General features: G+C 32.3%; 2 protein-coding genes, 1 long non-coding RNA gene and 1 pseudogene across 3 annotated transcripts; 2 read left to right on the plus strand and 2 right to left on the minus strand.

Moving 5' to 3' along the window:
* Positions 1–47,395: 47,395 nt before the first annotated feature.
* Positions 47,396–49,144, plus strand: NMT1 (myristoyl-CoA:protein N-myristoyltransferase). Its single transcript, XM_085744183.1, has 2 exons — positions 47,396–47,536; positions 47,621–49,144. Exon 2 carries the CDS (start codon positions 47,649–47,651, stop codon positions 48,915–48,917), a length of 1,269 nt encoding a protein of 422 aa, XP_085600309.1. The 5' UTR covers positions 47,396–47,536; positions 47,621–47,648; the 3' UTR covers positions 48,918–49,144.
* A 3,034-nt stretch (positions 49,145–52,178) lies between these two features.
* On the plus strand, positions 52,179–56,010 carry LOC146945905 (peroxidase N-like). The gene is made up of 4 exons (XM_085744184.1): positions 52,179–52,434; positions 53,342–53,527; positions 53,964–54,129; positions 55,417–56,010. The coding sequence occupies exons 1-4, from the start codon at positions 52,213–52,215 to the stop codon at positions 55,839–55,841; spliced, it is 999 nt and encodes a 332-aa protein (XP_085600310.1). The 5' UTR covers positions 52,179–52,212; the 3' UTR covers positions 55,842–56,010.
* A 721-nt stretch (positions 56,011–56,731) lies between these two features.
* Positions 56,732–57,106, minus strand: LOC146945906 (F-box protein FBW2 pseudogene; annotated as a pseudogene).
* A 1,601-nt stretch (positions 57,107–58,707) lies between these two features.
* LOC146945907 (uncharacterized) lies at positions 58,708–60,703 on the minus strand. Its single transcript, XR_015028206.1, has 4 exons — positions 60,501–60,703; positions 59,065–59,378; positions 58,891–58,962; positions 58,708–58,815 (listed from the first exon to the last, which is right to left on the minus strand). It is a non-coding gene; the product is annotated as an uncharacterized LOC146945907 (long non-coding RNA).
* Positions 60,704–72,069: the final 11,366 nt, after the last annotated feature.

Here is a 72,069-nt window from a genome sequence, read left to right on the forward strand (position 1 = left end):
GGATAACCTATAGGTCTAGCTTCAACATTTTGAGATAAATTTGAGCAAATTAAGATAGCACTAAAGAACATAATTAATACTAATTTTGACATTGTCATGATCGTTTTGTGTTTTGTTGGTGACAACTTAACCAACGAGGATACTTGTACAATATTGAGGACTTGGGGATACAATATATAAAGATATTCTCTAAAGCTAATATAGAATAAACTTAATTGCAGTTCTTACAAAAAAAAAAACTTAATCACAGTCAAAAAAGTTGGATTGTCAATTCAAATATAATTCTAATCTTTTTCTTTTACAAACTAGAATTCTTTTTCTTATCTTATAAAGTTGTATCATTCTATGAACACATTGTCGTTGTTAAAAAAACACTATGTATCCGCTACATCATGGTCAAGGTTAGTATTATAAAAAAAAAGGATTACTTAAAAAAACGATTTTTAAAATATAGTTGGTTTGTTATATAGTTAAATGATTGTTGTTCTTTTTAAGGAAAATGATCGGTGTTCTATTGCGTCTAATTAAAATAATTGTTCCCCTCAAAAAATTAAAATAATTGTTTTAGAGACATTTCACAAAATAATGTGAGCTTATTTTCATCGTAATCGAATTCACAAAATCTCATAATTAAATGTTTTAAACTTTGCACCAAAAATAATATTATAGTTTTTTTTTTTATATGAACCAAGTGAGTTGGTACCTTTAATATGATGGACGAAACCAAAACCCTCAAAATAAAAAAGATCAAAAGCTTAAAAAAAAGAAACAAATAAAAGCGAGGAAGAGAAGCAACCCAATTGAAAAATGATGTCGTTCAACCACCTTGGGTTCATCCTAAAAACGAGTCTTATAAGCTGCCTTATTGAGCTATTTTTCAGTTTCTTCGTTAAATAAGGCGTAAGTGGGACGTTAGCTTCGTTTGTCTCTATAGCCAACGAATGCCTAATTAAATTGAGATCTGTTTGTAGAGCCGGGCAGATGGTTTGAGTTGTCTATTTGTTCAATTGTGTTACTTGAGCAACGTCAACCTGCTGAATCTGAGTATCAGATTTATTTTGTACTTGATGTGTTGTTAAATGTGTATTTTGTGCATTTGCATCAGAATCATTTGCTTCCATCTACGTATTCATACTTTGAGTAACAATATTATCTACAATGGCAGCAGGTTGCTGAATTATCAGTTCGAGGATAAAAGGAGGATGCCCATTATTATATTGTCCAACCAGTGTAGTTGTAACGCCCATACTTTATAATTTATTTTATTGAATGAATTAAGTAGGTAGAGTTGAATTAATATTATTATTGTTCATGTTTTCTTATATTATGAGTCGTTGTTGAAAAGAAAATGGAAATAATGACGTTGAGTGGGAGGTTGTTTAAGAAAGTTAGAAGGAATGAAGAGGAGAGTTCTAGCAAAATGAGTAAAGAGCCGTGGGTGTCGAAAATAAGATTTTAATACGTGGGGGAGGGGAGAAGTAAAATAGTTGCGCGTAGGAAATAAGGACAATATCAAAAGCTCTTGTGTTCTTCCTCTCATTCGCTCTCATTTCCGATCAAAATTTGAAGTCCATCAACAACAACTTACCCTCATCATGTATAATGATATCATATGTACCATCTAGGTTCAGCAATCAACGGTTCTGTGCAACAAGAGATAATCATTCGATCACTAATACATGACACTCTTAACGATACATCAAATGAATTTTTATAACTTCAGTTGCAATCTGGTTGTACGTTGGCGTTTTCCCTTCAGTCTCCATAATATTAATAGAATTATTTGATTGTTTATTTAAATAACAAAAAAAATTCATGTATGGTAAGGGTGCCTGCAGTGTTGTTTGTATTTGTTTTGAAGAAAAAAAAATATTTAGTTATAAGATAAACTTGCATGTAGTTTGGTTCGATCAAGACGACAAATTTTTGTTTTGTTTGAGCCAATTTAATAAAGTTTAAATTGGAACAAGTTTTGGATAACCAAATTATATGTCTAAATGAATATTTCCAATTGAATATTCTTATAACTTTTAAAAGTATATTTTAAAAATTTGAATAATTTTCTGAACTGAAATTGAACAAAAAGCAAACACATTCAATAATTCATAATGATGTAAAACAATACTCCATGTGTTGTATTATTGAAATGAATTCATACAAATGGTATATCGACTTCGGTCGTTTATATTCGTCTATTTATTGTTTTGGTAGACAAGACAAGTCATAATTTATTGTTGTTTATCTTCTTCTTCTGCCCGTTTAGATGGAGGACGACAACGGTTTATTGGACTGCAACCTCTGCTTGGGGGATTAGCAGGAGTTGGGGGATCGGGAATCGGTAGGTTCGGCTGCAACGCCGGATAACCTATAGGTCTAGCTTCAACATTTTGAGATAAATTTGAGCAAATTAAGATAGCACTAAAGAACATAATTAATACTAATTTTGACATTGTCATGATCGTTTTGTGTTTTGTTGGTGACAACTTAACCAACGAGGATACTTGTACAATATTGAGGATTTGGGGATACAATATATAAAGATATTCTCTAAAGCTAATATAGAATAAACTTAATTGCAGTTCTTACAAAAAAAAAAACTTAATCACAGTCAAAAAAGTTGGATTGTCAATTCAAATATAATTCTAATCTTTTTCTTTTACAAACTAGAATTCTTTTTCTTATCTTATAAAGTTGTATCATTCTATGAACACATTGTCGTTGTTAAAAAAACACTATGTATCCGCTACATCATGGTCAAGGTTAGTATTATAAAAAAAAAAGGATTACTTAAAAAAAACGATTATTAAAATATAGTTGGTTTGTTATATAGTTAAATGATTGTTGTACTTTTTAAGGAAAATGATCGGTGTTCTATTGCGTCTAATTAAAATAATTGTTTCCCTCAAAAAATTAAAATAATTGTTTTAGAGACATTTCACAAAATAATGTGAGCTTATTTTCATCGTAATCGAATTCACAAAATCTCATAATTAAATGTTTTAAACTTTGCACCAAAAATAATATTATAGTTTTTTTTTTATATGAACCAAGTGAGTTGGTACCTTTAATATGATGGACGAAACCAAAACCCTCAAAATAAAAAAGATCAAAAGCTTAAAAAAACGAAACAAATAAAAGCGAGGAAGAGAAGCAACCCAATTGAAAAATGATGTCGTTCAACCACCTTGGGTTCATCCTAAAAACGAGTCTTATAAGCTGCCTTATTGAGCTATTTTTCAGTTTCTTCGTTAAATAAGGCGTAAGTGGGACGTTAGCTTCGTTTGTCTCTATAGCCAACGAATGCCTAATTAAATTGAGATCTGTTTGTAGAGTCGGGCAGATGGTTTGAGTTGTCTATTTGTTCAATTGTGTTACTTGAGCAACGTCAACCTGCTGAATCTGAGTATCAGATTTATTTTGTACTTGATGTGTTGTTAAATGTGTATTTTGTGCATTTGCATCAGAATCATTTGCTTCCATCTACGTATTCATACTTTGAGTAACAATATTATCTACAATGGCAGCAGGTTGCTGAATTATCAGTTCGAGGATAAAAGGAGGATGCCCATTATTATATTGTCCAACCAGTGTAGTTGTAACGCCCATACTTTATAATTTATTTTATTGAATGAATTAAGTAGGTAGAGTTGAATTAATATTATTATTGTTCATGTTTTCTTATATTATGAGTCGTTGTTGAAAAGAAAATGGAAATAATGACGTTGAGTGGGAGGTTGTTTAAGAAAGTTAGAAGGAATGAAGAGGAGAGTTCTAGCAAAATGAGTAAAGAGCCGTGGGTGTCGAAAATAAGATTTTAATACGTGGGGGAGGGGAGAAGTAAAATAGTTGCGCGTAGGAAACAAGGACAATATCAAAAGCTCTTGTGTTCTTCCTCTCATTCGCTCTCATTTCCGATCAAAATTTGAAGTCCATCAACAACAACTTACCCTCATCATGTATAATGATATCATATGTACCATCTAGGTTCAGCAATCAACGGTTCTGTGCAACAAGAGATAATCATTCGATCACTAATACATGACACTCTTAACGATACATCAAATGAATTTTTATAACTTCAGTTGCAATCTGGTTGTACGTTGGCGTTTTCCCTTCAGTCTCCATAATATTAATAGAATTATTTGATTGTTTATTTAAATAACAAAAAAAATTCATGTATGGTAAGGGTGCCTGCAGTGTTGTTTGTATTTGTTTTGAAGAAAAAAAAAATATTTAGTTATAAGATAAACTTGCATGTAGTTTGGTTCGATCAAGACGACAAATTTTTGTTTTGTTTGAGCCAATTTAATAAAGTTTAAATTGGAACAAGTTTTGGATAACCAAATTATATGTCTAAATGAATATTTCCAATTGAATATTCTTATAACTTTTAAAAGTATATTTTAAAAATTTGAATAATTTTCTGAACTGAAATTGAACAAAAAGCAAACACATTCAATAATTCATAATGATGTAAAACAATACTCCATGTGTTGTATTATTGAAATGAATTCATACAAATGGTATATCGACTTCGGTCGTTTATATTCGTCTATTTATTGTTTTGGTAGACAAGACAAGTCATAATTTATTGTTGTTTATCTTCTTCTTCTGCCCGTTTAGATGGAGGACGACAACGGTTTATTGGACTGCAACCTCTGCTTGGGGGATTAGCAGGAGTTGGGGGATCGGGAATCGGTAGGTTCGGCTGCAACGCCGGATAACCTATAGGTCTAGCTTCAACATTTTGAGATAAATTTGAGCAAATTAAGATAGCACTAAAGAACATAATTAATACTAATTTTGACATTGTCATGATCGTTTTGTGTTTTGTTGGTGACAACTTAACCAACGAGGATACTTGTACAATATTGAGGATTTGGGGATACAATATATAAAGATATTCTCTGAAGCTAATATAGAATAAACTTAATTGCAGTTCTTACAAAAAAAAAACTTAATCACAGTCAAAAAAGTTGGATTGTCAATTCAAATATAATTCTAATCTTTTTCTTTTACAAACTAGAATTCTTTTTCTTATCTTATAAAGTTGTATCATTCTATGAACACATTGTCGTTGTTAAAAAAACACTATGTATCCGCTACATCATGGTCAAGGTTAGTATTATAAAAAAAAGGATTACTTAAAAAAAACGATTATTAAAATATAGTTGGTTTGTTATATAGTTAAATGATTGTTGTACTTTTTAAGGAAAATGATCGGTGTTCTATTGCGTCTAATTAAAATAATTGTTCCCCTCAAAAAATTAAAATAATTGTTTTAGAGACATTTCACAAAATAATGTGAGCTTATTTTCATCGTAATCGAATTCACAAAATCTCATAATTAAATGTTTTAAACTTTGCACCAAAAATAATATTATAGTTTTTTTTTTATATGAACCAAGTGAGTTGGTACCTTTAATATGATGGACGAAACCAAAACCCTCAAAATAAAAAAGATCAAAAGCTTAAAAAAACGAAACAAATAAAAGCGAGGAAGAGAAGCAACCCAATTGAAACTTGATGTCGTTCAACCACCTTGGGTTCATCCTAAAAACGAGTCTTATAAGCTGCCTTATTGAGCTATTTTTCAGTTTCTTCGTTAAATAAGGCGTAAGTGGGACGTTAGCTTCGTTTGTCTCTATAGCCAACGAATGCCTAATTAAATTGAGATCTGTTTGTAGAGCCGGGCAGATGGTTTGAGTTGTCTATTTGTTCAATTGTGTTACTTGAGCAACGTCAACCTGCTGAATCTGAGTATCAGATTTATTTTGTACTTGATGTGTTGTTAAATGTGTATTTTGTGCATTTGCATCAGAATCATTTGCTTCCATCTACGTATTCATACTTTGAGTAACAATATTATCTACAATGGCAGCAGGTTGCTGAATTATCAGTTCGAGGATAAAAGGAGGATGCCCATTATTATATTGTCCAACCAGTGTAGTTGTAACGCCCATACTTTATAATTTATTTTATTGAATGAATTAAGTAGGTAGAGTTGAATTAATATTATTATTGTTCATGTTTTCTTATATTATGAGTCGTTGTTGAAAAGAAAATGGAAATAATGACGTTGAGTGGGAGGTTGTTTAAGAAAGTTAGAAGGAATGAAGAGGAGAGTTCTAGCAAAATGAGTAAAGAGCCGTGGGTGTCGAAAATAAGATTTTAATACGTGGGGGAGGGGAGAAGTAAAATAGTTGCGCGTAGGAAATAAGGACAATATCAAAAGCTCTTGTGTTCTTCCTCTCATTCGCTCTCATTTCCGATCAAAATTTGAAGTCCATCAACAACAACTTACCCTCATCATGTATAATGATATCATATGTACCATCTAGGTTCAGCAATCAACGGTTCTGTGCAACAAGAGATAATCATTCGATCACTAATACATGACACTCTTAACGATACATCAAATGAATTTTTATAACTTCAGTTGCAATCTGGTTGTACGTTGGCGTTTTCCCTTCAGTCTCCATAATATTAATAGAATTATTTGATTGTTTATTTAAATAACAAAAAAAATTCATGTATGGTAAGGGTGCCTGCAGTGTTGTTTGTATTTGTTTTGAAGAAAAAAAAAATATTTAGTTATAAGATAAACTTGCATGTAGTTTGGTTCGATCAAGACGACAAATTTTTGTTTTGTTTGAGCCAATTTAATAAAGTTTAAATTGGAACAAGTTTTGGATAACCAAATTATATGTCTAAATGAATATTTCCAATTGAATATTCTTATAACTTTTAAAAGTATATTTTAAAAATTTGAATAATTTTCTGAACTGAAATTGAACAAAAAGCAAACACATTCAATAATTCATAATGATGTAAAACAATACTCCATGTGTTGTATTATTGAAATGAATTCATACAAATGGTATATCGACTTCGGTCGTTTATATTCGTCTATTTATTGTTTTGGTAGACAAGACAAGTCATAATTTATTGTTGTTTATCTTCTTCTTCTGCCCGTTTAGATGGAGGACGACAACGGTTTATTGGACTGCAACCTCTGCTTGGGGGATTAGCAGGAGTTGGGGGATCGGGAATCGGTAGGTTCGGCTGCAACGCCGGATAACCTATAGGTCTAGCTTCAACATTTTGAGATAAATTTGAGCAAATTAAGATAGCACTAAAGAACATAATTAATACTAATTTTGACATTGTCATGATCGTTTTGTGTTTTGTTGGTGACAACTTAACCAACGAGGATACTTGTACAATATTGAGGATTTGGGGATACAATATATAAAGATATTCTCTAAAGCTAATATAGAATAAACTTAATTGCAGTTCTTACAAAAAAAAAACTTAATCACAGTCAAAAAAGTTGGATTGTCAATTCAAATATAATTCTAATCTTTTTCTTTTACAAACTAGAATTCTTTTTCTTATCTTATAAAGTTGTATCATTCTATGAACACATTGTCGTTGTTAAAAAAACACTATGTATCCGCTACATCATGGTCAAGGTTAGTATTATAAAAAAAAAGGATTACTTAAAAAAAACGATTATTAAAATATAGTTGGTTTGTTATATAGTTAAATGATTGTTGTACTTTTTAAGGAAAATGATCGGTGTTCTATTGCGTCTAATTAAAATAATTGTTCCCCTCAAAAAATTAAAATAATTGTTTTAGAGACATTTCACAAAATAATGTGAGCTTATTTTCATCGTAATCGAATTCACAAAATCTCATAATTAAATGTTTTAAACTTTGCACCAAAAATAATATTATAGTTTTTTTTTTATATGAACCAAGTGAGTTGGTACCTTTAATATGATGGACGAAACCAAAACCCTCAAAATAAAAAAGATCAAAAGCTTAAAAAAACGAAACAAATAAAAGCGAGGAAGAGAAGCAACCCAATTGAAAAATGATGTCGTTCAACCACCTTGGGTTCATCCTAAAAACGAGTCTTATAAGCTGCCTTATTGAGCTATTTTTCAGTTTCTTCGTTAAATAAGGCGTAAGTGGGACGTTAGCTTCGTTTGTCTCTATAGCCAACGAATGCCTAATTAAATTGAGATCTGTTTGTAGAGCCGGGCAGATGGTTTGAGTTGTCTATTTGTTCAATTGTGTTACTTGAGCAACGTCAACCTGCTGAATCTGAGTATCAGATTTATTTTGTACTTGATGTGTTGTTAAATGTGTATTTTGTGCATTTGCATCAGAATCATTTGCTTCCATCTACGTATTCATACTTTGAGTAACAATATTATCTACAATGGCAGCAGGTTGCTGAATTATCAGTTCGAGGATAAAAGGAGGATGCCCATTATTATATTGTCCAACCAGTGTAGTTGTAACGCCCATACTTTATAATTTATTTTATTGAATGAATTAAGTAGGTAGAGTTGAATTAATATTATTATTGTTCATGTTTTCTTATATTATGAGTCGTTGTTGAAAAGAAAATGGAAATAATGACGTTGAGTGGGAGGTTGTTTAAGAAAGTTAGAAGGAATGAAGAGGAGAGTTCTAGCAAAATGAGTAAAGAGCCGTGGGTGTCGAAAATAAGATTTTAATACGTGGGGGAGGGGAGAAGTAAAATAGTTGCGCGTAGGAAACAAGGACAATATCAAAAGCTCTTGTGTTCTTCCTCTCATTCGCTCTCATTTCCGATCAAAATTTGAAGTCCATCAACAACAACTTACCCTCATCATGTATAATGATATCATATGTACCATCTAGGTTCTGCAATCAACGGTTATGTGCAACAAGAGATAATCATTCGATCACTAATACATGACACTCTTAACGATACATCAAATGAATTTTTATAACTTCAGTTGCAATCTGGTTGTACGTTGGCGTTTTCCCTTCAGTCTCCATAATATTAATAGAATTATTTGATTGTTTATTTAAATAACAAAAAAAATTCATGTATGGTAAGGGTGCCTGCAGTGTTGTTTGTATTTGTTTTGAAGAAAAAAAAAATATTTAGTTATAAGATAAACTTGCATGTAGTTTGGTTCGATCAAGACGACAAATTTTTGTTTTGTTTGAGCCAATTTAATAAAGTTTAAATTGGAACAAGTTTTGGATAACCAAATTATATGTCTAAATGAATATTTCCAATTGAATATTCTTATAACTTTTAAAAGTATATTTTAAAAATTTGAATAATTTTCTGAACTGAAATTGAACAAAAAGCAAACACATTCAATAATTCATAATGATGTAAAACAATACTCCATGTGTTGTATTATTGAAATGAATTCATACAAATGGTATATCGACTTCGGTCGTTTATATTCGTCTATTTATTGTTTTGGTAGACAAGACAAGTCATAATTTATTGTTGTTTATCTTCTTCTTCTCCCCGTTTAGATGGAGGACGACAACGGTTTATTGGACTGCAACCTCTGCTTGGGGGATTAGCAGGAGTTGGGGGATCGGGAATCGGTAGGTTCGGCTGCAACGCCGGATAACCTATAGGTCTAGCTTCAACATTTTGAGATAAATTTGAGCAAATTAAGATAGCACTAAAGAACATAATTAATACTAATTTTGACATTGTCATGATCGTTTTGTGTTTTGTTGGTGACAACTTAACCAACGAGGATTCTTGTACAATATTGAGGAGTTGGGGATACAATATATAAAGATATTCTCTAGAGCTAATATAGAATAAACTTAATTGCAATTCTTTCAAAAAAAAAAACTTAATCACAGTCAAAAAAGTTGGATTGTCAATTCAAATATAATTCTTCTCCTTTTCTTTTACAAAATAGAATTCTTTTTCTTATCTTATAAAGTAGTATCATTCTATGAACACATTGTAGTTGTTAAAAAAACACTATGTATCCACTACATCATGGTCAAGGTTAGTATTATATAAAAAAAGGATTACTTAAAAAAACGATTATTAAAATATAGTTGGTTTTTTATATAGTTAAATGATTGTTGTTCTATTTATGGAAAATGATCGGTGTTCTATTGCGTTTAATTAAAATAATTGTTCCCCTAAAAAAATTAAAATAATTGTTTTAGAGACATTTCACAAAATAATGTGGGCTTATGTTCATCGTAATCGAATTCATAAAATCTCATAATTAAATGTTTAAACTTTGCACCAAAAACAATATTATAATTTTTTTTATATGAACCAAGTGAGTTGGTAACTTTAATATGGTGGACGAAACCAAAACCCTCATAATAAAAAAGATCAAAAACTTAAAAAAAAAAAGAAACAAGTAAAAGCGAGGAAGAGAAGCAACCCAATTGAAAAATGATGTCGTTCAACCACCTTGCGTTCATCCTAAAAACGAGTCTTATAAGCTGCCTTATTGAGCTATTTTTCAATTTCTTCGTTAAATAAGGCGTAAGTGGGACGTTAGCTTCGTTTGTTTCTATAGCCAGCGAATGCCTAATTAAATTGAGATCTGTTTGTAGAACCGGGCACATGGTTTGAGTTAAATTGTATATTTGCATCAGAATCATTTACTTCCATCTATGTATTCATCCTTTGAGTAACAATATTATCTACAATGGCAGCAGGTTGCTGAATTATCAGTTCCAGGATAAAAGGAGGTTGCTCATTATTATATTGTCCAACCAGTGTAGTTGTAACGTCCCTACTTTATAATTTATTTTATTGAATGAATTAAGTAGGTAGAGTTGAATTAATATTATTATTGTCGATATTTTCTTATTTTATGAGTCGTTGCTGAAAAGAAATTGGAAATAATGTTGTTGAGTGGGAGGTGGTTTCAGAAAATTAGAAGGATTGAAGAGGAGAGTACTAGCAAAATGAGTAAAGAGTCGTGAGTGTCGATAGTAAGATTTTCATAAGTGTGGGAGGGGAGAAGTAAAATAGTTGCGCGCAGGTAAGGATGATAATCTCAAAAGCTCTCGTGTTCTTCCTCTCATTCGCTCTCATTTCCGATCAAAATTTGAAATCCATCAACAAGAACTTACCCTCATCATGTATAATGATATCATATGTACCCTCTAGGTTCAACAATCAACGGTTCTGTGCAACAAGAGATAATCATTCGATCACTAATACATGACACTCTTAACGATACATCAAATGAATTTTTTTAACTTCAGTTGCAATCTGGTTATACGTTGGCGGTTTCCCTTCAGTCTCCATAATATTAATAGAATTATTTGATTGTTTATTTAAATAACAAAAAAATTTCATGTATGGTAAGGGTGCGTGCAGTGTTGTTTGTATTTGTTTTGAAGAAAAAAAATTATTTAGTTCTAAGATAAAACAGCATGTAGTTTGGTTCGATCAAGACGACTCATTTTTGTTTTGTTTGAGCCAATTTAATAATATTAATAGAATTATTTGATTGTTTATTTAAATAACAAAAAAATTTCATGTATGGTAAGGGTGCGTGCAGCGTTGTTTGTATTTGTTTTGAAGAAAAAAATTATTTAGTTCTAAGATAAAACAGCATGTAGTTTGGTTCGATCAAGACGACTCATTTTTGTTTTGTTTGAGCCAATTTAATAAAGTTTAAATTGGAACAAGTTTTGCATAACCAAATTATATGTCTAAATGAATATTTCCAATTGAATATTCTTATATCTTTTAAAAGTATATTTTAAAAATTTGAATAATTTTCTGAACTGAAATTGAACAAAAAGCAAACACATTCAATAATTCATAATGGTATATCGATTTTGGTCGTTTATATTCGTCTATTTATTGTTTTGGTAGACAAGACAAGTCATAATTTATTGTTGTTTATCTTCTTCTTCTGCCCGTTTAGATGGTGGACGACAACGGTTTATTGGACCGCAACCTCTGCTTGGGGGATTAGCAGGAGTTGGGGGACCGGGAATCGGTAGGTTCGGCTGCAACGCCAGATAACCTATAGGTCTGGCTTCAATATTTTGAGTGAAAGTTGAGCAAATTAAGATAGCACTAAAGAACATAATTAATACTAATTTTGACATTGTCATGATCGTTTTGTGTTTTGTTGGTGACAACTTAACCAACGAGGATACTTGTACAATATTGAGGATTTGGGGATACAATATATAAAGATATTCTCTAAAGCTAATATAGAATAAACTCAATTGCAGTTCTTACAAAAAAAAAAACTTAATCACAGTCAAAAAAGTTGAATTGTCAATTCAAATATAATTCTAATCTTTTTCTTTTACAAACTAGAATTCTTTTTCTTATCTTATAAAGTAGTATCATTCTATGAACACATTGGCGTTGTTAAAAAAACACCATGTATCCGCTACATCATGGTCAAGGTTTGTATTATAAAAAAAAAGGATTACTTAAAAAACAACGATTATTAAAATATAGTTGGTTTGTTATATAGTTAAATGATTGTTGTTCTTTTTAAGGAAAATGATCGGTGTTCTATTGCGTCTAATTAAAATAGTTGTTCCCCTCAAAAAATTAAAATAATTGTTTTAGAGACATTTCATAAAATAATGTGAGCTTATTTTCATCGTAATCGAATTCACAAAATCTCATAATTAAATGTTTTAAACTTTCCACCAAAAATAATATTATAGTTTTTTTTTTATATGAACCAAGTGAGTTGGTACCTTTAATATGATGGACGAAACCAAAACCCTCAAAATAAAAAAGATCAAAAGCTTAAAAAAAAGAAACAAATAAAAGCGAGGATGAAAAGCAACCCAATTGAAAAATGATGTCGTTCAACCACCTTGGGTTCATCCTAAAAATGAGTCTTATAAGCTACCTTATTGAGCTCTTTTTCAGTTTCTTCGTTAAATAAGGCGTAATTGGGACGTTAGCTTCGTTTGTCTCTATAGCCAACGAATGCCTAATTAAATTGAGATTTGTTTGTAGAACCGGGCACATGGTTTGAGTTGTCTATATGTTCAACTGTGTTACTTGAGCAACGTCAACCTGCTGAATCTGAGTATCAGATTTATTTTGTACTTGGATGTGTTGTTGAATATGTATTTTGTGTATCTGCATCGGAATCATTTGCTTCCATCTATGTATTCATCCTTTGAGTAACAATATTATCTACAATGGCAGCAGGTTGCTGAATTATCAGTTCCAGGATAAAAGGAGGTTGCTCATTATTATATTGTCCAACCAGTGTAGTTGTAACGCCCCTACTTTATAATTTATTTTATTGAATGAATTAAGTAGGTAGAGCTGAATTAATATTATTATTGTTGATGTTTTCTTATATTATTAGTCATTGTTGAAAAGAAAACGGAAATAATGACGTTGAGTGGGAGGTGGTGTGAGAAAATTAGAAAGAATGTGGAGGAGAGTTCTAGCAATATGAGTAAAGAGTCGTCGATGTCGAAAATAAGATTTTAATACGTGGGGGAGGGGAGAAGTAAAATAGTTGCGCGTAGGAAATGAGGACAATCTCAAAAGCTCTTGTGTTCTTCCTCTCATTCGCTCTCATTTCCGATCAAAATTTGAAGTACATCAACAAGAACTTACCCTCATCATGTATAATGATATCATATGTACCATATAGGTTCAACAATCAACGGTTTCGTGCAACAAGAGATAATCATTCGATCACTAATACATGACACTCTTAACGATACATCAAATGAATTTTTTTAACTTCAGTTGCAATCTGGTTATACGTTGGCGTTTTCCCTTCAGTCTCCATAATATTAATAGAATTATTTGATTGTTTGTTTAAATAACAAAAAAATTTCATGTATTTTAAGGGTGCCGGCAATGTTATTTGTATTTGTTTTGAATTAAAAAAATTATTTAGTTCAAAGATAAAACTGCATGTAGTTTGGTTCGATCAAGACAACTCATTTTTGTTTTGTTTGAGCCAATTTAATAAAGTTTAAATTGGAACAAGTTTTGGATAACCAAATTATATGTCTAAATGAATATTTTCAACGGAATATTCTTATATCTTTTAAAAGTATATTTTAAAAATTTGAATAATTTTTTGAACTGAAATTGAACAAAAAGCAAACACATTCAATAATTCATAATGCTGTAAAACAATACGCCATGTGTTGTATTATTAAAATGAATTCATACAAATGGTATATCGACTTCGGTCGTTTATATTCGTCTATTTATTGTTTTGGTAGACAAGACAAGTCATAATTTATTGTTGTTTATCTTCTTCTTCTGCCCGTTTAGATGGTGGACGACAACGGTTTATTGGACTGCCACCTCTGCTTGGGGGATTAGCAGGAGTTGGGGGACCGGGATTCGGTTGCAACGCTGGATAGCCTATAGGTGTAGCTTCAACATTTTGAGTGAAAGTTGAGCAAATTAAGATAGCACTAAAGAACATAATTAATACTAATTTTGACATTGTCATGATCGTGTTGTGTTTTGTTGGTGACAACTTTACCGACGAGGATTCTAGTACAATATTGAGGAGTTGGGGATACAATATATAAAGATATTCTCTAAAGGTAATATAGAATAAACTTAGAGAAATGATATTTGTACAACCATTTTCTAACAACTTTTTGACAACTTTCTCTCTTATACTCACGTTACCTTCTTATTCTCTCTCTTCTTTTTTCTCTCTCTATTATTTTTGTCCAATCAAAAGAGAGAAAACCGAAGTTGTCATGAAAGTTGTACCAAAGAGTTGTACAAATATCACTACTCATAAACTTAATTGCAGTTCTTTAAAAAAAAAAACTTAATCACAGTCAAAAAAGTTTGATTGTCAATTCAAATATAATTCTTATCTTTTTCTTTTACAAACTAGAATTCTTTTTCTTATCTTATAAAGTAGTATCATTCTATGAACACATTGTAGTTGTTAAAAAAACACTATGTATCCGCTACATCATGGTCAAGGTTAGTGATAGACTTTTAGCAAGTGTATTAAAAATACATCGAAGTAATAAAATAAGTTCGTATCCACGAGGATTGTGTTAATCTCAATTTAGCAATAAAGTAAATATTTAGGATGTATAAATTATTTTGTTTGCCACTAGGCAGTAGATTTGATTTGATTGCATAAAATTAAATAACATAAAATAAAGACTCGGTTAGAAAATAAGAGAGATGAGATCAGGTCTTTTGAATCATCTATGTTCCCCTAATTGGTATACTGCACCTATTCTTATGAATGATTTTCTAGTTCCACGATAGTTAACAAAATAGTCATAATCAATCCCTTGAGTTATGACCCTCTTCTCAAACTACAGCCCCTAATTCCTTAAGTAGTTTAATAATCTTTGAAGGTTTAAGCACGTTAACCTAATATCACTAACAAACGATTATCCATTGCTAGACTAACCCTGTTTATTAGAACAATTCAATTATGTCTAAGTAGAAAGCTATGGTCAGTAGTCATTCATTCTCACTAAATCATGTTTATATTTAATCAGGATATAAAAAGCATTAAGAACAATTGAATTGAATAAAAATTAGATTGTCATTCACAATAAATGGAGTTTCACAGCAACATGGATCAATTAGGGTTACAAAGAATCATCTCAGACATAATCTCTAAGAGATTTAGCTACTCATAATTGAGTTTACAAATAGCATAATCAATAGTGGAATCAAAACATACATGAACTGATAGAAGGTTGAAGAAATCGCCCTCCTAGCCGTCTTTAGGTCTCAAAATCGCACTTTGTTATCTCCAATTCGTAACCCTTGTTTCTGGAACTGAGTTCAGCTTAAATAGGAAATATTTTCTGCACCAAAAATTGTGTCACGCCTATAAAAATCGTGTCACGCCTCCAGCAAAATCGTGCCACACCACCAGAAATCGTGTCACGATTTCAGTGGCAGAACCAAACCTTCATTCTGGAAAAAAAATCGTGTCACGCCTCTGAAAATCGTGACACGGTTGCCTATCTTCAGCACTTTCCAGAATTTCTGCTTTTCACACCCTTGATTACCTCATATTGCCTCAGAACTCTATCAAAATGTCAAAATAAATCCTAAAAATTACGTAATGACATCATGTCATCAGTTAGTATTATAAAAAAAATGGATTTCTTAAAAAAAAATTATTAAAATATAGTTGGTTTTTTATATAGTTAAATGATTGTTGTTCTTTTTAAGGAAAATGATCGGTGTTCTATTGCGTCTAATTAAAAAAATTGTTCCCCTTAAAAAATTAAAATAATTGTTTTAGAGACATTTCACAAAATAATGTGAGCTTATTTTCATTGTAATCGAATTCACAAAATCTCATAATTAAATGTTTTAAACTTTGCACCAAAAATAATATTATAGTTTTTTTTATACGAACCAAGTGAGTTGGTACCTTTGATATGGTGGGCGAAACATAAACCCTCAAAATAAAAAAGATCAAAAGCTTAAAAAAAAGAAACAAAAAAAAGCAAGGAAGAGAAACAACCAAATTGGAAAATGATGTCGTTCAACCACCTTTGGGTTCATCCTAAAAACGAGTTATAAGCTGCCTTATTGAGCTCTTTTTCAGTTTCTTCGTTAAATAAGGCGTAAGTGGGACGTTAGCTTCATTTGTCTCTATAGCCAACGAATGCCTAATTAAATTGAGATCTGTTTGTAGAACCGGGCACATGGTTTGAGTTGTCTATTTGTTCAATTGTGTTACTTGAGCAACGTCAACCTGCTGAATCTGAGTATCAAATTTATTTTGTACTTGATGTGTTGTTGAATGTGTATTTTGTGTATTTGCATCAGAATCATTTGCTTCCATCTATGTATTCATCCTTTGAGTAACAATATTACCTACAAGCAAATTGCTGAATTACTAGTTCCAGGATAAAAGGAGGTTGCTCATTATTATATTGTCCAACCAGTGTAGTTGTAACGCCCCTACTTTATAATTTATTTTATTGAATGAATTAAGTAGGTAGAGTTGAATTAATATTATTATTGTTGATGTTTTCTTATATTATGAGTCGTCGTTGAAAAGAAAATGGAAATAATGATGTTGAGTGGGAGGTGGTTTGAGAAAATTAGAAGGAAGGAAGAGGTGAGTTCTAGCAAAATGAGTAAAGAGTCGTGGGTGTCGAAAATAAGATTTTAATACGTGGGGGAGGGGAGAAGTAAAATAGCTGCGCGTAGGAAACAAGGACAATATCAAAAGCTCTTGTGTTCTTCCTCTCATTCGCTCTCATTTCCGATCAAAATTTGAAGTTCATCAACAAGAACTTACCCTCATCATGTATAATGATATCATATGTACCATCTAGGTTCAACAATCACCGGTTCTGTGCAACAAGAGATAATCATTCGATCACTAATACATGACACTCTTAATGATACATCAAATGATTTTTTTTTTTTTAACTTCAGTTGCAATCTGGTTATACGTTGGCTTTTTCCCTTCAGTCTCCATAATATTAATAGAATTATTTGATTGTTTATTTAAATAACAAAAAAATTTCATGTATGGTAAGGGTGCCTGCAATGTTGTTTGTATTAGTTTTGAAGAAAAAAAATTATTTAGTTCTAAGATAAAACTGCATGTAGTTCGGTTCGATCAAGACGACTCATTTTTGTTTTGTTTGAGCCAATTTAATAAAGTTTAAATTGGAACAAGTTTTGGATAACCAAATTATATGTCTAAATGAATATTTTCAACTGAATATTCTTATATCTTTTAAAAGTATATTTTAAAAATTTGAATAATTTTTTGAACTGAAAATGAACAAAAAGCAAACACATTCAATAATTCATAATGCTGCAAAACAATAGTCCATGTGTTGTATTATTGAAATGAATTCATATAAAAGGTATATGGACTTCGGTCGTTTATATTCGTCTATTTATTGTTTTGGTAGACATGACAAGTCATAATTTATTATTGTTTATCTTATTTTTCTGCCAGTTTAGATGGTGGACGACAACGGTTTATTGGACTGCAACCTCTACTTGGGGGATTAGCAGGAGTTGGGGGACCGGGAATCGGTAGGTTCGGTCGCAACGCCGGATAGCCTATAGGTGTAGCTTCAACATTTTGAGTGAAAGTTGAGCAAATTAAGATAGCACTAAAGAACATAATTAATACTAATTTTGACATGGTCATGATCGTTTTGTGTTTTGTTGGTGACAACTTAACCAACGGGGATTCTTGTACAATATTGAGGGAGTTGGGGATACAATATATGAAGATATTCTCTAAAACTAATATAGAATAAACTTAATTGCAGTTCTTTCAAAAAAAAAAAACTTAATCACAGTCAAAAAAGTTGGATTGTCACTTCAAATATAATTCTTATCTTTTTCTTTTACAAGCTAGAATTCTATTTCTTATCCTATAAAGTAGTATCATTATATGATAACATTGCAGTTGTTAAAAAAAAAAACTATATATCCGCTACATCATGGTCAAGGTTAGTATTATAAAAAAAAGGATAACTTAAAAAAATGATTATCAAAATATAATAGGTTTTTTTATATAGTTAAATGATTGTTGTTCTTTTTAAGAAAAATGATCGGTGACCTATTGCGTATAATTAAAATAATTGTTTCCCTCAAAAAAATTAAAATAATAGTTTTAGAGACATTTCACAAAATAATGTGAGCTTATATTCATCGTAATCGAATTCACAAAATCTCATAATTAAATAATTTAAACTTTTCACCAAAAATAATATTATAGTTTTTTTTATATGAACCAAATGAGTTGGTACCTTTAATATGGTAGGCGAAACCAAAACCCTCAAAATAAAAAAGATCAAAAGCTTAAAAAAAGAAACAAAAAAAAAAAGCAAGGAAGAGAAACAACCCAATTGGAAAATGATGTCGTTCAACCACCTTGGGTTCACCCTTAAAAACAAGTCTTATAAACTGCCCTATTGAGCTATTTTTCAGTTTCTTTGTTAAATAAGGCGTAAGTGGGACGTTAGCTTCGTTTGTCTCCATAGCTAACAAATGCCTAATTAAATTGAGATCTTTTTTTCGAGGGAGTTATTAAATTGAGATCTGTTTGTAGAACCAGACACATGGTTTGAGTTGTCTATTTGTTTAATTGTGTTACTTGAACAACGTCAACATGCAGAATCGGTTTATTTTGTACTTGATGTGTTGTTGAATGTGTATTTGCATCAGAATCATTTTATGTAACACTATCTGAATCAATTGAGATATTACATACCAATTGAGACACACTAAAGCTATCTAGATTGGGATTGTAAAGACACCAGTTGATGTAACACTAGCTGATACCAATCGAGGCACACTAAAGCTAAACTAATTGAGACTCGAAACACACCAATTGACGTATCACTAGCAAATACCAATTCCGACACGCTAAAGCTACACCAAACTAAGTTGGGACGCTAAATCTATGCTAAACAAGATGAGATGCTAATATACCAATTGACATAACTCTTAACATATAAAAATTGAACAGGGATCCAAAAACAAATATGTACAAGGTACGTACTAAAAAAATTGCACAAAGGTACATAAAAAATCAAACCACACTTCAAGCAAAGAAATAAACACACAAGCAAACAAACAAAAATTACAAATAAAATCTAATGAGATAGGCATGAAGGCAGCTGAACACACATATAACCATCATGTCCATAAGATTGTTGACAATATGTTGACCAAAGAATTTGGACGACTAGGTAAAATGATGCGTTTATTGACAATATGTTGACCAAAGAATTTGTTTGCTTACTAAGAACTTGATTAACAAGTCTTGTGCTCGATGTGATTACCTCGAAGATAGTTGTACATCTTTTTCTTTTTGGATATTCAATTGTTGCATTAAGATCAGAAGATGACTTTATTCTTTCATTTGTCTTGTATTATCGCGCATGCTTGTTTATAGGCTAAGTTGGTAAATAAATTGTTCCTTTATTAATAGTCTTGTTATCATCAAAACATAATACATAGATATTGTTCTTTAAACTTACGTGGTTCTTACAAAAAGGACCTCATGTGGAGTTGAGTGAGTCTATGAAGGTTTGAATGTGTCATGCTAATTGTTTTAGGAAAAATGTGTATGACAAAAGTCTTGCACAAATGAAAAGAAAAAGAAAAATTGAATTAGGATTTCCTATATTAAATTGGGATTTTCGACTTATAAATTGAATTGACCAGGATCTTTTTCTAGAGAACTTTTTAATTGGGACTTTGTAAGATATTGCCTTTAATTTTGATTGCAGTTTGCTTTCTATTCTTGTTTTTGACTATGATAAAGTTTATTCTATATATATACTGTAATCCCAAGACCCTCAATTTCATTACAAAAACCTCATTGGTTAAGTTGTCACTACCAAAATTATTATGACAATGACAAAGTTAATATCGAGTGTGTTTCTTAGTGCTATCTTGATTTTATCTCTTTTAACTCAAGATGCCAAGGCCTCAACTATTGACAGGGCGGTATATCCACCCGACGAACCGGGACATCCTCCCCACTCTCAGGCTAACCCCTCAACTATTGACAAGGCGGTATATCCACCTGACGAACCGGGACATCCTCCCCACTCTCAGGCTAACCCCTCAACTATTGACAAGGCGGTATATCCACCTGACGAACCGGGACATCCTCCCCACTCTCAGGCTAACCCCTCAACTATTGATAAGGCGGTATATCCACCTGACGAACCGGGACATCCTCCCCACTCTCAGACTAACCCCTCAACTAGTGACAAGGCATATCCACCCGACGAACCGGGACATCCTCCCCACTCCCATGCTAACCCATGGGAAAGAGGCTGCAATCCAAAAACACCTTGCCGTGGTCTGCCACTAAAAGAGGTGAAGGAAGAAGATAAACAAGAATAGAAAATATATGACTTGTCATGTGCACCAATTAAATAAATATCCTTTTGTATTACATCATTTCAATAATATAATGAATAAATAATATTTTACAGTATTTTAGATCATTGAATGTGTTTTCTTTTTTCATTTTTAGTTGAAAACATTATTATTAATTTTTACAATATATTTTCAAAAGATATAACAATACCCGTCAATACGCATACAAAATATTTGTCAAGTTGATAAGAATTCAAACTATATCTCATAAATTTATAATATAAAATATATTTGAAGGGGGTGGGGGTTAAAATCCTCCTACTAATGTGAATTATTCATTGATAGGTATGTAGTTTTATAAGTGTCTTGAGGCATGTCAGATCATAGTAAGTATCAGGGTTCAACTATTTGCCTTCTAAACTTTACATTGTAGAAAAAAATTATAAGAATATTATTTAAAGGTTTGAAAAAATATAGGAAAAGGAAAATACTAATATTTTTTTTTTGTGGTGGCCGGGCCCCGAACCTTGCATATTTTATGCATTGTCCATACTAACTGAGCTAAGCTCACGAGGACGGAAAATACTAATCTTATTGTATACCAAAACACACTGAATGTCTATTTTTAAATAGGAAAAATTGATTGAATAAGGAAAATAATGTATGAGGGTTGATTTGATTTAGATTTTTTCTAGTTACACCCTTAAAACTTTAGGATACACCAAATTTAAATAATATTTTATCATAATTTTAAAATAGTCCTTATTTCCATATTAGTTTGATGAACTATAATTTTATATTTTAATCTTAATTAGCTTCAAAAAAAAATATTTTAATCTTAATTTTTCGCCTCTCTCACACATACATCAACAGAATATAAACGAACATGATTAAAGATTACATGAAGTAAAAAAATTCCATTAGTATTCAATTGAAGGAGTAATAAAAAATAGGGTTAATAGTTTTGTCAAAAATAAATAAATAGGGTTAATAGTGTTTTACCCTCCTGTATGTATATGTCATTTTCGGGTTTACCCCCTGTAAAATATATTTTTTGGTTTACCCCCTGTAAAATATCTTTTTTCCAGAATACCCCCTAATAGGCCATACAAAAACGAATTTATTTTTTTTTCTTCAGAAATTTTGGTTTTTGTATGGCCTATTAGGGGGGGTATTTTGGGAAAAAGTATTTTACAGGGGGTAAACCTGGAGATGACCTATATTACAGGGAGGTAAAGCACCATTAACCCTAAAAAATATAAGTAATTTTTTCAGTGATTTTACGTGCTTATTCAATTTCTTTTATAGTCCATAAAGTATGCCTGAACTTAATTTGTGTTTAGACTCAATTCTCGTCCATTACTGAAATGAAAAGAGATATTGCCGGTTAGAAAAGAGATATAGCTATGTGAATCGCAAAGTTGCAAGAAGCTAAGAAACGGTTGCAGCTCTGTGAGTCATAGGTAGCTATATAAGGATATAGCTTTGTGAATCTCAGTTAGCTCAAGAGGTTAATAAACAGTCATAGCATTGAGAGTCACATAGGTTGTACCATGATATAACTCTGTAAATCGTAGTAATGTTTTATCATGACTAAACCTAGTTTAAACCACACTTTCCATTTTGAAATTTTTTAAAACCTTTTATTGCTTTCCCAAACTTAACCTTTTATATTTATTGTTGTGACAAATGATATATTTTATTTTCATACTAACAAGTTTTCTGCTGAAAATCTACGCGAAGCTATAGCTCCATAGTCCATGTGGCATTGATATCTTTTTATACTATAACTTGGACATTGTATACTTACACTCAGTCTTTCCACCTTAAAATACTCATAGTGTTTTGGGAGACACCATCGTCCTCTCATGATCTGATTACAACTTTCCTCCTAGGATAACCGCGACAGGTAAAGGTTTAAAGACCAAAACCCTAAACCTAATCTATAAATACTAACTCATAGGCATTAGTTCAAGTATGTATATGTTTTACCCTAAAACTACCTAATAGATCCACGCCAATATTAACTTGAGCGTTGGAAATGTCTTTACAGGTACACCCCCGTCGTCTAGGAAGAGGGATGTTGTTGAAGGTCCTCTACTCAGAGTCCACTCAACACCACCATCCAGAGATCTCTAGTCCGGCAGGATCGCAATCTAATTTAGCAACTTAAAAAATAGAAGGAATGTGTAGAGTTTTATAACTTAAACACCTACATGTTGGGTAGTTATTTGAGTTTGAGTCTTCTAACTTAAGTTTTAATTGTTGGAGTAATGAAATTTTTTGGAGAAAGGAAAATGTAAAAAGAAATGTTTGAAACACAAATAAAATGAATTGGTTATGTTTGTGTATGTAACACAGGCGAATTGGGTTGTAACTCTCGAACTTGAGCGAAGAGAAGTTAGGCCCCGAGAGGTGCAAGAGCTACAATCCAAAGGGGTATTTTTGGTTGAAGGGCTTATGAGCAATTGAAAGGGTGAATTGAGAAATTTCCTAATGTTGATGATAATATTGAAAAACAATAAATTGGGCCTTTGGAAATAATTTTTTTTATATATAAAAAAAAAGTGAGTAACACGTACCTAACCCCAATAATTATTAGGTTGATCCGACCCAAAGGACAATTCACCGAGTTACCCAGCAAAACCAACCTAAGATTCAAGTTATGGATCAGTTCTTAAGTTAGGTCAAACTCTCTCCAAACTGACCCATGTATAACCCAATGTAAGTTAGCAACTCCAACATTGCAACTAGATGACGAAGAGGCATTTTTTCGTAGCTTCTCTCTTTTAGAGGTGATGATATTCAAGATATTTTCGAATAGTAAGTGTGAACACCTCTCACGATCAGGATTTGAACATTTGTTAAAAGATACTCCATCCGGTCACATTTATAAGCAAAACTATACTTATTATCTATCATTTAGTCAATTATTTTTTTAACAACAAAACCCAAAAAAAACTATATATTTATGGGTTGATTGTACAAAATGACCCTGTAATATATGTCATGTCTTAAAAATGATCTTGTAAAATAAAAAACACATATTATGAACCTGTAATTTGATATTCTTCTTACTTTTCATCATATATATATATATATATATATATATATATATATATATATATAGTGTGTGTGTGTGTGTGTGTGTGTAGTCCAACAGACCTAGAAGTTGAATTTTTTTAGGATTTTTATTAGGCATCTTTAGGATGATAAAATATGGCTTCTAAAAAAATTATATTTTTTCGACTATGGAAGGATTAATTATGAATTTTTATTCTCGATAATTATCAATTTCTAAAAAAAATTAATAATTAATTCGTCTCGTTGAAAAACTCCAAAATTTTACGGTGAAGGTTCTTATGATGTTCTAATCATGACTACAAAATTTGATCCGCGAGTTACGCTTACTTGGAACAAGATAACAATTTTGCACGTTTTTGTTAAAATATTGAAATAAATCAAAACATCTTAAAAATACGATTAAATTTTGTAGATCTTTTTTATGTATTTTTTATAGATGTCTATGTAAACAATCAACTCAAAATTCAATTTCTAGGTCAATATTTCAGTTGTTTTGTTTTTTGAGTTTTTGACACTTTAAAAATTCACAATTAATTCGTTCCTTGTCGAAAAATTCTAATTTTTTGTTTATAACTATATTTTAACGTCCTTAACATGTTTGCAAAAAATTATAAAAAAAATTCAACCTCTAAATTGTTTTTTTGGACTTTGTGTATATTAGAAGGTCATAAACAATAGGAATCTCAAATTACAGGGTTAAAATATATGTTTTTTTTTTATTTTACACGATCATTTTCAAGATTTTGCGTATATTACAGGGTCAATTTCAACAATTAATCCTATATTTATTTATTTCCTTTTTGTTATAGTCTTATTTTCTATCTCAAGCTCTTCTTAAAATTCCTTGTGAGCTGTTTTATGTGTGATGCAGATTCAGGTACCTTGGTAATCAACTCTGACATCGACAAAACCAAGAAAGCTATTCGAAAAGCTAGAGAAGCAACAATTGTTCCATTCCAAGTCATAGTGACTTCTCATCAACGAAGAGATGGGAGAACTGGAACACATAAAACTAGGAGATTACAAGAGGCTTGACAAAATGGATGAAGTCGCCTAGGGGTTTCCAACCAGTGAACCATGTCCTCTTTGACATCAAACACTCAGTTCTTTCTGCACTAAGGGAGAATCAATTCGCAGGTAGGGAAACCGAAGACTGTAATGCTCATCTAAACTTTTTAGAAGCTTGCAGCAACATTAATGACACAAGAGTTTCGGAGTCCGACAAGAGGCTTCGTTTGTTTGTCTACTCTCTAAGTGGACGAGCAAAAGATTGGCTCAATGCACTTCCAAGTGGAGTCATAGCTACTTGGGATGATTTGAAGAAATCATTCCTCCACCTCTTTTACCCAACAGTTAAATACCTTGAAAAAAAGGAACGAGATAGCTGATTTCCAACATGAAGACGAAGAAAATCTTTACGATGCTTTTGAAAGGTACAAGCTACTCCTAAAGCGTTGTCTGGGCCACAAATTTTCAGGAATGGAAGTCACATTAACCTTCACAAATGGTTTGAAGCCAACAAACCACATGCTTTTAGATGCATCAACAGGAGGTACCATGAAGAACAAAGCTGCATCTAAAATCCGAGAGCTCATAAACAACATGTCTTTGAGCGAATATCGTCCTCAAAGCGAGAATAAGGGCAGGTCAAGTATATGGGTGTGTATACTCGACCACAACGAAATCCTTACTCCAACACGTACAATCCAGGCTGGGTTGAACATCAAAATTTTTTCATTTTAACATATTTATAATCTATTTCTTTTTAAACATAACTATTTTTCATAAGCTAAAAAACTGGTTAATCTACTTTTGAAATAATAAGGCTCCCTTTTGAATTGAGCTTATGAAAAATAGATCATGTAAATAAATAAGTTTTAGTTTTAATTTATAAGCTTTATAAACTATTTTTTCATAAAATACCTTAATAAACTCATAAATAATACTTGAAAACTTATTTATTTGCATAAGTTGTTTTGTATTAGCTCTAAAATAAAATAAGCTAATCCAAACATGTCCTAAGTCAAACTTAATTAAATCTTAGGCTCCGTCTCCCGTACGCGATTGGAGTGGGTCTCGCACCGTGCGAGATGTTAGAACAAGCAACATGAACCGTTGGATATATTATATTTTATTGGATGCCTGCGATTGAAAACAAAAGTGACCTGTTAAAATGATATATTCTTTATTTGTTATCACTGTTGGGAAACATGGTTGTATGTATAGTAGAATTTCTAATAACATTTTAAAAAGGGTGATTTTGTAATTGAACTGAAAAATATTTGAGAAGCCCAGGAAAAGGTTAATCCGATGGAAAAACAAAGGAATTTATGTATCCCACCACCGCCACCATGTTGGAGCTTCGGCTTCGTTATTGCTTGCTTTTGAATCATGTATTTCTTCTCTCAATATTGCTAAAGTAAATTCATAAGTAATTGAGTTGTGCTTTTGAATCTCTCTCGTTCTTTTGTGTTGGTTTTAAATCTAATTGTATTCATCACTTATGAGCAACATGAGGCTTTATCTTGAGATATTAATCACTTATTTTGGAGGTTTGAAAATTAAATTGGTGATTGAATCTGGGTGAAAGAGATTAGTGATTGAACCCATTTTTTAAATTCGTTGAAAATAGATTATTGATTGATTTGAGATCTAGATGTCTAGAAAAAAATGTTGGAATAAATTTTGGGAAGAACAGTTATTATTAATCTCGAACTGGGTTTAAAAACTCAAGTAGTTGTTACACTGTGTTAATAACGAAACCGCTGCAAGGAGGAAAAGCTTCGTCCAAAGATTATGTTGGTGAACTCCAGTAGTTGTATAAAAAAAAGTATTTTTTTTATGATGTTAGAAACCCAGATTTTTTAGAGGTTGAAGATGAAGATGCAAAGAGAAAAATATGAAGATATTAATGCAAGAGAAAAAAATATTAAAATCATAGTTATTTTTTTATAAAAAAAATAGGAAGTAAAGAGAAATACCACTCCCTCTGTTCCTTTTTAAGTGTTTTTTAAGGGTGAATTTTTCATTCATATTTAACTGTCTTTTTGGTCTTTTAAAGAAATGATTTATCAATTATACTCTTTGTCAACTACTCTTATCTTTTTCAATAAAACTAATTAATGATATCTATTTGGAAAACTAAAGTTTTTTTTTTACCCAAAGTTTGTTTACTTTTTTTTAAAACAAAGTTTCTTTCTTCGGTATCTTCAAGTTTAAACAAAATTTTGTTACAAACGATGGTTCCAAGAAGAGTTAAAATTCTATAGTAATTGTTAAAAAATTTAAGTGCAAATTAAAATAACATATTTGACAGAAGAAAAATAAAAGACTACATGAATGTTAAAAAAAAAATAAAAGACAATTGTTTGTTATGAGAGAGAGTGCGCAAAAATATAGAAATTTGTTGAAGAAAAAGATAATAACCGACAATTATTTGTTACGAGAGAAAGATAACATATTACATTTAATGGAAAGATAATAACTGATAATTTGTTAATTTTCTAAAAAGACACTTAAAAAAGGAACAAATGGGGTAATATTTAACTAAAAACATAATTAGACAAACTATGAAGTAGGAACTGAAATTTTGATGATCGGAATCTTCGGTATAAACAGTCCCACAAACTATCCCTTCAAAAACATAGTCAACATGGATGACATTTCTCTCACGACTAAAACGGATCTAATCGACGAACGATATCAAATATAATCAATCCGACCGTTGAATAGAACCTAATTGGACTAACAACGAAGTAGAAACTGAAATTTCTACACTCGAAATATTTGGTATAAGTCAGTCCGACATACTATCTATTCAAAAATCTAGTCAACATGAAAGGATACAAGTATGTCGACTGAAACAAATCCAAACAACTAATATAGCTTATTTGCTAACTTCTACATACTTAAATATTAAGTGGTATGGATTATAGTAGAGTAAATTACACTCCACCCCTCAAAGATGCTTGAATTACACTCCTTTCATTTCTTATGTTAAAATATACACTCCTCTCCCCTCTTATTCAAAATATATTAGAAAATATTTCACTTCCCTCCCCTAAGATAAGCTTGAATTACATTCTCTTCCCCTCTTATGTTAAAATCTACACTTTGTTCCCTCAATATTTTTTTTTTAATTTATAATAGTCTAAAAAAATTAATAAATCTAACGTACTTCGAAAAAAATAGTATTGGGGGCCTATTTGAATATAGTCAAACTTTGAATTAATATTTTTCGCTATTTTTATTCATAATTTCATTAACATATACTCCCTCTGTTCCTTTATAAGTGTCTGTTTTAGAAAGTTAACACCAAAATAGCGATGTGTATTTTTGCACATTTTTTTCCTATTATACCCTCATTTTAATCCACAAATAAATTCCTATTTTTTTTGCACATGTAACACTCTGTTTTCCCAACATATAAAAATTTCAATAATAAATCAGAGTATTCAACTTAAAACAGGATGTCACACTTCTTTCAAAATTCAAATAGAATAAAATTACTGTTTATTCAAACAGCACATGTCAATATTTCAATTACTTTATAGCGGAAAATAAAACATTTTAATTAATTCATCATAATGACACTATGACCTCAAAATCATTCAACTTATTAAAATCCAAATCAAAGGTTCTTCAACATAATTCATGATCAAACATAGTTCTTGACAAATAACTTAGTTCATGATAAAATAACATCGTTCATGGCAAATACGTAACACATGGAAACAAACAATATCCCTATCCCGCTACGTATCAAAGCAACCTAAGACGACACGGCGGAGACTACTCAAGACTGCAACTATTCTTGGTCACCTACAAGTTACCCATGTAAGGCAACAATTTCCAAGCAGAAGAGGTGATATTTCACATTCAATAATAATAAGCATATAATTCATCAGCAGAATTTAACAACATAAATAACACTTATTTAACTATGTTACTTCATCATAATACTTCTTAATTCAACTCCTTAATTTATTGATAACTTGACAACAACGACAATAGATCAACTACGACATCCACAACTTCGACTAGACATCAAGGACGATGCAACAACAACTCTTTAACTTCGACAATGTAACAACAACTAAGACATCATGCATGTGGTACCATTCAGGGCATAAGCCCTCGTCTCTATTGAGCATAAAAGGCTCCCAGGGCTTGAGCCCTCGTCACTTTTGAGCACAAGGCTCCAGGGCTTGAGCCCTCGTCGCTATTGAGCACAAGGCTCCAGGGCTTGAGCCCTCGTCCCTTTTGAGCACAAGGCTCCAGGGCTTGAGCCCTCGTCATTGTATGAATAGACTCAACAACTTGACATCTTAACATCCTAACATCTTAACAACTCAACAACTTGACATCTTAACATCTTAACAACTTAACAACTTGTCATCTTAACATCTTAACAACTCAACAACTTGACATCTTAACATCTTAACAACTCAACAACTTGGCATCTTAACATCTTAACAACTCATCAACTAAGACATCATATAACATCGTATTCAAACATCAACAATTAGTCATGCATCTTTGTAAAAAACATAATAAATTATACATAACATATTTTCATGTCAAACCAAGGCTACTGGAAAGATATCGCAATTATCAACAACTTTCATGTTTATACAAAAGACCAATTCAAAACAGAAACATATGAACAAAACGCAAAAACATGAAACAGAGAATGATGTCACTGTGCAATTTCGCTGTGACCTATGTGGAGTAATTTGACCATAACTAAAGTTCTATAAATCGTCTTGACGTCAGACCAACGAAATTAGAAAGCTAACATCCATACCTACAACTTTCGTGTTTACACCTAAGACCAATTCCGCACTGATCAATACCAGTTTGCTTATCAAAATTCGGGAAAAGTTGTGCTGAAATTCATAAGAATTCACAGTAACCTACGTGCAGTAATTTGACCATAACTCAAGTTCTATAAATTGTTTTTACGTCAGACCAACGACATTAGAAAGCTAACATCCATACCTACAACTTTCGTGTTTACACCTAAGACCAATTCCGCACCGATCAATAATCAGAAAAATCAACTTATATTATTCAAACTTCACATTTATTCAAAATCATCACAATCAACAACAACTCAACATAATTCATACCCAATTCATAATATGACATTAACAACAACAATCATCAACAACCACAACTCATAATCATGAATCCAACCACAAATCAACAACAACATAACATAAATCATCAACTGAGCATAATTCATCAATTAAATTGCAATTCAAAACCCTATCTTCTTTTCAAACCCTAACTTCTCTAATCATCAAAATAAAACAACAACAAACATGTTAAACCCTATTTCAGAACCATATACTTATGATTAAAGAAGGTTAGTCCCACCCTTACCTTAGATTGATTAGCAGCAAGGTCTACAGACTTCTCCTTCTCTGACTCTACTCTTCTCTTCTCTTCTCTTCTCTTCTCTTCTCTTCTCTCCTCTCCTCTCATCTCTAAACCTTGTTTTCTCCAAAACCTTGTTTTTGCATATATATTAATCTTTCAACCTAATATCTCCTCTATTTATATTACTAATTACTCTTCTTAAATCTGATTAGGCCCAATAACTCTCTTCTTTCTATTTCAGCCCCCAAATCTACTTATTCTGATAATTATATTTCTTCACTAAATATATTCTTCCACTAAATATATTCTCTCGCTAAATATATTCTTCCACTAATTATATTCTCCCACTAAATATATTCTTCCACTAAATATATTCTCCCACTAAATATATTCTAATAAATAATAAAATAAAAACACTCAATAAAATATCAACATATCACATAATTAAATAAATCATATAATTCGACTCTATCTCAAGAAAAATAATTAAATAACAAGGAGGGCGTTACAACACACACTTTATCTTTCCAATAAATTTAATATGTTATCTTTCTTTCGTAACAAATAACTGTCGATTATTATCTTTTTCCCCAAAAAATTTCTATTTTTTTGCGCACTCTCTGTCTCATAACAAACAATTGTCAATTTTTTAAATATTGTGCATGTTTTATCTTGGTTTTTGGGTGTCAAACATTGATTACGTTTGAACCTTTTTAACCGGTGATATCTCATTTTTTCTTGGGAAGGGAAAAAATAAGCAAAACCCTTTGAGAATCGAGGTCCGGGAGTTGTTTTCGTTACGGGAAGGTGTTAGGCACCCATAACGACTATAGTAACCTATAGGAACCGTCTTTAATTTCTACGCGCGCGCTTTATTTTTAAATGCTATTTGAAAAGTGATATTTACACCTAAGAGTTTACTAAGTCAAGAATTGGAGGGAGAAGAAAGTGTTTGAATTTTTATTTTATTTGAATTGAAGGAATTTTGATTCCTTGCCTACGTACCCGTTTAAGGGATCAAATCCACCGTAGTTCTCTTCCAAAAATGTTTTTGTTTTTGTTGGTTGATTTTAAGTTTGAAAATTGGAATTTGAAGAATGAGAGGGAGAGGCCTCAAGGGCATAAGATTGTGAAATTGTGAGGTTGAATTAGTTATTTTGCAAAAGAAAGTCTAAGTATGATTAAGATTCATTGAAATTTTGATTAAGAAAATAAAAGAGAAAATACAATGGGATTTTGATCCCAAGGTTTATTTAGAAAATGATTTGAGTGATATTGTTCATATTTTTTTTTGGGAAAAAGAATTTTTCTAAGTATCGTGACTCCTAAGCATACATCTAAACATACATTCCCTAAGCATACATCTAAAGTATCCATGTGATGTGTGTGCATGTGTCGGTGCTTGTGTCGGTGTACATCATTAGAGTCCATTGTCCTTTACATATGCCCTAGTTTACATTCTATGGTCTTGCAAGATTTTAAAAGCATAAAAGAAAATTACAAAATCCCTAAATCTTTACATACTAAGTTTTCGTAAGAAATATAAATTGCAAGAAAATTAAGCTAGAATATGAGATGAGGTGAGCTTATGGAATGCATGAAACATGAAACAAGAAAGGTTAGTAGCACAAGTGAAATAGGAACAACATACTAAAGGCATAGTAAAGTAAATGGAACTTGAAAGTGAAGTAACAAGCAAAATTAACCAAAAGTGATAAAAGAAACTTGACATTTTAACACAATTCTAAAGCAAGGTTAAAGGCCTAAATCCTCATGATATTAGAGAAGTTTTGAGTGACTTAGTTCAAAAAACCAACATGAGAACCTAGGGATTTAACTATGCTAAAGTTTACAAAATTTTCAAGTTCTTTTTGCACTTTTATTTCACATTATTTACCAAACACAAGGTCCACAAAAATCTAACTCAAAACAGCAAGCATACACCACATTAGGAGGCAAATTTATTCCACAAAATTATATGTCTAAAACCACAATTATGTACCAACATCCAAGCTTAAAATCACATAACAATTTCACAAGAATGTTAACAAAAAGTAAGCAAAAAACAAGAATATATCCTACATATTTTTGGAAATGAATTTTTACATGTAATTGCCTTCCAAAAGATAGGTCTCAAATGCTAAAATTACTCACACAAAAACTCACAAACTTCTAGAAGTTTTTAACACAAATTTTAACAAGAATTGAAACCTTGAATTAACAAGAGCACAAAATATTTCTCATACATTTTTAATCAAAGTTCAACATGCAAACAGCATCAAGATTCATCAAAAGACACAAGGAAATTAATAGAAATTTATTTGGAATTTTTTGCAAAATTTTTGAACGCATAGGGGTGCAAACAGCAAGAAATTATCACAAACACACAGACAGGGGGGGTGCAGGGAGCAAATCTGTAGAGAAATGAAACAGAAATGAATGAGGAGTACTGGGCCCTGGTTTGCTGCGAAAATGTGCCTATATAAATGCATTTTTGCTGCAAAAACCTCATTCCTTCTTGTTCTCCATCTCTCTAAAAATTTTGCTCTCACCTCTCTCTAAAATGTTCATCTTCAACCTCATGAATGTCACCGGAAAGTTCAACAAGCTCGCCGGAAACTTCATAGAGTTCGCCGGAATCTTCAAAAGTTTGCCGGAAAATTCATAACTCCGACGACACTTCCGGATTCCGGCGAGCTCCGATTCGAATTTTTTTTACACTTTTAAAACCGGATCGTTATTCTCTTTTCGAATATGAACTCGGAAAAATTCAAAACACAATCAATCCACCTAAATCATAAAGCTACAGCCGCGCAAATTGGAAGAAAAGAGAATGGAATAAAAAGTTTGGATCAAGAACAATACCGTGATGCTTGACGAAGCTTTGAATGGCTCCGGATTATTCTTATGTATTCGGATTTGGTGCTGTTTTTCTTCTCCCTTTGCTTCGATTGTATTCTTTTCCTTCGTCCGATTCCGGTTCGTCGTTGTTGAATTCGGTCACAATGGAATTAATTGAAGATTGTTGTTCATGGATGTGATTTTTGTGGAATTGAAGGTTTGTGTTGATGAATATTTTGGATGAATCCTTGAATTTGGTAATGGATTTGTGGAGGTTTGAGGTTAATTGTGGTGGTTGTAGTTTGTTAGAGATGAAGGTTGTGGTGGTTATGGAGTTAGTGGTGAATTTTAATGGTGGATATTGTTGATGATGATGGTGGAGGAAGAAGATTGTGGTGGTTAGAGAGAGATTGAAGATGAAGTTGTGGTGGTAGAAGTTAGTTAGGGTGGTTAGAGGTGGTGGAAAAAGTTTGTTATGGTGGTGGAAAGTTAGTTAGAAGAGAAGGAAAATTGAGAGAAAATAATTATGAATTTTGTGATTTTTTTGTGGAGATTTTGTGAAAATGATTAGTGTGTTGACTCTTTGACCATGGGACCCATTATATAGGTGATGTGTGAATTTTTGGACCAATAGGAGTAGGACATGTGGCGTAACTAACTTCTTGGACAAAAATTGAACTAAAATGCAATTTTAACAACTTGAGGACTAAAATGCAAAATAACAAAAGGACTAAAATGTAATTAAAATAAAATTGGTAAAAAATGTAATTTGAAAATAACGTAAAGTGAAACGATTAAAAATAACAAAACGGACTAAAACGAACCAATTACTTAAATGAGGTACTTTAAAGTAACCTCTCTCTGCCGAAATTTTGTGTGAAATGACCAAAATGCCCCTAGGGACTAAAACGACTTAAAATGATTCAGATGCAATTTTAAAATGGTTTTTTGTCATGGAATTAAAGCAAGAGTTTATACAAGCGAAATTCAAAGACTCTGAGACAAATTTTAGAAATTAAACAGGGCTTTAACACATGAAAAGACTAAAATGCCCCTAAGGGCTAAACTGACTCAAAATGACTTCAAATGCAATTTTAAAAATGGATTTTGACATAGAATTGAAATGAAGACTTATTCAAACTATTTGAAAGGACTCAAACAAATTTTTAAAAGACTGAAAGAAGTTTTAACATAGGAAATGACTAAAATGCCCTTCTATGTGAATTTTGCAAATAATATTGAAATAAAATGCAGAGAAAGATGTAATTGATCAGAGACAGTTCAAATGACTTGAAATGCAAGTAAAGAAGAATTGAACAAGTATTTTTAGGTCCAAAATTAGGGTATAACAACTGCCCCTATTTAAGTTTCTTTGTCCGGAGAGTCAAGAGACGAAGATACTTAAATATTAACATTTGCACTGTTTTTGGACATAAAAATACGTTTTCAGAGTTTCAAAAATATGAATGTCATGCAACATTTTGATTATGAATGCAAGACAAGCAACTGGAGTCTAACAGAGCACGTCATATCACTGGGAATTTAGGTAGACATTGACAGGGTAGACAAACCAGGGGACAAAAGATAGGTACAAGCTGTTCTTTGGATCGAACCTGCCACTTGACCGAGACATACAAACAAGAGATGGGTACAAGCTGTTCTTTGGATCGAACCTGCCACTTGACCAAGGAAATACAAACAAGAGATGGGTACAAGCTGTTCTTTGGATCGAACCTGCCACTTGACCAAGGAAATACAAACAAGAGATGGATACAAGCTGTTCTTTGGATCGAACTTGCCACTTGATCGGAGATATAGACAAAGGGTAGATACAAGCTGTTCTTTGGATCGAACTTGCCACTTGATCAATACCACAACATGTAAGTAGGTGCAAACTGTTCTTTGGATCGAACTTGCCGTTTGACCGATAACAAAACATAAGCAAAGGGTACAAACTGTTCTTTGGATCGAACTTGCCGTTTGACCGGAAATATAGACATATAAACAGATACAAGCTGTTCTTTGGATCGAACTTGCCACTTGACCGATAACAAGATACAAATTGGAAGTTGGATTTAGAAAGATTCAAATTGAGAGTAAGTTGACATTGATTTGATTTGAAAATAGACATGACCATTTTTGTTGGCCCAAAAGCAAATTGAGAGTGAATTGACATTGATTTGAATTGAATTGAAAGTTGACATTGAAAGAGGCATTGAAAGATGAGAATAATCAGAGACATAGACATAGACATTGAATTGAGAGTTGAAATTGATTTGAGTTGAATTGGAAATTGGAATTGAATTGAAATTGAGATTTGAGAGTTGAGATTGCATCGAATTTGAGATTTGAAATGATTTGAAATTGAGATTGGAGAGTTGAGATTGCATCGAATTTGACAGTTGAAATTGAATTGAATTTGACGGTTGAAATTGAATTGAATTTGACAGTTGAGATTGAAATTGAGATTGAAATTGAGTTTGACAGTTGAAATTTGGATTGAAATTGGAAATTGAATTGAGCTGGAAATTGAAATTGGGTTGAATTGAAAGAGGAGATTGAATTGAAATTGGAAGTGGAAACTGATTTAGATTGAAAGTTGAAATTGGAAATGCAACATGTATGTATGGTATAACAAGATTATTAAATGTATGAGCACATAAAATGCATGATTATGCATGTATGAATGCTTGAAATGCACGATTGGTTTGCAGTTCGAGAGAGAAGTTTCACAGAGACAGACAAAACATTGGAAGATTGGGCACGTAGTGGCTCGTGCTGCAACATATTCACAGGGAAAACCTCTTTGGAGTGACCGTCGTTGAGAGACGTATCGAAACCATGGCTGAGGGCAATAAAACTTGTAGAAGAGGGAACCTTGGAAGATTCTTGAATACAGGTCGCCGTTGTTAGGCGTGTCAGTGCTGGGTAAACGTTGGATGTTCACATCTGTGGTCAATGCTTTTCAATATTTCATTCTTTCATTCTTTCATTTTTCAAACCCATTTTTGCCTGAACCGCCCTTTCGGGTTTTCGATTCACCGGGGAATAAAATTCTTTTCATTGCCCCATTTTTGCCTGAATTGCCTTCATAGGTTGTCAATCAGCGGGGTGCTCATTTTTGCCTAAGCCGCCCTTTCGGGTTTTCAACTTAGCGAGCTTTTCATTTGCATTTTTTTTTATTTTTTTCATTTCCATTCTGTTTTTTCATTCTTGCCATTGACCACAGATCATCCTGGGGAGTAACCTGCTTGTAACAAGTATTGAAATAGACATTGACATTCATTTATTCATGCATGTTTCATTGAAATGTACCCTATTGCTCAGGTTTGCTTTCAAAATAGACAGAAAAAGATTTTTCAGTTTTCAAAAATGTTTGTTTCAGACATTGACATTATCAAAATGGAAAGAAAATATTTTGTATATAGCATTGAAAATAGAAAGAAAAATAGAGTTTCAAACAATAGCACAGGCTCAAATTGGTGTAGAAGAGTGAGAGTCAGCCAAAGGCATGACTTCACGGATTTACAAAGCTTGGAGAATGGTAATTTTATTGGTTGGTGATACATTGAACACGATGACCGCTACATTTCATAGAAATTTTGAATTCACAAGTACAGAAGCTTCTGATGAAGACGATCATTGACAGTTGCAGATGCCCCAATGGGTGATGGTGGCTAGCTAGATATAGTTACTTGTCTTTTGTTGTCAACCTCATTTTTGCATGAACCGCCCTTTCGGGTTTTCGGCTCATCGAGGCGCTCATTCTTGCCTGAGTTGCGTACAATCTCAGCGAGCTCTTTCATATTCATTTTTTTGTCCCTAACTTTTGCCTGGATCGCCCTTTCGGGTTTTCGATCCACCGGGAAGCGCATTTTTGCCTAGGCCGCCCTTTCGGGTTTTCGACCTACCACGCTGTTATTTTCTTTTTAGACAAAGTATTTCTTGACTATATCGGCATTAACAGGATTTGGGAGTTCAACACCATCCATGTGTGTAAGAATCAAAGCGCCACTAGAGAAAGCCTTCTTGACAACATAAGGACCTTCATAGTTAGGTGTCCACTTGCCCCTTGGGTCGGGTTGCTGACTTATCCTTCTTTTCAATACAAGTTCGCCTTCCTTGAATTCCCGAGGTCGGACTTTCTTGTCAAAAGCATTCTTCATCCGCACTTGATACAACTGTCCATGAGGCATAGCATCCATACGTTTCTCTTCAATCAGATTCAATTGATCATACCGACTTTGACACCATTCAGCCTCAGTTAATTTTGCTTCCATAAGCACTCGAAGAGATGGAATCTCCACTTCCAGAGGGAGAACTGCTTCCATGCCATACACAAGAGAGAAAGGAGTTGCCCCGGTTGAACTACGCACCGTAGTACGGTAACCATGCAAGGCAAAAGGTAGCATTTCATGCCAGTCTTTGTAAGTGGTGACCATCTTCTGAACAATCTTCTTGATGTTCTTGTTAGCGGCCTCAACTGCACCATTCATCTGAGGTCTATAAGGAGAAGAGTTGTGATGTTCAATTTTGAATTCTTCACATAAAGCCTGCATCATGCTATTGTTCAGATTGGAACCATTGTCAGTGATGATCTTGCTGGGAACACCATATCGACAGATGATGTTATTCTTGATAAACTTGACAACCACTTGCTTGGTCACGTTTGCATAGGAGGCAGCTTCAACCCACTTGGTGAAATAGTCAATTGCCACTAGGATGAAACGATGTCCATTGGAAGCCTTTGGCTCAATTCTTCCGATCATATCAATGCCCCACATAGAGAAAGGCCATGGGGAAGTTATAACATTGAGGGCATGTGGAGGTACATGAATCTTGTCAGCATAAATTTGACACTTGTGGCATTTCTTAGCATGTTTGTGACAATCACGCTCCATAGTTATCCAGTAATAGCCGGCTCTTAACAGTTTCCTTGACATGGTGTGGCCCGAAGCATGAGTCCCAAAAGTACCATCATGTACATCGTGCATCAACTTCTCAGCTTCTTGTTTGTCAACACATCTCAGCAAGACCATGTCATAGTTCCTCTTGTATAGGATTTCTCCGTCCAAAAGGAATCTACTAGCCCATCTTCTCAAAGTTTTTTTATCCCTGTTGGAAGCACCAGGTGGATATTCATGATTCTGCAAGAATTGTTTGATGTTGTGATACCAAGACTTTTTATCATTCACATCTTCATCAGCTTGATCTGGCATATTTTCAATAGTAAACACATGAGCGGGTCTATCAAGACACTGCACCTTGATTACGGGCACGTCATTCCAGTGATTGACACGAAACATGGAAGACAAAGTAGCAAGAGCGTCAGCCATCTGATTCTCATCCCGAGGGATATGGTGCAGCTCAACCTTGGTAAAGTATGTCAACAGACGTCTGGCATAGTCACGATAAGGGATCAGCTTCTCATGATGAGTCTCCCATTCACCCTTTATCTGATTAATAACAAGTGCGGAATCTCCATAGATGTCAAGGTGCTTAATTCTCAGATCAAGGGCTTCTTCAATGCCCAAGATGCATGCTTCATATTCAGCTATATTGTTCGTGCATTCAAAAGTTATTCGAGCGGTGAAAGGAATGTGGTGCCCCTGTGGAGTTACAATGATGGCCCCAATTCCTTTACCATAAGCATTAACATCACCATCAAATACCAACCCCCACTTTCTATTGGGGTCCGGCCCTTCGTTGATCAGTGGTTCCTCACAGTCTTTCGCTTTCAAATACATGATCTCTTCATCAGGGAAATCAAACTTAATCGGCTGGTAATCATCAAGAGGTTGACAAGCAAGATGCTCAGCAAGAATACTTCCTTTAATTGCTTTCTGAGCTTTGTACACAATATCATATTCAGACAATAACATTTGCCAACGTGCAATCGTTCCAGTAACAGCAGGCTTCTCAAAAATGTACTTGATTGGATCCATTCGGGATATCAACCAAGTTGTATGATTCACCATATAATGACGCAGGCGTTTGGCAGCCCATGCTAAGGCACAACAAGTCTTTTCAAGCATTGTATACCGAGTCTCACAGTCGATGAACTTCTTGCTCAGATAGTAGATAACATGTTCTTTCTTTCCAGTCTCGTCTTGTTGACCGAGGACACACCCCACAGAATCATCTAATACTGAGAGATACATAATCAAAGGCCTTCCTTCCACTGGTGGGACAAGGATAGGTGGTTCCAACAGGTATTCTTTAATGCTATCAAAAGCTTCCTGACATTCATCATTCCATACAACAGGCTGATTCTTTCTGAGCAATTTGAAAATTGGACCACAGGTAGTAGTCATATGAGATATGAATCTTGAAATATAGTTTAGACGTCCGAGGAAACCTCTGACTTGCTTTTCAGTTTGAGGGGCCGGCATCTCTCTGATGGCTCGGACTTTGTCAGGATCAACTTCAATGCCTCTTTGGCTGACAATGAAGCCTAGCAACTTTCCAGATCTTACACCAAATGTGCACTTGTTAGGATTCAATCGCAGCTTGTACTTTCTCAATCTTTCAAACATCTTTTTCAAATACACCACATGCTGCTCTTCATCACTTGACTTCACAATCATATCATCAACATATACTTCAATCTCTTTGTGAATCATATCATGAAACAGAGTGGTCATTCCCCTTTGATAGGTAGCACCAACATTTATCAAGCCAAACGGCATCACTTTATAACATAATGTTCCCCATGGAGTGATGAAGGACGTCTTTTCTCTATCTTCAGGTGACATTCGTATCTGATTATAACCAGAGAAACCATCCATAAAGGAGAACACTTTGGATTGAGCAGTACTGTCAACAAGTACATCAATATGAGGCAATGGGAAGTTATCTTTCGGACTGGCTTTATTCAAATCTCTGTAATCAACACACATTCGAACTTTCCCATCTTTCTTTGGCACCGGTACGATATTGGCAATCCACTCAGGATATTCAGCTGTCATGAGGAAACCCGCATCAATTTGCTTTTGCACTTCAGCCTTGATCTTAAGAGCCATGTCTGGACGAGACCTTCTCAATTTCTGTTTGACAGGAGGACATTCAGGTCTTGTCGGTATCCGATGTTCCACAATCTTGGGATCTAGACCCGGCATATCTTCATAGGACCATGCAAAGACATCTGGATAATCATGGAGAAGCTGAGTAATCTTCTTTTTCACCTCTGGCTCAAGTGCAGCACCGATCTTGATCTCTCGCTTGTTCTCTTCAGTACCCAGGTTGATAAGCTCAATCTCTTCCTGGTGAGGCTGAATGGCTCTTCGTTCTTGCTCAAGCAGTCGAGTGATCTCATACGGTATCTCTTCATCATCATCCTCATCTTCAGCTTCGTATACAGGGAATTCAAAATTTGGAGGAACCATAGGGTCACTGTGTTCAACGGGTTTATTATGGTTCAATCTGCATAATATGATTGGGATGATTTTAGAAAGAATGTTTTTCATGCAGATTTTTGAAATTAATAAGAAAATAACAAATGTTTTGGTTTTTTCTGGCATTACCATTATTTCCAAGAAAAAGGCACTAAAAAGTAAAAAACAAAGAGTCGCGAGAAAGACGACAACTTTTATTGATAATGGCAATGCCGAAACAAACATGCCCTTACAATGATATCACTTTCGCCTTGGGCAGAGCGAAAGGATTGTTATTTTGAAAACAAAGAAAAACATGAGCAACAAGACACATTACATGGAAGCATGCATGACTAAAGGAACATCAATGGCCTCCCAATTCCTCACGGTGCCTCCTGGTACAACAAATGTAGGCACGTAACTACTCTCAGCAGCATCTTCAGCAATAACATTGATAAACCCAGCACTGTAGAAAGTTCCTGTCGAAACACCTGAGGTCGGGTAGAATCCAAGGCCCTCTTTACGCTTGTTTTCCAGAATCTGAATTACTTTGCCCCAGCCGGCAGCTTGCCCTTCTTGAACAGCTTTCTGGGCGTCTTTCAATGAGGCCATAGCAGTACCAGCTCTTCGAGGCTCCGCGCCTTCAACAGTCAAGCCTTGAAATGACGTCCCTTCAGCGGACCCTGCTTCAACACAAGAGAAAGATGACACTTGGCTAACCAGATATGCTTCTTCACCATGTACAGTGACAATCTTACCATTCCTCACAAACTTGAGCTTTTGGTGCAGAGTAGAAGTTACTGCTCCAGCGTCGTGAATCCACGGTCTTCCGAGGAGACAACTGTAAGAAGCATTGATGTCCATGACCTGGAAAGTAATCTGAAATGTCTCAGGACCAATGGTAATTGGCAAGTCTACCTCCCCGAGAACATCTTTGCGAGACCCATCGAAAGCCTTAACCAGATAGCTACTTCCCCTCAGAGAAATTCCATGATGGCTCAATTGTCTCAGCGTAGACTCAGACATTACGTTTAAAGATGACCCAGTGTCCACCAACACATTGGATATCATGTCAGACTTACAGTGCACTGAGATATGCAGAGCCAAGTTGTGGTGTTTTCCTGCTTCGGGGAGCTCATCATCACCAAATCCCAAGTTATTGCAAGCAGTAATGTTACCCACTATTCCGTTGAACTGATCCACAGAGACTTCATGATCGACATAGGCTTGTTCCAGTATTTTCATCAACACTTTCCTGTGAGCTTCTGAGCTCAAAAGCAGAGACAAGATGGATATTTTTGACGGAGTTTGCAGCAGATGGTCTACAATCTTATAGTCACTCTTCTTGATGAGCCTCAAAATCTCGTCCAAATTAGACTCTTCAATGGGCTGGCCCGAGGGGCTGGCATTTTCTTCCTCAAGGTTAGCCATGTTTCTTCTCTTGTACAATCTTGTCTGATAAACTCTATCTGGTTGATGAATCTTGCGAGCACGAGCCACCTTTCAGACTGCGGCAGAAGAACCAGGAGACAATGAGCACGGGAAGCCATTTGTGACCGATGAATGATGCATATGATGCATGATATGCAAATGCGAAAAGACCCTTTTTTGTCAGAGGACTTATCAAAGTGGTTGTGAACATCACGGAGAAACACGGTTTTATTTGAAAATCTTGAGCAAAACTAAAAGTTTAGTTGAGATGGTATCACCTGTTGTTCACATCCGTGATGTTCAAAAGATGACTTGTCTAAGTCCTCCGATAAATGCATGGGAAAAAGTTTATGCATGTATGCATGAATGCATGATTATGTTCAAGTTCGGAGAAAACATGGTGGGTTGAAAGTCAAAGTCGAGGAGTCACGGGTGGACACGGTGTCCGGTGAAACTAGGGCTTTAGGAGATAGTAACCGGGTTCTAAAAAGGTTCCCAAGTTGCGATCTCTCCGACGTATATCATGGTGTCACGAGACAACACTCGCTCCATGATTATCCGTAAGAAGGTCTAGCTTGAGTGTAGTATCACGTGACGACTAAAACTCGAGACAACACTCGGTTTAGCCTCCGCACTACGTCCTAAAAAATGGCCATTGATGGGTTTGGTTATCTACGGTTCATAGCGTTATAGAACAATTAGAAGTAAAGTGCCTAAACGCGACAACACGCGCCGACAACATCACCCCCAAAATGCCTCAGCTATGTGGGATTGATCGCATAATCCAAAACACGAGGCAACCCCCGGAATGAATTGTCGATTATATCCCTCCTAAATCCTAAGTTCACTCAGCCCGGGTGCAGGACTTTTGATATTCTCACCCCACACGTTTGCAAGAATTTAAGCATTTATTCACATAGGAAGGCAAGTAAATGAAACAAGTAAAAACGAAGCGCAAGCGTGGAAATAAAGACTAGGCGTAACTCTCGAATCTCCCCAGTGAAGTCGCCAGCTGTTTTATCTTGGTTTTTGGGTGTCAAACATTGATTACGTTTGAACCTTTTTAACCGGTGATATCTCATTTTTTCTTGGGAAGGGAAAAAATAAGCAAAACCCTTTGAGAATCGAGGTCCGGGAGTTGTTTTCGTTACGGGAAGGTGTTAGGCACCCATAACGACTATAGTAACCTATAGGAACCGTCTTTAATTTCTACGCGCGCGCTTTATTTTTAAATGCTATTTGAAAAGTGATATTTACACCTAAGAGTTTACTAAGTCAAGAATTGGAGGGAGAAGAAAGTGTTTGAATTTTTATTTTATTTGAATTGAAGGAATTTTGATTCCTTGCCTACGTACCCGTTTAAGGGATCAAATCCACCGTAGTTCTCTTCCAAAAATGTTTTTGTTTTTGTTGGTTGATTTTAAGTTTGAAAATTGGAATTTGAAGAATGAGAGGGAGAGGCCTCAAGGGCATAAGATTGTGAAATTGTGAGGTTGAATTAGTTATTTTGCAAAAGAAAGTCTAAGTATGATTAAGATTCATTGAAATTTTGATTAAGAAAATAAAAGAGAAAATACAATGGGATTTTGATCCCAAGGTTTATTTAGAAAATGATTTGAGTGATATTGTTCATATTTTTTTTGGGAAAAAGAATTTTTCTAAGTATCGTGACTCCTAAGCATACATCTAAACATACATTCCCTAAGCATACATCTAAAGTATCCATGTGATGTGTGTGCATGTGTCGGTGCTTGTGTCGGTGTACATCATTAGAGTCCATTGTCCTTTACATATGCCCTAGTTTACATTCTATGGTCTTGCAAGATTTTAAAAGCATAAAAGAAAATTACAAAATCCCTAAATCTTTACATACTAAGTTTTCGTAAGAAATATAAATTGCAAGAAAATTAAGCTAGAATATGAGATGAGGTGAGCTTATGGAATGCATGAAACATGAAACAAGAAAGGTTAGTAGCACAAGTGAAATATGAACAACATACTAAAGGCATAGTAAAGTGAAGTAACAAGCAAAATTAACCAAAAGTGATAAAAGAAACTTGACATTTTAACACAATTCTAAAGCAAGGTTAAAGGCCTAAATCCTCATGATATTAGAGAAGTTTTGAGTGACTTAGTTCAAAAAACCAACATGAGAACCTAGGGATTTAACTATGCTAAAGTTTACAAAATTTTCAAGTTCTTTTTGCACTTTTATTTCACATTATTTACCAAACACAAGGTCCACAAAAATCTAACTCAAAACAGCAAGCATACACCACATTAGGAGGCAAATTTATTCCACAAAATTATATGTCTAAAACCACAATTATGTACCAACATCCAAGCTTAAAATCACATAACAATTTCACAAGAATGTTAACAAAAAGTAAGCAAAAAACAAGAATATATCCTACATATTTTTGGAAATGAATTTTTACATGTAATTGCCTTCCAAAAGATAGGTCTCAAATGCTAAAATTACTCACACAAAAACTCACAAACTTCTAGAAGTTTTTAACACAAATTTTAACAAGAATTGAAACCTTGAATTAACAAGAGCACAAAATATTTCTCATACATTTTTAATCAAAGTTCAACATGCAAACAGCATCAAGATTCATCAAAAGACACAAGGAAATTAATAGAAATTTATTTGGAATTTTTTGCAAAATTTTTGAACGCATAGGGGTGCAAACAGCAAGAAATTATCACAAACACACAGATAGGGGGGTGCAGGGAGCAAATCTGTAGAGAAATGAAACAGAAATGAATGAGGAGTACTGGGCCCTGGTTTGCTGCGAAAATGGGCCTATATAAATGCATTTTTGCTGCAGAAACCTCATTCCTTCTTGTTCTCCCTCTCTCTAAAAATTTTGCTCTCACCTCTCTCTAAAATGTTCATCTTCAACCTCATGAATGTCACCGGAAAGTTCAACAAGCTCGCCGGAAACTTCATAGAGTTCGCCGGAATCTTCAAAAGTTCGCCGGAAAATTCATAACTCCGGCGACACTTCCGGATTCCGGCGAGCTCCGATTCGAATTTTTTTTACACTTTTAAAACCGGATCGTTATTCTCTTTTCGAATATGAACTCGGAAACATTCAAAACACAATCAATCCACCTAAATCATAAAGCTACAGCCGCGCAAATTGGAAGAAAAGAGAATGGAATAAAAAGTTTGGATCAAGAACAATACCGTGATGCTTGACGAAGCTTTGAATGGCTCCGGATTATTCTTATGTATTCGGATTTGGTGCTGTTTTTCTTCTCCCTTTGCTTCGATTGTATTCTTTTCCTTCGTCCGATTCCGGTTCGTCGTTGTTGAATTCGGTCACAATGGAATTAATTGAAGATTGTTGTTCATGGATGTGATTTTTGTGGAATTGAAGGTTTGTGTTGATGAATATTTTGGATGAATCCTTGAATTTGGTAATGGATTTGTGGAGGTTTGAGGTTAATTGTGGTGGTTGTAGTTTGTTAGAGATGAAGGTTGTGGTGGTTATGGAGTTAGTGGTGAATTTTAATGGTGGATATTGTTGATGATGATGGTGGAGGAAGAAGATTGTGGTGGTTAGAGAGAGATTGAAGATGAAGTTGTGGTGGTAGAAGTTAGTTAGGGTGGTTAGAGGTGGTGGAAAAAGTTTGTTATGGTGGTGGAAAGTTAGTTAGAAGAGAAGGAAAATTGAGAGAAAATAATTATGAATTTTGTGATTTTTTTGTGGAGATTTTGTGAAAATGATTAGTGTGTTGACTCTTTGACCATGGGACCCATTATATAGGTGATGTGTGAATTTTTGGACCAATAGGAGTAGGACATGTGGCGTAACTAACTTCTTGGACAAAAATTGAACTAAAATGCAATTTTAACAACTTGAGGACTAAAATGCAAAATAACAAAAGGACTAAAATGTAATTAAAATAAAATTGGTAAAAAATGTAATTTGAAAATAACGTAAAGTGAAACGATTAAAAATAACAAAACGGACTAAAACGAACCAATTACTTAAATGAGGTACTTTAAAGTAACCTCTCTCTGCCGAAATTTTGTGTGAAATGACCAAAATGCCCCTAGGGACTAAAACGACTTAAAATGATTCAGATGCAATTTTAAAATGGTTTTTTGTCATGGAATTAAAGCAAGAGTTTATACAAGCGAAATTAAAAGACTCTGAGACAAATTTTAGAAATTAAACAGGGCTTTAACACATGAAAAGACTAAAATGCCCCTAAGGGCTAAACTGACTCAAAATGACTTCAAATGCAATTTTAAAAATGGATTTTGACATAGAATTGAAATGAAGACTTATTCAAACTATTTGAAAGGACTCAAACAAATTTTTAAAAGACTGAAGAAGTTTTGACATAGGAAATGACTAAAATGCCCTTCTATGTGAATTTTGCAAATAATATTGAAATAAAATGCAGAGAAAGATGTAATTGATCAGAGACAGTTCAAATGACTTGAAATGCAAGTAAAGAAGAATTGAACAAGTATTTTTAGGTCTAAAATTAGGGTATAACAGTGCATATTCATTTAATTATTTTAAGTCAATATAAAAATTATATTGATGAAACTTCTTCTTCTTCATTGTCATCTTGTTCTTTTTTTTTTGACCGAAATTGTCATCTTGTTCTTGTATCTTGTCAAATGAGTATTCAATTATTGCTCCGTCTTCACCTCTCATCAGCAATTCCAACGAGCCTTCCACTTTTTCTTCCTTTTGAACATTCATGGAGTCTTTTATTTTTCTTCTCTCAAATTTGTTCATTTACTTTGCACTTGAAATTTTTAACAATTGCTACTCATCTTTTTTTATAGAATTTTAATTCTTCTTGGAACCATTGTTTGTAACAAAATTTTGTTTAAATTTGAAGATAACAAGAAACAAATTTTGTTTAAAAAAAACAAACTTTAGTTTTTCAAATAGATAACATTAATTAGTTTTATTCAAAAAGATAAGAGTAAGTGACAAATGGTATAATTGACAAATCGTACCCTTAAAAGACCAAAAAGACAGTTAAATAGGAACGAAAAATTCACCCTAAAAAGACATTTAAAAAGGAACGGAGGGAGTAGTTTTTAACCCTATTATAAAATCGGAAACAACCCAAAATAAAATTAAAATATCAAAAATAATACTAAAGACAGTAAAGTATGATTATTTAAAAGTTAATTTTATACTATAAATTATAAAATTAATAGCAAAAAATTTAAATTTAACTATCATTAACATTTAAATTATAAAGAAATGAATTTATTTTTCTTAAATGGTCGTTCAAAATAGTATATATCATAAAAATATTTATTTATGTTAAAATAGATTAAAGTGTAGTGCATATTTAATTTTTAATGGAGGGGGTTGTAATTCAAGCATCTTATATGAGATGAGAGTATAAATTTTACTTTTCAAGGGATGAGAGTGTATATTTTAACATAAAAGGGGAGAGAATTGTAATTCAAGAATCTTTGAGGGGAGGGGACTCATTATATTATGAATTAAAAATGTCTTTTTATGTTATTTTACATTTAACAGCTAGTTGAACCACTAATTTTACCAAACACTTCAATTTTAGCTTATCAGCTATCAGTCATCAGATATAAGTTATCAGCTAGCTTATAAGCTATCCGCTATTTGTAGGCACACTCGTTCCCTTGTGTAAACCTTCCCACAAGGCCACAAACCCCGTCATCAGAGATACTTACCCTGAATGAGATTTAATCATAAATAATTTTCACTCTTCTCACTATTTTCATCATCATCGTTAATATCAAGGTTTTTCCTCTTCTCTCTCTCTTTTTCAATTTCAATTTCAATTCAATTCAATTTTAATTTATTTCTTTATTTTCAATACTTCAGCATTGCAATTTTCATAGCATAATCAACAATGGAAGAAGAAAACAATTCCGAATCAAAACCAGATCTAACAGAAGAAACCTCATTGGAAACAATTGTTCGGAGTTTCCAAGATTCAATGTCAGTAACAAAACAACACAAATTCTGGGAAACACAACCTGTTGGTCAATACAAAGATGTTGGTGACACAACCCTACCGGAAGGACCAATTGAACCACCAAAACCCTTATCAGAAGTCAAACAAGAACCTTATAATCTTCCAGATAAATATGAATGGACAACCTGTGATATGGGTTGTCAAGAAACATGTGATGAGGTTTATCTTTTGTTGAAGAATAATTATGTTGAGGATGATGAGAATATGTTTAGGTTTAATTATTCTAAGGAGTTTTTAACATGGGCTTTGTGTGTTCCTGGGTATTTTAAGACTTGGCATATTGGTGTTCGGGCGAAAGATTCGAAGAAATTGGTTGCTTTTATTACTGGGATACCGGCGAGGATTAGGGTTAATGATAAGGTTGTTAGAATGGCTGAGATTAATTTTTTATGTGTGCATAAGAGACTTAGGTCGAAGAGGCTTGCGCCGGTTATGATTAAGGAGGTTACTAGGAGGGTTCATTTGGAGGATATTTGGCAAGCGGCATATACCGCTGGGGTTGTGCTACCGACTCCGGTTGCTACTTGTCAGTATTGGCATAGGTCGTTGAATCCGAAGAAGCTTATTGATGTTGGGTTTTCGAGGCTTGGTGCGAGGATGACGATGAGTAGGACTATTAAGCTTTATAAGTTGCCTGATTCGACGGTTACGGAAGGGTTTAGGAAAATGGAGCTGAGGGATGTTCCTGCGGTCACGAGGTTGCTTAGGGGTTATTTGGGACAGTTTGTTGTTGCGCCTGATTTCGATGAAGATGATGTTGAGCATTGGCTGCTTCCACATGAGGATGTTGTGGATAGTTACTTGGTTGAGAGTCCTGAAAACCATGAGATTACTGATTTTTGTAGCTTTTATACATTGCCTAGTTCTATTCTTGGAAATCAGAGATACTCAAGTTTGAAAATTGCTTATTCTTATTATAATGTGGTTACTAAAACTCCGTTGGCTCAGTTGATGAACGATGCACTGATTGTGGCGAAGCAGAAGGATTTCGATGTTTTCAATGCGTTGGATGTAATGCATAATGAGGGTTTTCTTAAAGAGCTCAAGTTTGGACCTGGAGATGGACAGCTTCACTACTACTTGTACAATTATAGGGTTCGTAATGCCTTGAAACCATCTGAACTTGGCCTTGTGCTCTTGTAGTCTCTGATATGGTTTTTCAGTTTTGGTTTTGTTATGCAATTTGGAAAAACGATTCATTGGTTTTGTTTTATTAGTTCGTTGTTTCAACTAAACACCATTTATTGTTCCTTTAGAATATTGACAATTCAACATATTATTGCAGGGTATGTGAGATACCTTATCTTTTTGGTGACTTTCTTATGCTAGTATATGCTTACCTTTGCAAAACTATGAAGTTGTTTGTTATACTCTGCTGCTTAAGTTTCCTTTTTGCTCTATTTTTTTCCTCGTATTTCTTTATGCATTTTTATTTTTTTAAGTTGGAAGAACTTGCTTATTTCTGTTAAGTTTCTGTTTATTTAGCAGCATAAGTTTTGTTGCTCATGAATGTTGGTGGCTGCTGTTTGCTTATTTAATTACATAATTGATCCAATTTGAGGTTTAGGAGGTGTTGATGAATTAAAAAGAATTTTATTGGTTAATTTACTGTTTTCACATTGGATTTATCAGCATCTACTTTTGAGTTTTAGAAGACTTCATCATTAGGAAAGGGATAAGTTAGCTCTCTATGCAAGGGATAGCTTTTTATGTAGGTTACCAACCTGCCAAGGATTGTTTTGGTAGGGGGGAAGGCCAGTTTGAACTTTTCAACAAAATCTCCCTAAAAAGCATCCTTCCAATGGCTAGGTTAAAAGGAACTCAGGGCTGGCCCAACCTTTAGGCAAGTAAATCAAGGATTTTTGGGCCACTAACATTTTAGCTTAATATAGATGTGTAGTATTGGGTAGCTTAAGTTGAAGGTCCTTGATTCTAATCAAAAGGTTCTGAGTTCGAATCTTAGAGGTACCTCACAGGTCAGCACCAGGTCTTGTGGTACCTGGTTAACTTAAGCAATCTTTTATAATAACTTTGCCTTGTAACCAATTGGTATGAGAAACGTTCTGTGATGAACAAGATGTTGAATAGTAATAATAGGCAAGTCTCTTAAAAATGTTTTTGAATTATTCTATAGAGTGCAGATTGTTACCGAGTGTATCAGTATGTACTAATTGGTTATGAAGGATTGATGAAATTGGCTGGAAGGGTAATTAACCTTTGAATTTGTTAAGAGGAGGTAAAAATTGTAAATCCATCGAACGAGCATAAAGCGTAACACAGGATAAAATACTGTAACCAAATCAGATGTGGTATTGATATCTATAGTTGTAAGCTGTGTGATTAGGGACTTGCTGCAATAGGACTGGAGAGCTTAAGCTCTTCATGATGTAGGAGTATAGTTCTATGGTGATGTAGCAATAGTATCTCTGAAGGCTTAATCAGTCTCATGCGAATCGGAAATGATTCGATATTGAAACAATGTTGCAGATGCTACTGAGGATTGGTTATATGACAGTATGGTAGAGTCAATTCTAACATATAAGAAACATAAAAAGATGTAAATAGGCAAAATAGATGCACTAAAATGCTCTGTTGTCAATCGTGCCGCTAAAGCGGGCGATCGCGAAATAGAATATAGTAATTGAAAAGTACACTGGATGCAAATTTTATGCTGCAATCCTAAGTGGCTCTGTTGTTGTAACGGTATATTTCTGTTATATGGCCCATCTTGTGCCATAGTTATAGAAAAGGAACATATTGCTGAGTAAAATTTGTATAATCCATATTAACAAATTAAGCACAGGAACTTAATCACAGGTTTGAATAAACAAAATAAACTTTTGAGCCTACTCAAATAAGGCATAGAGTCTGTGATAGTGGAAATTTCGAGTGGGTGCATTCTTTGACATACTACGCACTATGCCACATTTGTATATAAATAGTATTTATTTTTGACATGCTATACACTATGCCCCATTTGCATCTAAACGTGTCTCAATAAGATAGTGTAATTAATTTTGCAACTAATTATCATTTACAATGAGGTTGACATTAGGATTCATCAGCCTCCTAACTTGCAAATATCAAATGTTTTATAAACCAGACCACACATCGTATCGGAAGGCCTCGAGTTGTGTCATGATTCAACTGCTTTAAACTGCTTTTTTGAAGAGATGCTTTAAACTGCTTAAAATAAGATAAATATGCGATCAAATAACTCAAATAACCGAATCATTGAGGATTCTAATTTATTGTTTAACTGATTGAATCGTCCGACTCGGCTTTTAAAACATTGCTAATATCACAAAATGACCAAGAACATTGTATTTAACAAGAGTGTTTGTTTTAACAATTTTAACAAGGAGTTGATCCATTTGATATATATTAATATCTTAGCAATAAAAAATCGATTATGCCAATAAGCTAGCACAGCTGGTAACTATTACCCTTCTATATTTTGACATTTATCCCACTCCACCAAGCAGGAACAATTATTTAGCAGTTGCGGGCGGCACACTTGTGTTTTGGAAGTCAGAATGCATATACCAGCAACAAAACAATTTTAAATTCTCAATGCATGCACAAACTTCACATTGCTCCAATTATTTAGCTTGAGAGTTGTAGTGCTTATCTTCATAATCTTTTTTACTGAGAGTGGTTTAGATTTTGTCTTCATTAACAAACTCAAATAGAAGATTTACATTTGCTTATACTTTAATAAGTAGGGTGACACCACTCTCAAATCATATTAAACTTACACTTAGTCGTGTTAATTTTTTAACTATTTAACTTTCTTTAATATGTTATGTGATAGTAACAAAAAAAAGTCTTGTAAAAAGAGACCACTAAACTTTTTAAAAGAATTAATACGAAATGAAATTGAAGGTATATCTTTTAATAAAATTCTTCATTTAAAACTCACTTTAGTTGGTTTGATGGTATTGAGACCTTGGAGTGTGCTCATCGTCAGGGTTTCATGTTCAATTTTTCTCGATGACAATTTTTTATTTTTTTGTGGTGGTCGGGGTTTGAACCCCGGCCCCTGCATATAATAATGCATACCCCTCCCTGCCGACATTAATTTACCTAGAATTTGGTTGCTTTTGTGATATAGATTAATGTATATTTTGATGACATGAAAATGAGTTGATAGTCCACTTAGATAGTATCACATTATCAACTTATAAATGCTTTCTTCAAAACAAAAACAAGAAAACCTTAAATGCTACCTTATCATATCACTAGATACGTGACAAAATTCAACCCCAAATGCGTAAGTGGGGGAAAAAAGTAATAAAATTTAAAAATCCTTAATGAGGTAAAACAAAGGATTATACATTCAATAAAAAATATCTAAATGTTTCATTTGGTGGCTATAAATACAGCTATTGTTAGATGTTTGCCAAATACATCTCACTAAGTAACAAACAAAGCAAAAATGAATAAATCATGTAGAGCTACTGCATGTTTTTGGCTTATGAGTTTCTTCATTTTGAGTGTGGCTGAACCTATGAGACCTCAATTGACCCCATATTTTTACAGGACAACGTGCCCTGATCTTTTTACAATAGTTAGAAGAGAGGTTCTTAATGCAATAAATGAAGAGATTCGAATGGCTGCTTCTTTGCTTCGTCTTCACTTCCATGATTGCTTTGTAAATGTAAGTAAGTTAGAGCTAATAGTAGATTATTTTTACTTCTCATATAACAATATATACTTACCTACTTCAATAAAACTATACAATAATATTAAAACTATATTTTTTTTAATACATACATATTCAAATCTTATATAGCCGTAGGGTGATGTTAATGTTATTACGAGTAAATAGATTTTAGTTATTGAAATTGTAAAAGTTGATAAATTTGAGAAATAGAAAGAAAAAAATTTGACTTAGTAAAAAAAAAAAGAATTTATTTTTTTACAAAATATCAACCAATTTTCTCAAATTTTGCACCACAAATTTTAAGAGACTATGTTTGGTTTGAAGCCAATTTATTGTGTATAGGTGAGATAAGTCTTGCATCGTCCATAAACCGATTTTCACTATTAGATCGATAAATATCACCATTGAATCAAATGAGATATGATGTGACTTCTATTGGTGAAAAACACGCTTATGTATGGTACAAGAGTATTTTATTCACGCACATTAGACAAAACATGTTTTGATGCCACAAAAGACTATTTAAATAAATATGTATGTCGTTTATTTGATCTGAAAGAATTTTTTCTATGGAGGAACTAAATTGATTGATATTTTTCTGTTTTAGATACTAAGCTACTATTTCCTAAATTTGAGGGACTAAAATTACCAACCCTTCATTTGTAAGGACTAAAATGTCTCCTTATACACTTTTTTTTTTACAAAATTTATTTATACTTTATTATGATAATATTAATTTTTAAAATATTTATGTAAATATCTAATTAGATGTCTCTGTAGAACATTTTTATTGAAACATAGCCTTTTTTTTATTTTTTTTATAAGCATTGGAATATAGTATTAAATTTCTAATAGCTTCTTTATTTTACCTTTTTATTTATCCAACATTTTTGGCTCTCAGGGTTGTGATGGTTCAATTCTGCTTGATGGAGACGAAGATATTGAGAAATTTGCAACTCCAAACAGAAATTCAGCTAGAGGATTTGAAGTCATAGATAGAATCAAAAGTTCAGTGGAGAGTTCATGCAGTGGAGTTGTGTCTTGTGCTGATATATTAGCCATAGTTGCTAGAGATTCTGTTCACCTAGTATGTTCAAGTTCAATTATTAAATATTCATAACTCATGCAAAAATTAAAACAAGGCTAAACTGCACTTTTTGCTCTCTAAGTTTCAAAATATTGCAATTTTGGCCCTCTATTAAAAAAAATGGCAAGAGTGACCCAATGTTTAGGGAAATATGCTCTTTTGACCCCTAACATAAGGGAAATATGATCTTTTGACCCTTATCTTCTCAAAAAGTTGCGATTATGACCCCTTTTTTGGAACACGTGGCGTTTTTTCAACAATTTTGGGACGAAAGGGACCAAAATTGCGATTTTTTTAATAAGGGGCCAAAATCGCAACATTTTAAAACTTAAGGGGCGAAAAGTGCAGTTTAGCCTTAAAACAAATCTCTCTTTTAATTACAAAATTATTTTTTTAATCTGTGTTTATCTTAATTAATTGTGATCACATTTTGTAGAGTGGGGGTCCTTTTTGGTACGTTCAGCTAGGACGCAGAGATGGATTGGTCTCAAACAAAACACAGGCAAATAATGCAATTCCTTCTCCATTTGACTCACTAAGTACTATCATTTCCAAGTTTGATAACGTTGGTCTTAGTGTTAAAGACGTTGTTACTTTATCAGGTATAGTCCTATAGTCAAATAAATTATTTGAAATCTCATTTGTCAAAAAAGTCACATATTTGGTCTTTTGTTATTTAAAGAAAAAGTCATACTAACTCGTGTCCTCGAAGCACTAGTTAAGAAAAGTTAAAAGTAAAAATTTCTCATTAATCCGAACCTAAAAAAATAAAAAAAAATTCTCATTAAAAACAACAAATTCTTGACATTCAAAAAGTTAAATACACAATTTTAACTCATTTTTCAATATGATATTTCTATATTGATTTCCTTAACTAGTGTTCAGTGTACACCGGTTAACAATTCTCTTAAAGAAATTCAGAGTTATATATATATATATATATATATATATATATATATATATATATATATATATATATATATATATATATATATATATATATATATATGGAAGATTTATGTTTTGAACATGAAATGGTAATGTATTTGAGCTGAGGGGTGAATGAGTCAGATTAGTTAAAAGGACGGGTTTAAACTCTAATGCAGAAGAAATATTAACATAACAATAACTTTATTGACATTTGTTGATAAAAAATTAGTAGATTTTTTTCTCTGTAAGTGGGGTGAAAGGGATCAAAGCCCCATCCTCCAATCAAACTCTTACAAATCCATAGCTCACCACCAAGCTCCCACTTGAAAGATATTTTTGGGAGAGTTTATTTGGTACAACAGTAAAGTTGTTGTTGTGTGATTAAAAGATCGGATTTAAGTCCCGAAAACAACCTTTTGTGTAAAAATTTTGGTAAGGTTGCATACAATACATCAAAAATGGTGAAATCTCTTCCCAAACCCTACGTATGCGGGAGCTTTAATATATCGGGTTGCCTTTTTTATATTTGGACATAAACACTTGCATGCGTGTTTAAAAGTGTTTATAAAAATCATTTGAGTTACTACATGTCTATAAATTGTTCTTATTTTCATAAACTTTCCCAAATAGCTTATAGAAACTAAGAATATTCCCTAACAAAAAAAAAGAAACTAAGAATATGACATATTTTAGTTTGAGTTGTAAGATATCTATGAAGTATTTGTAACTTATTTTCATAAATATTTTGGAATAACTTATAGAAATAGATCTTATGCTAAGTTTTTTGTCATTCTCTTCAATTGTAGCCTAAGCACTTAATTAACTATGCAGCCAAACGTTTCTTTTGTCAATGTATCATTCTTACTCATATTACATTAAGACAAAGGAAGTTCTTGCTTACTTTTCCTCTAAATTGAATTTCTTACCAATTTCTATTTATGCATGCTAATTTTCTTTAGGTGCCCACACTATTGGACGAGCTAGGTGCACATTTTTTAGCAACAGATTATTCAACTTCTCCGGAACACAAGAACCAGACAATACTTTAGAATATGAAATGCTAACTCAATTGCAAAACTTGTGTCCACAAGATGGAGATGGTAACACAACTACTGTTCTAGACCCATACTCAATTGATCAATTTGATAACAATTACTTCAAGAATTTACTTAATGGAAAGGGTCTACTTAGCTCTGACCAAATTCTCTTTTCAAGTGATGAAGAATTCACTTCAACCACTAAACAATTGGTCCAATATTATAGTGAGAATGAAAGATTTTTTTTTATGGAATTTGCCTATGCTATGATTAAGATGGGGAATATAAATCCACTTATTGGTTCTGAGGGAGAGATTAGGAAGAGCTGTAGAGTGATTAATTCTTAATTATGATTCTATTCTACTAGACTGAAGTTGTGTTGTAAAATGAAAGTTTGTGGGTGTGCCCATGTGTATTTCACGGCCAAAATGTCACATTGTTGGTCACTACTCCTTGCTTTGGGGTATTTGAAATGAATAAAATCTAAATAAAAGTCTTATTTATTTCCATTTTTCATGGGATTCTTGCCAAAGATCTCACTACTACTCCTTGTTTTGGTGTATTTTATATGAATAAAGTTTAAATAAAACTCTTATCTAATTCCATTTTTTTTATTTTGGTTTTTGCCAAAGATTATAATCAAAATCTGTCAAATTATAATGATATATTCGTCTATGAATTTCAAAACCTGTCAATTTAAACATTATCCTCTAACCAATGTTCAAATCCTAATCTAGAGACGTGTTCACACTTACTATTCTAAAATATCTCGAATATCATCACCTCTAATAGAGAGAAGCTACGAGGAAATGTCTCTTCGTCATCTAGTCACAAAGCCACAGTTGTTAACTTACATTGGGTTATACATGGGTTGGTTTGGATAGGGTTTGGCCTAACCTAAGACCTGATCCATGACTTGAATCTCATGTTGGTTTTGCTAGGTAATCCGGTGAATTGTCCTTTGGGTCGAATCAACCCAATAATTTTTGGGGTTAGGTACGGGTTACCCACTTGTTGTTTTTATTTAAAAAAAAAAAACTGTTTTCAAAAGGCCAATTTATTCTTTTTGTTTGGTTTGTGTATTGTGATTGGCTGCATTTTGTTAAAATAAGCGTTATAGCAAGATGTTGGACAAGATGTCTTGACATGTCGGTACGACATAGTAGCGTGTCTTGTTTTGCATTCTTGAAGATTTATTTTTAGCGTGAGATCTCTGAAGATTATATGAAGATATGATTCATGAGGTATATTCTCCAAGATGCGTGTATGTTTTAGGCAGTCGCATATCCTGGAGGGAGCCAACATTTTTGGCAATTAAGGTGAAACTCCATCTAGTCCGGAGACCAGAAACACTGAGTTTCCGAAGAGATCCAGAGCTTCTAGCAATCAACATCTGAACCATCCGTTCATTTTTCCGATGCTCGTAAATGCTGCTCCAGTCAGTGATTTCTATCTCTTGCCAACAGTAAGGTCCATTTACAACACTGGCCCAAGATTTGCATACCATTGGGATCACAGTCAATCTTTCACGGAGTGAAAGTTTCGTGAAAATCAGCGAAAAAGAATCAGGGATCATCTCATCCCAGCCACGAATATCAGATGCTACTTCCATTTTCCCAGAGAAAGAGAGAGAAAGAATAAATAACTACCGAAAAAAAATCAAAAAGAACAAAATGCTAATTAAAGTTCAACATGAACAAATTTTTCCATGATTAAATTCAAATTTTTAAGAGATTTTCAAGAATCATTATGTCTTGAGAAACTTCCATGAATTGAGAATAATGAAAAACAAAGAAGGAATAGAGAAAGTGCAAAGACTTTTGACGAAAACAATAGAATTCTGTGCAATCCACATTGTTCTATGGGTAACTAGAATTTTGTAAGAAAGGAACCTAAAAATAACACGTATTAATTTATAATTTTTTTTTGAGATCATATAACGTTTTTATAAAAATTTATAAAATTTTAATTTAATGGTTGCAACATGTGTCAAAATATTTGTAACATCTTGTCATTATTTGTAACAAAGTTTTAAAAAAACATAAAGTATGTATGTTTGAATAAATTTGATAAATTCTCACTTAATGTTTATAACTTCCTAAATATTTGAAACTTGTGCGATCTTTGTGGGAAAGTTAGTAAATTTTTTGAAATCTTGAAAATATTTTATGAAAGTTTATAACTTCTCACTCAATGTTTATAATTTATCAATATAAGCTTCAAATATTCAAAGAGTTATACCTATTCCATAATAATTGTTTTGAAAAACTGTTTTTTATCCATAATAATGCATTAATAACTTCTATTTAGATAGAAGTATATATGTTCCTATGAATTAATAACTAATAATTGTTTTGAAAAACTGTTTTTTATCCATAAGAATGCATTAATAACTAATAAAGTGTTTCTACCTCTCTACAAAGTGATGAAATTTTCGGAGCGGAAGTGCTTAGGAAATTAAATAAAATACTTAGTGTGCTATTCAAAAAGCGGAAAAATCAAGGAGAACTAGTGTTTGAAGCATTCAATCAAACACTTGGTGTTTTTGTTTAAAATCGGTAAAGCAAAGATTAAGGTTGAAGCTTAAATAGTGTTGGGGCTTTTAACTAACTTATGAAACACAACTTAGCAGCAAACAAATCAAAGCTATGTCCTTTCTTTTAATTAAATAAAAGTTAGAAGAAGTGAAGAACAGACCCATTGGAGGAGCAGACTCCTTTAATATAACCAGCTTGGTCGAACTCAGTCATCCCTAACCACATTAGAATTTCCACCTCATTAGAATGAAAATTAAAATGGTTGGCAGCATCCTCCAGTAATTCATAAGTCAGACGGCTCTTATTGAGAAGATGATTGAGTTGCAAAGTTAAACGTCGCACCATAGTTGAAAATATCCTTAGTAAGTAAGATAAGTCATATCTAGAAATAAAATAAAATAAAAATGTATGACAAGCATCCTTATACACTGATGTATAGACATGGCAACGGGGCGGGGGCGGGTTTTGACACACCCGTCCCCGGCCCCGTTTCACACTACCCAGCCCCGCCCCCGCCCCCAGACCCGGCGGGGATAGAATCTTTACCCCCAGACCTGCCCCCAACGGGGACGGGTGTCCCAGACCCGCCCCCACCCCCACCCGTGAAAAGTGTAAAAAAAATAATTTTTTTTTTGCAGTAAGCCTATTTTTAAATTTTAGTGGCAAACCAAACCTGTTTCAGTGGCAAACCAAACCTATTTCAGTGGCTAAAAAGCCTATAAAATCATTACAAAACCAAGACGGGAGATTGCAACCGAACTAACATCACTTATCGGCGGTTCACCTATGTTGAAAAATAAAAGTTAGAATATAAACATTTAACTTCACAAATTTAATACAAACTTTAAAGAGAATATACCTTCATCATCATCAGACTCCAATTCAGTGAGTAAAATAGCATTTTCATTTCCCACATTTGAATTAAAATTACCTATCAATAAAACAAAATTAAACAATGGCAATCTTTAAAATAAACAAAATTAGTAACTAATTCAAATACATTCATATTCATATGAATAAATTAAAAATTTACCCGTGTTCTCAGCATTCCATAACCAACTTCTAGCACACATCAAAGCCTCTAAAGTGGTTGAATGAAGTCGGCTTCGATGAGGACTTACAGTATAACCACTAGTGCTGAACGCGGATTCAGAAGCTACAGTCGAAACTGGAATCGCCAACACATCCCTTGCAATTGCTTGAAGTGTCGGATACTTGACACCATTCAACTTCCACCACAATAAAATATCAAAATCTTGACTTCTCGGTAAAACTTCCTCATCTAAATAAACATCTAACTCTGTTCTAAGGACTTCACTTGTATGCGGTGCAGGAACATAAATAAACCTGACATAGTAAGATTCACTAGATTAAAGTTACACATCACTAATGAAACTTAAATTTTCAAGAATATACATACATGACATAATAGTAAAGAAAATCAATTTATCTTACAAAACACAGTTGCAGCAAAAAGGGATAGGAAGATAATCATTAATATTGATACAAATCAATCTATAATATTGATACATATCAACCAAGCAACATAACAGTGAAATATCATAGTCATTCAAATTGTACCTAAAATGGTAAGGAACTTTGCACTAACAAAAACATTGCAGAAATAGCGCAGAAGTGATGGCCACATAAGTAAATTATTTTTAGAAGAAATTATGAAACCAATAATTCATAAAATATATTAGACTCACATAAAATTATGAAACCAAACTTCTACTAGTATTATGAGATATATTTTCTTGAAATATCAGAAGCTATAGTAGCCTAAAAACAGAAACCAAACTTATCTACAAAACAGAAGCCTAAAGTGAATTTGGGGGATGTTATTGTTAGCAAAGAAACAAAGTATTGCTGAAAGAAAAAGACAGAACTATATATACTAATGACATAAAATCTAGTCTCTTTGATAAAATAAATAAATTAAGATTCACTATGTGACAGTGTTCACTGATTATGTGATTAAGAAAATGCTTTAATTAGAAACAAAAATGTGAAGACTTGACATGACTGTGGTTACAGAGATATTGAACATGGATCAAAGAAATTCAGAATATAATGTCACTAGATGGAATTCCAATTTATGTTCATGTATGGAACAGTTCTTTACATGAACAGAGATGCGTGACAGTGATATTGAACATGTAAGTAAGCAATTTCTGTTCTGAATTTCAGAAGATAATGGATATTGAACATGTACCCAGCTTAATTAAATTCAGAAGATAATGTCACAATTTCTGTTCTGAATTTACAATCTATGCGTGACAGTGACAATCTAAAATGCGTTGCAGAGATATTGAACATGGACCAAAGAACTTAACAGTAAAAAGATTGAACAAAATTAATGAGAAATTAACAAACCAAGACAAGTTCATCTCACAAGATTGAACAAAATCAGCATATCAAAATTGGAGAAGGAAGTGGAAGCAAATCATATTGGATAAATTAACTTACCTGCGAGGAGATAGGGTTTCCTTCTGTCGACATCAGCGCCGGACGTGGAAACAGAATTGTGAGAAGGTGCCAGAAGTGACAACGGAGCCGGAAGTGGAAGCGACGGTGCGGGAAAACAGTGAACGGAGGAAAAGAAAATTGATTGAAGAGGAAATGGAAGAGTACAGCCGGCGGAAAATGGAAAACAGTGAAATTGATTGAGTCGTGGCTGAAATGAAAAGGAAATTAGGTTTCAGCATTATACTCTCTTTATATACCCCCTTCTAATTTAAGGAAAGTAAGGGTAATAAGGTAAATCCTCATGTACGGGTGCTGGGCGGGGGCGGGGCAGGTGTGAGTATCCCCCGTCCCCGCCCCCGCATTAAACCTGCGGGTTTTCCCCGGACCCGCACCCAGACCCAGTTAATTCGGCTTTTCCCCCGTTAAAATCGGGGCGAGGGCGGGGGGGACCCGGCGGGTGCGGGTTGTTTTGCCATGTCTACTGATGTAAGTTGCAAGTTGTCACCTGGTTCCTCCATTTCTTCGAAACATCTTAGATTTCCAACACCTGAAAATATCCTTAGCAAGTAAGACAAGCCCTATATAGAAATAAAAATTATTGTATGACAAGCATCCTTGTACACTGATGTAAGCTGCGAGTTGTTACCTGATGATCCTGTTGATCTTGATAATCTTGTTCTCTTGAACTTACCTAGACTTCTTGCCCCGCTTTCGTTACGGACCATGCTATTTTCACCTTCTTTTTCTTCATAGCACTTATCGCCGTTTAGACCCATTTGAAATGAAATCTTCCTTTTTCGAGCTAGAGAGGAAAAATTGAAAAAAAATGAAAGAAAAATTAAACCATAACCATAGCAAATATTCTCAAATCTCTCCACTACTGCTATACAATCAATCATCCCTAATCTTATCTTATTTCCAATTAAAGTAAGTTTATAATCCTTCACTTAATAAAATCATTACAAGCTGTCATAAGTTTATGGAAAAATTAAATAAACACTTGCAAAATAAATTGTTTTCATACACATGTGATGGAATGAGTAAGAGTAGGAGATCGACTAACTTATGCCTATTCCTAGGAACATATATACTTCTATCTAAATAGAAGTTATTAATGCATTCTTATGGATAAAAAACAGTTTTTCAAAACAATTATTATGGAAAAGGTATAACTCTTTGAATATTTGAATCTTATATTGATAAATTATAAACATTGAGTGAGAAGTTATAAACTTTCATAAAATATTTTCAAGATTTCAAAAAATTTACTAACTTCTACACAAAGATCGCACAAGTTTCAAATATTTAGGAAGTTATAAACATTAAGTGAGAATTTATCAAATTTATTCAAACATACATACTTTCTGTTTCTTTAAAACTTTGTTACAAATAATGACAAGATGTTACAAATATTTTGGCACATGTTACAACCATTAAAATTAACTATGTGACAACCATTAAATTAAAATTTTATAAATTTTCATAATTCGTTCCAAGATCTCAAAAAAATTATAAATTAATAAGTGTTATTTTTAGGTTCCTTTCTTACAAAATTCTAGTTACCCATAAAACAATGTGGATTGCACAAAATTCTATTGTTTACGTCAAAAATCTTTGCACTTTCTCTATTCCTTCTTTGTTTTTCATTATTCTCAATTCATGGAAGTTTCTCAAGATAGAATGATTCTTGAAAATCTCTTAAAATTTTTAATTTAATCATGGAAAAATTTGTTCATGTTGAACTTTAATTAACATTTTGTTCTTTTTTTTGGTAGTTATTTATTCTTTCTCTCTCTTTCTTTGGGAAAATGGAAGTAGCATCTTATATTCGTGGTTGGGATGAGATGATCCCGGATACTTTGGCACTGATTTTCATCGATACTTTCGTGAAAATCAGTGCCAAAACATCGGAGATCATTTCATCCCAACCACAAATATTAGATTCTACTTCCATTTTCCCAGAGAAAAAGAGAAAGAATAAATAACTACAAAATAAAAAACAAAAAGAACAAAATGCTAATTAAAGTTGAACATGAACAAAATTTTCCATGATTAAATTCAAATTTTTAAGAGATTTTCAAGAATCATTCTGTCTTGAGAAACTTCCATGAATTGAGAATAATGAAAAACAAAGAAGGAATAGAGAAAGTGCAAAGATTTTTGATGTAAAAAATAGAATTCTGTGCAATCCACATTGTTCTATGGGTAACTAGAATTTTGTAAGAAAGGAACTTAAAAATAACACTTCTTAATTTATAATTTTTTTTGAGATCTTATAAGGTTTTTATAAAATTTTATAAAATTTTTATAAAATTTATAAAAATGATGTAAGCTGCGAGTTGTTACCTGATGATCCTGTTGATCTTGATAATCTTGTTCTCTTGAACTTACCTAGACTTCTTGCCCCGCTTTCGTTACGGACCATGCTATTTTCACCTTCTTTTTCTTCATAGCACTTATCGCCGTTTAGACCCATTTGAAATGAAATCTTCCTTTTTCGAGCTAGAGAGGAAAAATTGAAAAAAAATGAAAGAAAAATTAAACCATAACCATAGCAAATATTCTCAAATCTCCCCACTACTGCTATACAATCAATCATCCCTAATCTTATCTTATTTCCAATTAAAGTAAGTTTATAATCCTTCACTTAATAAAATCATTACAAGCTGTCATAAGTTTATGGAAAAATTAAATAAACACTTGCAAAATAAATTGTTTTCATACACATGTGATGGAATGAGTAAGAGTAGGAGATCGACTAACTTATGCCTATTCATAGGAACATATATACTTCTATCTAAATAGAAGTTATTAATGCATTCTTATGGATAAAAAACAGTTTTTCAAAACAATTATTATGGAAAAGGTATAACTCTTTGAATATTTGAATCTTATATTGATAAATTATAAACATTGAGTGAGAAGTTATAAACTTTCATAAAATATTTTCAAGATTTCAAAAAATTTACTAACTTCTACACAAAGATCGCACAAGTTTCAAATATTTAGGAAGTTATAAACATTAAGTGAGAATTTATCAAATTTATTCAAACATACATACTTTCTGTTTCTTTAAAACTTTGTTACAAATAATGACAAGATGTTACAAATATTTTGGCACATGTTACAACCATTAAAATTAACTATGTGACAACCATTAAATTAAAATTTTATAAATTTTCATAATTCGTTCCAAGATCTCAAAAAAATTATAAATTAATAAGTGTTATTTTTAGGTTCCTTTCTTACAAAATTCTAGTTACCCATAAAACAATGTGGATTGCACAAAATTCTATTGTTTACGTCAAAAATCTTTGCACTTTCTCTATTCCTTCTTTGTTTTTCATTATTCTCAATTCATGGAAGTTTCTCAAGATAGAATGATTCTTGAAAATCTCTTAAAATTTTTAATTTAATCATGGAAAAATTTGTTCATGTTGAACTTTAATTAACATTTTGTTCTTTTTTTTGGTAGTTATTTATTCTTTCTCTCTCTTTCTTTGGGAAAATGGAAGTAGCATCTTATATTCGTGGTTGGGATGAGATGATCCCGGATACTTTGGCACTGATTTTCATCGATACTTTCGTGAAAATCAGTGCCAAAACATCGGAGATCATTTCATCCCAACCACAAATATTAGATTCTACTTCCATTTTCCCAGAGAAAAAGAGAAAGAATAAATAACTACAAAATAAAAAACAAAAAGAACAAAATGCTAATTAAAGTTGAACATGAACAAAATTTTCCATGATTAAATTCAAATTTTTAAGAGATTTTCAAGAATCATTCTGTCTTGAGAAACTTCCATGAATTGAGAATAATGAAAAACAAAGAAGGAATAGAGAAAGTGCAAAGATTTTTGATGTAAAAAATAGAATTCTGTGCAATCCACATTGTTCTATGGGTAACTAGAATTTTGTAAGAAAGGAACTTAAAAATAACACTTCTTAATTTATAATTTTTTTTGAGATCTTATAAGGTTTTTATAAAATTTTATAAAATTTTTATAAAATTTATAAAAATGATGTAAGCTGCGAGTTGTTACCTGATGATCCTGTTGATCTTGATAATCTTGTTCTCTTGAACTTACCTAGACTTCTTGCCCCGCTTTCGTTACGGACCATGCTATTTTCACCTTCTTTTTCTTCATAGCACTTATCGCCGTTTAGACCCATTTGAAATGAAATCTTCCTTTTTCGAGCTAGAGAGGAAAAATTGAAAAAAAATGAAAGAAAAATTAAACCATAACCATAGCAAATATTCTCAAATCTCCCCACTACTGCTATACAATCAATCATCCCTAATCTTATCTTATTTCCAATTAAAGTAAGTTTATAATCCTTCACTTAATAAAATCATTACAAGCTGTCATAAGTTTATGGAAAAATTAAATAAACACTTGCAAAATAAATTGTTTTCATACACATGTGATGGAATGAGTAAGAGTAGGAGATCGACTAACTTATGCCTATTCATAGGAACATATATACTTCTATCTAAATAGAAGTTATTAATGCATTCTTATGGATAAAAAACAGTTTTTCAAAACAATTATTATGGAAAAGGTATAACTCTTTGAATATTTGAATCTTATATTGATAAATTATAAACATTGAGTGAGAAGTTATAAACTTTCATAAAATATTTTCAAGATTTCAAAAAATTTACTAACTTCTACACAAAGATCGCACAAGTTTCAAATATTTAGGAAGTTATAAACATTAAGTGAGAATTTATCAAATTTATTCAAACATACATACTTTCTGTTTCTTTAAAACTTTGTTACAAATAATGACAAGATGTTACAAATATTTTGGCACATGTTACAACCATTAAAATTAACTATGTGACAACCATTAAATTAAAATTTTATAAATTTTCATAATTCGTTCCAAGATCTCAAAAAAATTATAAATTAATAAGTGTTATTTTTAGGTTCCTTTCTTACAAAATTCTAGTTACCCATAAAACAATGTGGATTGCACAAAATTCTATTGTTTACGTCAAAAATCTTTGCACTTTCTCTATTCCTTCTTTGTTTTTCATTATTCTCAATTCATGGAAGTTTCTCAAGATAGAATGATTCTTGAAAATCTCTTAAAATTTTTAATTTAATCATGGAAAAATTTGTTCATGTTGAACTTTAATTAACATTTTGTTCTTTTTTTTGGTAGTTATTTATTCTTTCTCTCTCTTTCTTTGGGAAAATGGAAGTAGCATCTTATATTCGTGGTTGGGATGAGATGATCCCGGATACTTTGGCACTGATTTTCATCGATACTTTCGTGAAAATCAGTGCCAAAACATCGGAGATCATTTCATCCCAACCACAAATATTAGATTCTACTTCCATTTTCCCAGAGAAAAAGAGAAAGAATAAATAACTACAAAATAAAAAACAAAAAGAACAAAATGCTAATTAAAGTTGAACATGAACAAAATTTTCCATGATTAAATTCAAATTTTTAAGAGATTTTCAAGAATCATTCTGTCTTGAGAAACTTCCATGAATTGAGAATAATGAAAAACAAAGAAGGAATAGAGAAAGTGCAAAGATTTTTGATGTAAAAAATAGAATTCTGTGCAATCCACATTGTTCTATGGGTAACTAGAATTTTGTAAGAAAGGAACTTAAAAATAACACTTCTTAATTTATAATTTTTTTTGAGATCTTATAAGGTTTTTATAAAATTTTATAAAATTTTTATAAAATTTATAAAAATGATGTAAGCTGCGAGTTGTTACCTGATGATCCTGTTGATCTTGATAATCTTGTTCTCTTGAACTTACCTAGACTTCTTGCCCCGCTTTCGTTACGGACCATGCTATTTTCACCTTCTTTTTCTTCATAGCACTTATCGCCGTTTAGACCCATTTGAAATGAAATCTTCCTTTTTCGAGCTAGAGAGGAAAAATTGAAAAAAAATGAAAGAAAAATTAAACCATAACCATAGCAAATATTCTCAAATCTCCCCACTACTGCTATACAATCAATCATCCCAAATCTTATCTTATTTCCAATTAAAGTAAGTTTATAATCCTTCACTTAATAAAATCATTACAAGCTGTCATAAGTTTATGGAAAAATTAAATAAACACTTGCAAAATAAATTGTTTTCATACACATGTGATGGAATGAGTAAGAGTAGGAGATCGACTAACTTATGCCTATTCCTAGGAACATATATACTTCTATCTAAATAGAAGTTATTAATGCATTCTTATGGATAAAAAACAGTTTTTCAAAACAATTATTATGGAAAAGGTATAACTCTTTGAATATTTGAATCTTATATTGATAAATTATAAACATTGAGTGAGAAGTTATAAACTTTCATAAAATATTTTCAAGATTTCAAAAAATTTACTAACTTCTACACAAAGATCGCACAAGTTTCAAATATTTAGGAAGTTATAAACATTAAGTGAGAATTTATCAAATTTATTCAAACATACATACTTTCTGTTTCTTTAAAACTTTGTTACAAATAATGACAAGATGTTACAAATATTTTGGCACATGTTACAACCATTAAAATTAACTATGTGACAACCATTAAATTAAAATTTTATAAATTTTCATAATTCGTTCCAAGATCTCAAAAAAATTATAAATTAATAAGTGTTATTTTTAGGTTCCTTTCTTACAAAATTCTAGTTACCCATAAAACAATGTGGATTGCACAAAATTCTATTGTTTACGTCAAAAATCTTTGCACTTTCTCTATTCCTTCTTTGTTTTTCATTATTCTCAATTCATGGAAGTTTCTCAAGATAGAATGATTCTTGAAAATCTCTTAAATTTTTTAATTTAATCATGGAAAAATTTGTTCATGTTGAACTTTAATTAACATTTTGTTCTTTTTTTTGGTAGTTATTTATTCTTTCTCTCTCTTTCTTTGGGAAAATGGAAGTAGCATCTTATATTCGTGGTTGGGATGAGATGATCCCGGATACTTTGGCACTGATTTTCATCGATACTTTCGTGAAAATCAGTGCCAAAACATCGGAGATCATTTCATCCCAACCACAAATATTAGATTCTACTTCCATTTTCCCAGAGAAAAAGAGAAAGAATAAATAACTACAAAATAAAAAACAAAAAGAACAAAATGCTAATTAAAGTTGAACATGAACAAAATTTTCCATGATTAAATTCAAATTTTTAAGAGATTTTCAAGAATCATTCTGTCTTGAGAAACTTCCATGAATTGAGAATAATGAAAAACAAAGAAGGAATAGAGAAAGTGCAAAGATTTTTGATGTAAAAAATAGAATTCTGTGCAATCCACATTGTTCTATGGGTAACTAGAATTTTGTAAGAAAGGAACTTAAAAATAACACTTCTTAATTTATAATTTTTTTTGAGATCTTATAAGGTTTTTATAAAATTTTATAAAATTTTTATAAAATTTATAAAAATGATGTAAGCTGCGAGTTGTTACCTGATGATCCTGTTGATCTTGATAATCTTGTTCTCTTGAACTTACCTAGACTTCTTGCCCCGCTTTCGTTACGGACCATGCTATTTTCACCTTCTTTTTCTTCATAGCACTTATCGCCGTTTAGACCCATTTGAAATGAAATCTTCCTTTTTCGAGCTAGAGAGGAAAAATTGAAAAAAAATGAAAGAAAAATTAAACCATAACCATAGCAAATATTCTCAAATCTCCCCACTACTGCTATACAATCAATCATCCCTAATCTTATCTTATTTCCAATTAAAGTAAGTTTATAATCCTTCACTTAATAAAATCATTACAAGCTGTCATAAGTTTATGGAAAAATTAAATAAACACTTGCAAAATAAATTGTTTTCATACACATGTGATGGAATGAGTAAGAGTAGGAGATCGACTAACTTATGCCTATTCATAGGAACATATATACTTCTATCTAAATAGAAGTTATTAATGCATTCTTATGGATAAAAAACAGTTTTTCAAAACAATTATTATGGAAAAGGTATAACTCTTTGAATATTTGAATCTTATATTGATAAATTATAAACATTGAGTGAGAAGTTATAAACTTTCATAAAATATTTTCAAGATTTCAAAAAATTTACTAACTTCTACACAAAGATCGCACAAGTTTCAAATATTTAGGAAGTTATAAACATTAAGTGAGAATTTATCAAATTTATTCAAACATACATACTTTCTGTTTCTTTAAAACTTTGTTACAAATAATGACAAGATGTTACAAATATTTTGGCACATGTTACAACCATTAAAATTAACTATGTGACAACCATTAAATTAAAATTTTATAAATTTTCATAATTCGTTCCAAGATCTCAAAAAAATTATAAATTAATAAGTGTTATTTTTAGGTTCCTTTCTTACAAAATTCTAGTTACCCATAAAACAATGTGGATTGCACAAAATTCTATTGTTTACGTCAAAAATCTTTGCACTTTCTCTATTCCTTCTTTGTTTTTCATTATTCTCAATTCATGGAAGTTTCTCAAGATAGAATGATTCTTGAAAATCTCTTAAAATTTTTAATTTAATCATGGAAAAATTTGTTCATGTTGAACTTTAATTAACATTTTGTTCTTTTTTTTGGTAGTTATTTATTCTTTCTCTCTCTTTCTTTGGGAAAATGGAAGTAGCATCTTATATTCGTGGTTGGGATGAGATGATCCCGGATACTTTGGCACTGATTTTCATCGATACTTTCGTGAAAATCAGTGCCAAAACATCGGAGATCATTTCATCCCAACCACAAATATTAGATTCTACTTCCATTTTCCCAGAGAAAAAGAGAAAGAATAAATAACTACAAAATAAAAAACAAAAAGAACAAAATGCTAATTAAAGTTGAACATGAACAAAATTTTCCATGATTAAATTCAAATTTTTAAGAGATTTTCAAGAATCATTCTGTCTTGAGAAACTTCCATGAATTGAGAATAATGAAAAACAAAGAAGGAATAGAGAAAGTGCAAAGATTTTTGATGTAAAAAATAGAATTCTGTGCAATCCACATTGTTCTATGGGTAACTAGAATTTTGTAAGAAAGGAACTTAAAAATAACACTTCTTAATTTATAATTTTTTTTGAGATCTTATAAGGTTTTTATAAAATTTTATAAAATTTTTATAAAATTTATAAAAATGATGTAAGCTGCGAGTTGTTACCTGATGATCCTGTTGATCTTGATAATCTTGTTCTCTTGAACTTACCTAGACTTCTTGCCCCGCTTTCGTTACGGACCATGCTATTTTCACCTTCTTTTTCTTCATAGCACTTATCGCCGTTTAGACCCATTTGAAATGAAATCTTCCTTTTTCGAGCTAGAGAGGAAAAATTGAAAAAAAATGAAAGAAAAATTAAACCATAACCATAGCAAATATTCTCAAATCTCCCCACTACTGCTATACAATCAATCATCCCTAATCTTATCTTATTTCCAATTAAAGTAAGTTTATAATCCTTCACTTAATAAAATCATTACAAGCTGTCATAAGTTTATGGAAAAATTAAATAAACACTTGCAAAATAAATTGTTTTCATACACATGTGATGGAATGAGTAAGAGTAGGAGATCGACTAACTTATGCCTATTCATAGGAACATATATACTTCTATCTAAATAGAAGTTATTAATGCATTCTTATGGATAAAAAACAGTTTTTCAAAACAATTATTATGGAAAAGGTATAACTCTTTGAATATTTGAATCTTATATTGATAAATTATAAACATTGAGTGAGAAGTTATAAACTTTCATAAAATATTTTCAAGATTTCAAAAAATTTACTAACTTCTACACAAAGATCGCACAAGTTTCAAATATTTAGGAAGTTATAAACATTAAGTGAGAATTTATCAAATTTATTCAAACATACATACTTTCTGTTTCTTTAAAACTTTGTTACAAATAATGACAAGATGTTACAAATATTTTGGCACATGTTACAACCATTAAAATTAACTATGTGACAACCATTAAATTAAAATTTTATAAATTTTCATAATTCGTTCCAAGATCTCAAAAAAATTATAAATTAATAAGTGTTATTTTTAGGTTCCTTTCTTACAAAATTCTAGTTACCCATAAAACAATGTGGATTGCACAAAATTCTATTGTTTACGTCAAAAATCTTTGCACTTTCTCTATTCCTTCTTTGTTTTTCATTATTCTCAATTCATGGAAGTTTCTCAAGATAGAATGATTCTTGAAAATCTCTTAAAATTTTTAATTTAATCATGGAAAAATTTGTTCATGTTGAACTTTAATTAACATTTTGTTCTTTTTTTTGGTAGTTATTTATTCTTTCTCTCTCTCTTTCTTTGGGAAAATGGAAGTAGCATCTTATATTCGTGGTTGGGATGAGATGATCCCGGATACTTTGGCACTGATTTTCATCGATACTTTCGTGAAAATCAGTGCCAAAACATCGGAGATCATTTCATCCCAACCACAAATATTAGATTCTACTTCCATTTTCCCAGAGAAAAAGAGAAAGAATAAATAACTACAAAATAAAAAACAAAAAGAACAAAATGCTAATTAAAGTTGAACATGAACAAAATTTTCCATGATTAAATTCAAATTTTTAAGAGATTTTCAAGAATCATTCTGTCTTGAGAAACTTCCATGAATTGAGAATAATGAAAAACAAAGAAGGAATAGAGAAAGTGCAAAGATTTTTGATGTAAAAAATAGAATTCTGTGCAATCCACATTGTTCTATGGGTAACTAGAATTTTGTAAGAAAGGAACTTAAAAATAACACTTCTTAATTTATAATTTTTTTTGAGATCTTATAAGGTTTTTATAAAATTTTATAAAATTTTTATAAAATTTATAAAAATGATGTAAGCTGCGAGTTGTTACCTGATGATCCTGTTGATCTTGATAATCTTGTTCTCTTGAACTTACCTAGACTTCTTGCCCCGCTTTCGTTACGGACCATGCTATTTTCACCTTCTTTTTCTTCATAGCACTTATCGCCGTTTAGACCCATTTGAAATGAAATCTTCCTTTTTCGAGCTAGAGAGGAAAAATTGAAAAAAAATGAAAGAAAAATTAAACCATAACCATAGCAAATATTCTCAAATCTCCCCACTACTGCTATACAATCAATCATCCCTAATCTTATCTTATTTCCAATTAAAGTAAGTTTATAATCCTTCACTTAATAAAATCATTACAAGCTGTCATAAGTTTATGGAAAAATTAAATAAACACTTGCAAAATAAATTGTTTTCATACACATGTGATGGAATGAGTAAGAGTAGGAGATCGACTAACTTATGCCTATTCCTAGGAACATATATACTTCTATCTAAATAGAAGTTATTAATGCATTCTTATGGATAAAAAACAGTTTTTCAAAACAATTATTATGGAAAAGGTATAACTCTTTGAATATTTGAATCTTATATTGATAAATTATAAACATTGAGTGAGAAGTTATAAACTTTCATAAAATATTTTCAAGATTTCAAAAAATTTACTAACTTCTACACAAAGATCGCACAAGTTTCAAATATTTAGGAAGTTATAAACATTAAGTGAGAATTTATCAAATTTATTCAAACATACATACTTTCTG

Source organism: Medicago sativa, chromosome 2 (genome assembly GCF_051527215.1).
Source record: "Medicago sativa cultivar Bolivia chromosome 2, Bolivia_mono, whole genome shotgun sequence".
Lineage (NCBI taxonomy): Eukaryota > Viridiplantae > Streptophyta > Magnoliopsida > Fabales > Fabaceae > Medicago > Medicago sativa.

Coding starts and splice junctions, on each gene's coding strand:
- NMT1 (XM_085744183.1), top strand. CDS start 47,649: ATGGAAGAAGAAAACAATTCCGAATCAAAACCAGATCTAACAGAAGAA.
- LOC146945905 (XM_085744184.1), top strand. CDS start 52,213: ATGAATAAATCATGTAGAGCTACTGCATGTTTTTGGCTTATGAGTTTC. Junction 52,435..53,341: donor TCCATGATTGCTTTGTAAAT/GTAAGTAAGTTA, acceptor TTTGGCTCTCAG/GGTTGTGATGGTTCAATTCT. Junction 54,130..55,416: donor AGACGTTGTTACTTTATCAG/GTATAGTCCTAT, acceptor AATTTTCTTTAG/GTGCCCACACTATTGGACGA.